At 39.4% G+C, this 60,948-nt stretch overlaps 1 protein-coding gene across 3 annotated transcripts; it reads left to right on the top strand.

Annotated features, from left to right (window-relative positions):
* Window positions 1-6,954: 6,954 nt before the first annotated feature.
* On the top strand, window positions 6,955-46,371 carry LOC129658881 (sterile alpha motif domain-containing protein 9-like). 3 transcript variants are annotated; one of them, XM_055589722.1, is made up of 4 exons: window positions 6,955-7,027; window positions 11,589-11,721; window positions 31,722-31,965; window positions 39,846-46,371. In XM_055589722.1, the coding sequence occupies exon 4, from the start codon at window positions 39,854-39,856 to the stop codon at window positions 44,591-44,593; it is 4,740 nt and encodes a 1,579-aa protein (XP_055445697.1). In that variant the 5' UTR covers window positions 6,955-7,027; window positions 11,589-11,721; window positions 31,722-31,965; window positions 39,846-39,853; the 3' UTR covers window positions 44,594-46,371. The 3 variants fall into 3 exon arrangements, with proteins under 3 accessions (XP_055445697.1, XP_055445696.1, XP_055445695.1); XM_055589721.1 differs by lacking the exons at window positions 6,955-7,027; window positions 11,589-11,721 and adding exons at window positions 23,480-23,786; window positions 34,657-34,730; XM_055589720.1 differs by lacking the exons at window positions 6,955-7,027; window positions 11,589-11,721 and adding an exon at window positions 23,480-23,786.
* The last annotated feature ends 14,577 nt before the right edge of the window (window positions 46,372-60,948 follow it).

Here is a 60,948-nt window from a genome sequence, read left to right as displayed (position 1 = left end):
TTCCTTTTTCAGCTTTCGATTGCTGGAGATATTTTGCTGAAGGAAAATCTGATTTTTCTGCCGTATTTCTGCTCTCTAGTTGGGGTGAGGATGAAGACGTTGAGATGATAGGAAGTGGCTTTTTTGCATCCTTTCTCTTGGTTGCCTACTGACACATTTGGTGGGTTACTCCATAGGCTAATGAAATTGTCCAGATTTTTTTTTTATTCATTCTTCCCTCATTTTGAATTTTAAAAGTAGATACCACGTGTCAATTCTTACATAATTGTCTCTTTCTATTCATTATTAATACTTTAAGTTTATGGAATAAGTATGTACCCTTTTCTTTGTCTATATGTGATTAGAGGTTTGTCTATATGTGGTAAGAGCCCCTTACCTTATACCTAGTAGAAGGCAAAACTAGAAAGCATTTACAGAATGACATGAGAAAATATGATCTCAAAGTAGGGAAGATGTTCTAAATAAGACACAAAAAGCATAAACCACAGGAAAAAGCCCATGAATTTAACCACAATGAAATTAAGAGCTTCCGTTTAACACCACGAAGTAAGTGAAAATCGAAACTAAGAGCTAGAATTAAATTTGCAATACACACAGGAAATAAAGGATTAGGACTTAAAACATCCAAAAACAAGCGACAAAAATTATGACCAAACTGATTTTGAAATATGCAAATTAAATAAAAAGGAATTTCACAGCTGAGGAAGCATAAATAGTACTAAACATGTGAAAAGATTTTCAATCTACTAATAATGAGGCAAATGGAAATTAAAATCGCAGCAAGATACAGTTTCACATCCACTTGAATGATAAAAGAAAGTCTCATAATAGCAAGCGTTATCATGGATGTAGAGTAAGGGAAACCCCTTAATCTGTTGCTTACAGGAATGTGGGGCTTCCCTAATGGCTCAGTGGTAAAGAATCTGACTTCCAAGGTAGGAGCCAGAGTTGGATCCCTGGGTCAGGAAGATCCCTAGAAAGGAGCCTGGTGGGCTACAGTCCATGGGGGTCATGAAAGAGTCAAACATGACTTAGTGATTAAAACAACAACAATAGGAATGTAAACTGCTACAACTTCGGGAAACATTTAAGTATTATTTAGGAATGTTGATCATGTACATCAACCAAGATTCCCCTCCAGGCAACATTTTCTAGAATAGTCCTTGTTCATGTGCATCAGAAGACACGCACAAGAATGTCCAAAACTACATTATGCCACTCTAATATTCATCAACAGAAGCATGGATAAGTCAGATATAGCAAAGTAACTCAGCAGAATATTAAATAGCAATGAAAAATAACTACAGCTACATCAATGTGGATGAATGCCGAGTGCATGTATATGTAACAATCCAGTTCCAGTAGACAAAACTGAGCAGTGTTTCCTGTGAATATTTTTATGGGTGGTAGAATCTCCAGTGAAAATCCAGGAATCCTAAACTTATTTGCATACAGCTGAGAAAGATGTCATTTAAAGAGGGAAATTTTAATTTGGAGTTAAGTCCGTGAGAATGAAGGAGAGAATGAACTTCACTTCTTTCTCTTATTGTGGTTAGGAGTGATATTATACAGGTGGTAATTGTATGATTCCTTTTTTTATTTTCAGTAATTACCAACCTGAAATCAAAAACTTACAGATTGATAGGAAGTACAAGGACAAAAGTTTTTAATGAGCAGTTTGAGTAAGAAATTGAATCACCCTCCAATACTTCAGTGTGTATTTCAACAAACAAGGAAATTCTAGCCACAGTACCAGGAAACCTAATCACAACACAGCCATCCAAATCGGGATGGCTAACTTGGGGTGGACACTGATGTTAACTTAGATGTTGATTACCTTTACCTAATCCTCACACTTCATTCAAGATTCACCAATTATCTCAATAATGTGTTTTATAACAAAAAAGACCCAGCATAAGTTGCATTTAATTTCCTCCAATCTGAAACATTTCCTTAACCTCTACATATTTATGACCTTGACAATTTTCAAGATGAGAGGCCAGCTATTCTGTAGAACATCCCTCAGTTTATATTTGTATGATGTTGCAGGGTTAGTAGATTTAAGTTATGCATCTTGGCAGGAATATCACAGGAGTGATGCTGTGTACTCACCATCCTACTAGGGTCTATCATTCTCATTTGTCCCATATTGATGTCATTCACCTCGAGGGCTCGAAGATACCACTGAACAAAATGGCCTGCAGGCTTCTCCACTGAAAAGTTAGTCTTTCTCATTGTCGTTAGTATTTGGTGGTAAATTGAAACTTTGTCAGTACACTATTTCTCATCAAATTTTCCACTTATTCATTTACTTATTTATATCTATTTGAACTCATGGTTGTCTATATCATTCAGTGAATTATCTGATTATTCAGTGGATAATCTGTTACTACACTGTTTATTTTGATCCTTCAGTTGTCCTAGATTTGAGTATCAGGAGCCTATTCAAGTTGACTAAACTTTTAGTACTTTCTGTATCTTTCTTTGATCTCTTCCTTGCTTTCTGGACAAAAAAAAAAAGGAAGTTTCAAGCTTATCTTATACCTTCCCTGTCCCATCTCTGGAATCTGCTATCTTTCCAAGGGGCCCTGGTTTTTTAGAGAGAAAAATGGCAATTAGAAGGCACCCATTGAGTGCTAGTTGTACTCATTGCTATGGAGGTGTCTCTCCTCACTCTCAATCAGAGAGATGACAATATATTCACAGCTATATTTATTTCCATATCTAAGTATACTTTAAAAACATGAATTCACACAGATATCTCCAACTGTAGTTCCATACTGCAAATTATTCTCTTCTCATGTCTGTAACCCACTTCTCCAATAATGAAAAATATGGCTTTCACTTCCTTATATATTTTCTTATTTGAGTAATCCCTCTGTGTAATCAATCTTATATCTCAATGCTGCTATCTCCTGCCCAGAAGAAGTACCCTCCTCTCTCAACTCAGCTCTGGCTCTTAACCAAAATGAACTTTAATGATTTCTAATCTTCCCAGGTGGCTCAGTAGTAAAGAATCCTCCTGCCAATGCAGGAGATGTGAGTTCAATCCCTGGGTCAGGAAGATCCCCGGGAGAAGGATATGGCAACCCACTCCAGTATTCTTACCTGGGAAATCCCATGGACATAGCAGCCTGGTGGGCTACAGTCCATGGGGTCACAAAGAGTCAGATACAACTTAGCAACCGAGCTTGCAAGCTTTACTAAACTTGGGACAGGTATCTTCTAGTTTATAGGTCCCTGACTAAAGGCCTCCCTTTCCTTAAAGCATTTACTTTAGAAAATTTGTAGTTGCAAATTATTTCTCTGCCCCTTTAAAATGTATGCAAATATTCTCCCAGCCTGGTTCCAGTTTTATAACCCAGGGTTGTCCTTCTCAAGCACCAGGGAACCAGGTATTTGAAATGTAAACATCAAAGGAGATAGCACCCCTGTTTCCCAGTATCTGTGAGAAGGTGGAAACCTGACTTGGCTGCATGTCAACCAGCCAACCCAGGGGGCCTAATCACAGAGAAAAACATTTGCAAACTAAGCCACACAGCGTGCTTCAGGCATCCCATTGACCAACCTACCACACAGCAGTCCAGCTTTTCTCCACTAGTTCATTCCAGGCTTTAAAAACCTTCCCATGTTTTACTTCAGAAGACCTGAATTCAGTCTCTTTCTCTCCCCTCTATTACCATAGTGGTGGGTTAGTTGGTACATCTTGTCCGACTCTTGTGACCCCATGGACTGTAGCCCACCAGGCTCCTCTGTCCATGGGATTTCCCAAGCAAGAATACTGGAACGGGTTGCCACTTCCTTCTCCAAGGGATTTTCCTGACCAGAAATCAAATCCTGGTCTCCTGCATTGCAGGCTAATTCTTTACTGACTAAGCTATGAGTTCTCGAATAAAGGCTTCCTTGACTGTTTAACTTTCCTCAGTGCAATTTTTGACACTCTTCATTTTAGCATCTTCTCCCAGAAGAACACTCTCTTTTCTGCTTGGGCTCTAATAGCCCACACCAGATCAATCCATTTAGACACTCTGCTCACTGTGCTAGCTGCCCCCACCCCCTGAAAGTCCACACCTCCACACCTCCCTCAGGCTCGGATTCCCAGCACCAGGTCACTCCCTTCACACTATGCAGGTTCTGACCCACCCCACCTTGACCGCACCCCCACCCCGCCAGGTCAGCCGCCTTCCTAGGCCCTGACTTCCCACCCTCCCACCATAGACGTCTACTTTTCTCTGCACGTATAATGATTTAAGGACTGAACTGTTTGAAAATGGAAAAGAAATAAAAAGAAGGTCGGGGAAAGAAAGGAGAAGATGAAGACTTCATTTTATTCCAGACATTCTCGCCCTGTCTATATATTAGAACTGCTTAGGAAGCTTTTAAAAATGTACTTGTCCCTAGAGATATATGGTTGCCCAAAAGCAGTCCTGGGCATTTTCTGCTTTTATTGAAAACCCCAGATGATATTATTGTGGAGTCTGGGTTCAGAACTGCACCATTAGGTACAAAGAAGGGGTAAATAGGGGCACAGGTGGGTTTAGGGATCTGGAGAATGAAGTATATGAGAAAGCCCACCTGAAGCCTTCAATTTGTCCATTAGGTAGAAAGAGATGTCACCAGGTGAGAATGAGGGGATCAGAATTTTCAGGAGATGGGAAGTGGAGAATCTAGGAAACTATACTTATTCAGAGAGGGAGACAAAGTGTAATAAAGAACAAAGGACTGTGGACATAATGCTGAACTTAACAAAAACTGTAGCGAGAGTCCTACTGGGGTGGATTGTTCATCTTTAGAATATTGTGGAACACAGGAACGTGTGCATTCTGCAAGTCCACACTCACTTGGGTTTTAGTATAGCCCGCCAGTTTGGGAAAACACCTGGGAGTATCAGTAGACATTATAGCTCAAACAACTATAAAAATTATCTCCACTTAATGAAAAAATGTTCATGATATTCTTAGAGAATTTTGCTTAACAAGCTTACCAAGGTTGTGGGGGTGTATGTGTTATTAAGGTTTTATTGTTTATTAATTATATCATTCTATACAATTTAAAGTAAACAGACTTTGAGAAAATACACTGGGAGATTTAAACAGATGATGGTAATATTGATGAAAACATTCAAATGTGTTACAAAAGATAGCAAGAGGCACCACTTCCACTATCGTCCCCCAAATTTGTGGATTTCATATAAGAATAAATATAGTTCATGGCATTCTTATAAGTCTATGAACCACGGTGTGTGTGTGTTAGTCGCTGTGTCCAACTCTTTGTGACCTTAGGGACTGTGGCCTGCCAGGCTCCTCTGTCCATGGGATTCTCCAGGCAATAATACTAGAGTGGGTTGCCATGACCTTCTCCAGAAGATCTTCCCGACCCAGGGACTGACCTGGTTCCCCCATACTGCAGGCAGATTCTTTACCATCTGAGCCAGCTGGGAAGCCCTTGAACCATGATACACCTGAACAATCTCAAAACTTCAAAGCAAAACAAAGCACTTCTACCAGCAGATGTAGCAGTTTCAGTTTCTTTAAAAAGCAACAGCAGAAGCTAATGCAACGTTGCAAAGCAATTTTCCTCCAATTTTAAAATGCAAACAAATTAACAAAAACTATACACACAACCCCCAAAGTTGTCATATTCCAGTGGTCCTGAATTTTTGTATTCATATCAGAATAATTCAAGAAATAAAATGTGATTCACCGTTCACTCCCTATTTGAAATTATATGTTTCCATACATGATTATCTGGTAAAATTTCTCAAATATTAAATTTATATTTTTAAAATATATGGATAGAAAAAAGTATAATGGAAAACAAAGATTACATTCGGATATGTTTGAATATGGTTCCTCCCCTTCTTTCTATATTCTGTATTTCTTAAGTTTGAAAACGAACTTCAATTATATTCATAATTTTAAAAACTAATGTTCTAGTTTTTAAAAAATAATGAAATTCATGATGATCCAATGTACATAAGTATTAGTTTGCTGGGACTGCCATAACAAATTTCTACAGATAAGATGAGTTAAAACTCAGAAATGTATTTGCTGACAGAGGCTTGAAGTCCAAGATCAGGGATTTGTCAGAGCTGGTTTCTTTTAAGGCCTCTATCTCTGACTTGTAGATGGCTGTCTTCTCCCTATGTCTTCACAGGGTCATGTCGTGTGTGCGTGTGTGTGCATGTAACACCAATCTCTTCTTATAAGGACACCAGTCATATCTGGGTTAGGATCCACCCTATGACCTCATTTGAGCTTAATTAACTCTTTAAAGACCTTCTCTGCAAGTACAGTCACATTCTGAGATAAGGAGGGTTAGGGCTTCAACCTATGAACCTGGGGAAACAATTCAGTCTGTAACAGACATTTGCATTACTCTGAGCTTTCAGTGTTTTCCCAGTATTTTTTTTTTTTTCTGTAGGTTTTTTTTTTTTTTTTTTTCCCACCTCGATTTCTTAACTCTGGGTGACTTGAAACTCTCTGGTGAACAGTTTCTCAGCAATGGTTCAACTTTGTTGATTTTCTGTAATGTTAATCTTTTAATGGGGTTGCTAGGAGTAGGGCACGACTGAGCGACTTCACTTTACTTTTCACTTCCATGCATTGGAGAAGGAAATGGCAACCCACTCCAGTGTTCTTGCCTGGAGAATCCCAGGGACGGGGGAGCCTGGTGGGCAGCCGTCCATGGGGTCGCACAGAGTCGGACACGACTGAAGTGACTTAGCAGCAGCAGCAGCAGCCGCAGCCACATATATTTATATACATTTAATATTTTACAAACCTAAAGAAATATGTTCGGAAGCAAAACTGAAACTGTTTGCATTTCTACTTCCTCACTCTGCTTCTGCACAGGGTCAGGGCTTCAGGAGACAAGTAAACTTCACAACTTAAAGCCTTATTTTTTAAAAAGGATTCTTACAACCACACATCTCCTACCCGTTAGAAGAAGAATAAGAAAGCAAAAATTTAAAATCAACCATGTAAAGTTTCTGATATAAGAGGAAGAAGTTTTCAGAAAAATCCTGGTAAGTTTCCCAATCATTACACTTTTATTTTTTTATGCTTATGAGGAAACTGCTATTTTTATAAACTCCAGCTGTAGTTTTTAATTAAAAAAACATGTGTTTGTACCTAAGCCATTACTTGTAAAACTATTGAAAGTAGAAATACGAGTGTTTTAATTCTATATTGGTATATTTAACTAAGACTATCTTTGTAAATGTTCTTCTAAAAAGAAATGGATCGTTAAGTGTACTTAAGGTGGTGAGCGGGTTTCTGGTCATGTAGGGCAGTGGGGAAAAATGATACAGAAACAATGAAAAGACCTTTGGAAAGTTTAACATAAAAGATTGTAAAGGAATCTGTGGTCATGTGCAATTCTGCCTTCCAGAACTTAAGATGTTATTAGAAGTCCAACAGAATATTTAATCAAAGATAACATCCCCCAGAGGCTATTTTTTAGGTTAAGTGCTTCCTTCACATCCATCTCATACAGCAATTTAGTTTAAAAATTAAAATGAAAACTTAAACTTATGCTTAGGAAAATAAAACTAAGCTTGGCTTGTGTGTGGTTTCAGTTTGTCAGACCATCAAAAGACAGTGTGAGGTAGCCTTCCTGGGCAGCAGCCAGGATTCTGAATGGTGTCTCCCCCAATCAGCTCTCAGTCATGTGAAGCAGAACAACTCCTCGGGGCATGATATCTGGGATGCTACTGAGGACCTTAGTCTTCCCTGGTGGCTCAGTGGTAAAGAATCTACCTGTGATGCAGGAGACTTGGGTTCAATCCCTGGGTCAGGAAGATCCCTGGAGAAGGGAATGGCACCCACTCCAGTATTCTTGCCTGGAGAATTCCATGTTCAGAGGAGCCTGGTGGGCTACAGTCGATGGGGTCCCAAAGATAGGACACGACTGAGCAACTAACAACAACAGAGAATCCCTTGAGATGAAGGTGGGTGAGCCCCAGTTCTCATCCTGAAGAGCTCTGCTGATTTGGTACTTCTTAATCCTCAAGAGAGAAGACTGGAGGAGTCACTCGAGAATGGCATCCTGTAGCTCCTTTGTCAATGATTAGTTACTACTACTAATAAGATTTGTGTTCATGATTATTTCAAAACAGGAAGATGACGCCCCTAGGAAACCAAGAGTGTGTCAAGGCATTCTCAAAATTTGTTCACACCAGTCATTTTGACCTTTATGTATTTCCAACTATATATATATACACATGCATACATAGGGTCTTAAAATTGATGAACTATAAGCTACTTTAAAAGTATTACTGAATATAATAGGTTAAAATCATTATTTTTCCCCCACTCCTGTCATGTGGGAGAGAGGAGCTGAGAAACTTTTTAAATTATAATCAGTCCACGGATATTTTTAAAGAGTTTAGCATATTTGATTGAGACCAGGTATTGTTGATGTTTACATTTAACAGAAGAAAAGACTCCATACTTGAGCATTAAATGTCAATGACCTTATGTGAGAAAAGTATTTCTGTTTCCCTGGTATCTATAGGCAGAATCTGAACAAACAGATGAAACAGAAAACTGTCGCCTGTTAAATGGCACAAAGTTCCCTTTGCAGCATCCCCGATGTTAGACACCGCACCCAGGGAGCCACTGGCGGCTTAGAAGCCAAAGAGAGAACTATCAAAATAAGGGACAGATTACACAAGAAAATCAAGGAAATTCTTTCTTTTTTTTAAATTTATTTTTAATCGGAGGATAATTGCTTTACAATGTTGTGTTGGTTTCCGCCATGTAACAACGTGAATCGGCCATAAGTGTACATATATCCCCTCCATCCTGAGCTCCCACCCACCCCACCCATCCAGCCCATCCAGGTTGCCACAGAGCACTGGGCTGAGCTCCAGAGGGAAATTCTTGATGTGCTGCTTCATTTCCAGAATGTTGGGCCTTATTGGAATATTGTAGTCACTGGTTAAATCAAAAGAGAAAATTTGGAGTCTGTCCTCTGAGTCCTTAGGATATGCAGAGAGAGGGGAGATGGTTTAAATTACTGAAAGCAGACCTGGGCTAAGAGAAGGTATTGCATCAGACCCTAACAGAGTACGTCTGTGGAAAGAGGCAGGTGCCTCCCCTGGAGGTCAGCTTCCCCGAGCAGAGGCAGCAGGGGAAAATAGCAGACGTGCTGAGGTGCTAACCCTGAGGGTCCAGGAGAAAAAGGGACCCATGTGGGGGGAAGCCTGGTTTGGGAAATGGCCTCATTTGGGGACTGGGAGTGACACAGCAGAAAAGTTTTATGGGGTATTATGGAACTGGGGTACCTAGAAGGACTGGGGGAGAAAACACACTAACTTTCTTTTCCTTTTGATAAAACTTTTTTTTCTTCTTTTGTGACCAGATGATTGAAGCTAGAGTTAGGTCTGGCCTAACAGGCAGCAGAGTAAAGAAAGTTCCCCAGATTTCAGTCTGGGATTCAAGCCAAGTAAAATAAGTGCCCTAGTATAATGAGCAAAAATTCCTTGACCCAGATATTGCTTACTCAATGATTTTCAAAAATTCATTATTTTTAACTACTCTAAGAAAATATGTTATTCGTTCAACAAATTTTTGTCAAGAAGCTACCACATGCCAGGCACTGGAAAATAGTGAACAAAACACACAAAAACTCTTGACACAGAATAATGGATAGAACAGAAAACAAAAAAGGTAAATAAGTAAAAATACATGGAATGGAATACTGGATTGTGGTAAGTCCTATCTAGCTTTTTTTAAAAGCCAGATGAAGGAAAGGAGACATCAGGAGATGGGATTGTATTCAGTAGGCTACCAGAGCAGTGTCTCTGTAAGAAGGTGATGTTTGATAAAGACCTGAAGGAAGTGAAGAAGTGAGCCCTACTGGTGTCCAGGATACCAGGGAGAGGAAACAAGTGAAGTGCTGGAAGCAGGAGCAGATGCCACCTGTGAGGAGCAACAGAGAGCTGTACCAGATTTAGAGACAGAAAAACAAAGCTAAGATGTTATATCAGAGGGGGGAGCCTGGTGGGAGGCTATCTATGGGGTCGCACAGAGTCAGACACAACTGAAGTGACTTAGCAGTAGCAGCAGCAGCAATAGGGTGCCTGGTCATCCGAGGCCTGGGCTTCCCATGCGGCACAGTGGTAAAGAATCTACCTGCCAATGCAGGAAACCCAAGAGACATGGGTTCAATCCCTGGGTCAAGAAGATCCCTTACTCCAATATTCTAGCCTGGGAAATCGCATGGACAGAGGAGGCTGGTGGTCTACAGTCCGTGAGGCCACAAAGACTCAGACACGACTGAGCAACTGACATGCACACATAAAGTTCATAATAAGGAGCTCGGTGTTCACTGCAAGTCAAATGGGAAGCCACTGGAGGAACTGAACAGAATATTAGTATGTTATGTACGTTTGGAAAGGGTCACTGTAGCCGAGATTTTGAGATGTCCCCAAAGGGATCAATTACAGCAAGAGTGAAACTCGTGAGAGAGCCACTGCTTAATTTAGGAGAGAGATGATGGGACCTGGACCAGGAATGGAGCGGGTAGCTGGTAATCAGATGCCTGTTTTGAAGATGCGACCTATAGCATTTGCTCCACACTGAATGTAGAATGTGGGAGAAGAGAAAGAGAAAGTATGCCTGCGACATATTTTGAATGTTTATTTAATTAAAAGTATTTACATATAGGAAGAGATGCCATGCAGAACTGCCATACAACCCAGCAATCCCAATGCTGGGCATACACACCAAGGAAACCAGAATTGAAAGAGACACGTGTACCCCAAAGTTCATCGCAGCACTGTTTACAATAGCCAGGACATGGAAGCAACCTAGATGTCCATCGGCAGACGAATGGATAAGAAAGTTGTAGTATATATACACAATGGAATATTACTCAGCTATTAAAAAGAATGCATTTGACTCAGTTCTAATGAGGTAGATGAAACTGGAGCCTATTATACAGAGTGAAGTAAGTCAGAAAGAAAAACACCAATACAGTATATTAACCCATATATATGGAATTTAGAAAGATGGTAACGATGACCCTATATGCGAGACAGCAAAAGAGACATAGATGTAAAGAACAGACTTTTGGACTCTGTGGGAGAAGGCGAGGGTGGGATGATTTGAGAGAATAGCATTGAAACATGTATATTATCATATGTGAAATAGATCATCAGTCCAAGTTTGATGCCTGAGACAGGGTGCTCTGGGCTGGTGCACTGGGATGACCCCAAGGGATGGGATGGGGAGGGAGGTGGGAGGGAGGTTCAGGATGGGGACACATGTATACCCATGGCTGATTCATGTCAATGTATGGCAAAAAACACCACAATATTGTAAAGTAATTAGCCTCCTTAAAATAAATAAATTAATTTTTTTTAAAAAAGAATGTGCTTTTAAATTTTCTACACTTGAAAAATTTTCTAGTAAAAAGTTAAGGGGAAAATCTGTCCCACAAACAGTTTCTAGTAACAGTCCAATCAATTGCATTTTAATTTTGCCATGATTTTTTAATGTAATAGATTCTCAACAAATATATCCCAGGTAAAGTTGGGCAATGACCAGGTCTTCTCTTCTCACACCTCTGCTTCCTCATAGATGCCTTCTGGGATGTAACTCCTGTAAATTCACAAGAAAATGCAGCTCATCTAATAGTGGGAGATCAAAGAACCTCTTGAAGACCTATTTCAAGTTGCTGATATGAAAAGGAGGAGTTTTCAGATAAGCCCTGGTAAGTAAGAATTAGAGATATCTGTTTCATCAACTTTCTTTAAAAGCTATCTTTAAAAACTAATTCTAAAAACGAAAGCATAACTTTGGAAATGAATATACTTTGAAGTGTACATAAGCCATTTCTAACAAAATGATTCGAAAACTATTGAGAAATCTCATTGTTTTCATATACACATCGCCAGATGCCACTGTTTTAAAAAAAAAAAAGAAACCTTCCAGCAAGCAAGGTGCAGAATGTTTCTGATGGTGGAAGGCTCTGGAGATGAGGCTGGAAGACCTAAGTAAAATTTAGATCAAAGATCAGGAGTTCAAGCATACCAAACTGTTTAGAAAATTGTGACTACATGCAGCTATGCAAAATTCTGTCCGACGTAACTCAGTATGGTATCAAAAGTTTTTGTTGTTACTGTTGTTGTTTAGTCGCTGAGTCGTGTCCAACTCTTTTGCGACCCCACGGACTGTAACTCCCCAGGCTCCTCTGTCCATGGGATTTACCAGGCCAAGAATGCTGGAGTGGGTTGCCATTTCCTTCTCCAGAGGATCTTCCCAACCCAGGGATCAACCTGAATCTCCTGGATTTTTTACCATTGAGCCAGGGAAGCCCTATCAAAAGTTTACATCTGGTTAAAGATGAAAACCTCCAAAGTTTAATCAACATTTCACTCAAGGCATTCCTTTACAATTAGCTTATATAAAGACTCTGAGAAGAATTACATAATTTTAATGTAGTTAAACACAGTCCTAGAAAATGAAACTAGCTAGCTTTGTAGCTTCAGTCCGAAAAAACATCAAAGCAAAGCATATGCCTGCTGGGCTCAGCCAAGCCTGGGAGCATCCTTTCCTGGAGCCATGAGTACCTTCAGGCTGCTGAGGCCCAGTCTCCTAAAGGCGGGGGTGGGCACGGTTCTCACCGCTGAAGCTGCTAGTTTAATCCTTCCTGCTCACCACTCCCCAAGAGAAAAAATAAAAGACTTTAGGCAATGGATTCTGACAGTAAGTACTCATAAAGAGAACTCTGGGTTCAAAACTTTCCCAGAACAGAATAAAGAAGGTAGACTGTAATTCTTCTCCGCAGCTCCAGGAGCAGCTCCCCCTTGACCCACTTTAGACATGGATGTTTCAAGTGCATTTCTTTTGAAGAAGCAAAGCAAAAGCAAACAACAAACAAGACAACACCGGTTCTGGTCCGATTGCCCTATATGCACAATGAACAGTGAAACAGATTAGCTGAGAGAAGACATAATTTAATTATGAAATAGTTTTCCTGATCACAACTCCCCCCACCCCCTTTACTTACACTGTGTGGTCTTGCCAAACATAAAGCTCTCTCATGTTTAAAAAATATGCCAACACTCCAGAACGTAAACCTGATCAGGTAATGTTCATGAAAAGACTTTGTAAGCCTCAGAACAGTGAACTAGATTAAAGTTCTGTATAAACATTAACAAACCATCGCTGAAAAAAAGGTTGAAGACAGTGATGGGCCAAGGAGTTATATCAAAGCACTGTAAGACCTTTTTGCTCAAATTATTGTCACCTTGAATTAAGTACAATATATCACTCCAGACCAAATATGGATCAGTGATATAAGTTGCTCATATAATTGACAGAGTGCAAAATTCATGTGAAAGCATTACCAAATATACAGTAGCTTCAAATCAGTATGTATCTTCTCAGCTCCCATCATAAGAGTGGGCAGTTGAGAAATTTGTTGATGTTGTAAAGGGTCTTCATTGTTGAATAATGGGGGAAGCTTTGAGATAACGCAAAGAATTTAAAAAAAAAACTGGCTTGGGAAGAACAGATGTCAGTCACTCTATTCCATCTCCCTGGATAGAATTCCTGGGAGAATTCAAACAATGAAGGAGAAAGCAAGAAAGAGCCTGTCTCCCTATTAGGTAACGAAAAAAAAAGATCACTCCCACCATCCCCACGTTACACACGCATATATACATGCCAGTGTGCGCATACACGGTTCTCCGGGCAAGTAATAGCCTGTAAGCAGGAAATCCTTCATGGGCTGTTTCTTGTAGCGTTCCGGGCCAGAGGCAAATCTTATATTCATTGGCTCAAACAGGAGAGAAAACCTAGAACTTTTCTTTACAGTCTTTGGGGGCGCCCAGAGGAGCTTACTGTGAGACACTGGCTAAGAGAAGATAGTGCCTCAGGCCTGGGCAGGGCAGGTCTGCGGAGAACGATAGGAGCATCTCCAGAGGAAGGTCTGTCTGGCTGGAACAGCCAGAGCAGTTAAAAGAGCAGAGGACAATGCAGAGACCCCCTGAGTCGAGCTCACCGAGGATCTAAAGTAGAAAACTCTGGAAACACGGTGAAGCAGGACAGCCAATGGAAAAGGCTTGTCCTTAGAAGACAGGCTTAGCATACAAGCCCAACAGTGCCAGTCTTCCACTGAGTGAGTGACCCAGGTGAGTTAGAACTCTGTCTTCTCATTTGTTAAGTGAGAATAAACTTTGTTTGCAAGCATCTGGTAAGGATTAAATTGAATAGTGTAAGTTATTGATACATATCTGGCACTTAGTAGGCTCTTATTAGAATGAGATCATTCACATACTATAAAATTCTTTTTAAGTTATACAAGTCAGTGGTTTTTGGTATATCCATAGAGTTGTGCACAATCAATTTTAGAACATTCTCATCACACCCTTAAAAATCCTGTACCCATCAGCAGTCAGTCACCATTTCCCCTATCCTCCAACCCTTGGCAACCACCAATCTACTCTCTGTCTCTATGGATTTGCCTATTTTGGACATTTCATATAACTGGAATCACACAACGTATGTTCATTTGTAAATGGCTCCTTTCGTTTTGCATAATGTTTTCGAGGTTCATCCATGTTACGTTATCATGATTTCATTTCTTTTTATTGTCAAATAAATTCCATTGTATGAATATACCACATTTTGTTTATTCAGTCATGAAGACAATTTATTTTTGTGAAGCACTAAATGGATATTGCTTTGTTGATCTAAGATGGGTGTGTTTTACCAAGTTTGCCAAGACCTTCTTGAATTTAAATTACTATCTTTATCACTCCATTTCAGTCTTTGTTTAAAGTCCTTTATTCACTAATAGTCTATTTCAATCTCCTTCTCCTAAACATATAACCTTAGTTTTCTCAAACTCTATTGTTTACCCCTTTTCCAATACTCACCTGCACATTTAGATATGTTACAGGTACATCAGTTTATATGATTTCAAGTAGAAACAATATTTTTCCAATAGTTGGAAAACTAATTATCACACTGGAAACAAGGAAATGAACAACTGGATAGATAGTTGTTTTTTTGTTTTTTTTTTAGTTCATTACTCATACCTAAGTTAAATATAAATTGAAAAAAAAATTATACCCCAGAATGTTTCTTCAAACCATTTGAACGTTTTTTTTTTAATTTGAGAAAATAAATATCATTCCTGAATACCAAATATGCATGAGTTATCTAAGAGCCAGAATATCTTTAAACATGGTTGGCTTCTACTAATCACTGTGAAACCACATCACAATACCTCTGAAGGATAGGTAAATACAGACTATTTGGATCAGCAAATTCTTTAGGGAACAATCATTCTATTTTCCAGCATTAACAATACTCTCAATATTTCCTCAAAACACTTGACTAAATAAACACAGACTGGCTTAGACAAAAACTTACAGTAAGCTTGATATCACTCTGAAGGAATAACTGGTATATTAGTGTGGAAATAACTATGATAAGAAATGCACACCCAATGTGGGATTTTAAATCAAGTGAATAGTATTTTAAGTTACCAAAAAGAGACATGGAACAAAGGGGAAGAAAAATTTTTTTTGGCTGCACCGTGCAGCTTTGGAGATCTTAGCTCCCTGACCAGGGATAGAACCCAGACCCCAAGCAGTGAAGGTGCAGAGTTCTAACCACCGGACCACCAGGGAGGTATTTTTTAAGAGACATCAGAGGTCTCTGCTTAAAGCTGAGTGAAGTGAAGTCGCTCAGTCGTGTCCGACTCTTTGCGACCCCATGGACTGTCGCCTACCAGGCTCCTCAGTCCATGGAATTTTCCAGGCAAGAGTACTGGAGTGGGTTGCCATTTCCTTCTCCAGGGGATCTTCCCAACCCAGGAATCGAACCTGAGTCTCCCGCATTGCAGGCAGACGCTTTACCATCTGAGCCACCAGGGAAGCCTCTTGAGTAAATAAAGTGTACCTGTGTGCTCTGAGTTTAACCAATCTTTTTTTTTAAAAAAAAAAAAAAAAAAACAATATGTGGAACAGTCTCTATTCCAACAACTGGGTATGTTGTCCAAACATACCTAGTCTCTGTGGGAAAATGGGGCATTTCCAGTGGACAGTTGGCAATGATTATCTATTGCTCATAGGATATAAGCCACTTCCTAAATGCGGTCGACTCTTCAAGGAGCCTCATGCGTCCAAAAGACTGAACACATGCATTGGATATAAATAGCCATGGGAAGATTAATTTTGTTCTTACAGTCTTAGAAAGATGGAAAGCGGCATTCAAATGAGTCATGGCACACAAGCACACAATTTATAAGTCCATCCACAAAGAAGAAATTAGTAAGAAATAGAGAGTTAATAGGAAATATCCACATGGTCTCCTATTATTTAAAAGATATTCATTGTGTGCAAAGGAGCAAGAGCTGCCTGGTAGGACATAATATCCATAATGTCATTTTATTTTGTTCTTTCAACTACTTGTATTAACTTTCCATCTGTCCACTCAATATATATAAAGCAGATTGACTCTACTGGCTCATCTTATAAGTTCTGAAATGATGCTTCTTGTAGCTATCATAAAAATATAAACATTGAGTGTCACATTTGACCCTTCCTAAGACAGTGAGACAGAGAAGACGATGGCACCCCACTCCAGTACTCTTGACTGGAAAACCCCATGGACAGAGGAGCCTGGTAGGCTGCAGTCCATGGGGTCGCAAAGAGTCAGACATGATTGAGTGACTTCACTTTCATGCATTTGAGAAGGAAATGGCAACCCACTCCAGTGTTCTTGCCTGGAAAATCCCAGGGATGGCGAGCCTGGTGGGCTGCCGTCTATGGGGTTGCACAGAGTCGGACACGACTGAAGCGACTTAGCAGCCGCAGCAGCAGCAGCAGCAAGACGGTGAGAACATATTAGGCAGTTATATATAGTTGGGTACATATAGTTTGGGTACCCCTTAAACTAAAACACTTTTTACTCACAGATGTGGTAGGGTAAAATTGTGATATTTGGCAGTCTCAGACTCTTGATACGGATATGCTGAGTATCATTATTTCTTTATTCCTAAACTTACCGGGTGAGATTACACCAGTTCCTGATTTCACTTTGACTGAGAGAGGGATCTGATGTGAAGACTCACCACGCCTTGAAGAGTATTGCTTCTGGTACGAGTTTGGATGAAGGCTTGACAGTTTCTTAAAAAGTTAAACACGCAGCTATTGATATTTGATCAAGCAATTCCTTGCCAGGGCTGTTTACCTAAGAGAAGTGAACATACATGTATGCATAAGATTTGTGCAGAAATAGTCATAGCAGCTTTCTGCGTGACTGCCAAAAATGGAAATAGCTCAAATGTCTATTAAAAGAAAATTGGATAAACAAAATGTGGCATGTTAATAAAACAGAGTACTATTCAACAATAAAAAGAAAGAAGCTATGGAGGCAGGCAACATTTAGACCAATCTCAATGACATTATACTGAATAAAGAAGCCAGTCACAGAGGAATATATTCTATATGATTCTAGTATTTCAATTCTCAGATAAGGTTAAGCTAATCTGTGTGTGTGTGTGTATGTGTGTGTGTGTGTGTGTGTGTGTGTGTGTGTGAGTGTGCCAAGTCACTTCAGTAGTGTCTGACTCTTTGTGACCTGTGGACTATAGCCTTCCAGGCTCCTCTGTCCATTGGATTCTCAGAGTGGGTTGCCATGCCCTCCTCCAGGGGATCTTCCTAACCCAGGGATCAAACCCATGTGTCTTATATCTTCTGCATTGGCAAGAGGGTTCTTTACCACTAGCGCCACCTAAGAATGGTTTCCTCTGAAGGGGGTTAGTAGTGACTGAGAAGGGACGGGGGTGACAGAAATGTTCTGTGTCTAGATTGGGGTGGTTTGTTAAAATTTTACATTTAATATATGTGCACTCCAGTTTTATCTCAGGGCAAATGGCAGCCCACTCCAGTATTCTTGCCTGGAGAATCCCATGGATGGAGGAGCCTGGTGGGCTACAGTCCACGGGGTCGCAAAGAGTCGGACACGACTGAGCGACTTCACTCACTAAGTATAGCTGAAATAAGAGTAACTGAATGTAAAAAAGAGAGGGAGAACAGCAGAAAGTCAATCGCTCTGAAGCTGAGTGATGGATACAGTGTTCATTATGCTGTCCTGTTGACTTGGTATTTAAAATTTTCCAAAGAAATTGTGCTGTGAAACTCTAGTTCATGATGTGAGGAAACAGAAGCTATAGTTTGATGAGTGGGAGAACAAAATATTATGACACATGCTTCTGTTGGCAAATATTTTGCTGAGAGATTATAAAAGAGTGAGATTGTATACCAAAAATGTTAATAACTGTGAACAAGGGATAGAAGTCAGGTAGATCTTGTTTTTCTTTTTTTTTTCCTAGATGTTTCTGATTTTTTAATTAGACACATATTAGTCTTTTAATTAGAAAAATATACTATAAATATTACTGTCTTAAAAATACTAGGACTTCCCTGGTGGTCCAGTGGTTAAGAATCTACCTGCCAATGCAGGGAACATGGGTTTGATCCCTGGTCCAGGGACACTCCACATGCCATGGGGTAACTAAGCCCGTGCGCCGCCAACTACTGAGCCCACACTCTAGAGCCAGTGAGACACAGCTGCTAAGCCCTCGTGCCCTAGAGACCATGCTCCGCAACAAGGGAAGCCACACAGTGAGAAACCTGCACACCACGACTAAGAAAGCCCACGTGCCACAGCAAAGACTCAGCACGGCCAAGAACAAATGAATACATGTTTTTAAAAGTTTTTCAGTTCAGTTCAGTCACTCAGTCATGTCCGACTCTTTGCGACCCCATGAATCACAGCATGCCAGGTCTCCCTGTCCATCATCAACTCCCGGAGTTCACTCAAACTCACGTCCATCGAGTCCGTGATGCCATCCAGCCATCTCATCCTCTGTTGTCCTTCTCCTGCCTCCAATCCCTTCCAGCATCAGAGTCTTTTCCAATGAGTCAACTCTTCGCATGAAGTGGACAAAGTATTGGAGTTTCAGCTTTAGCATCAGTCCTTCCAATGAACACCCAGGACTGATCTCCTTTAGAATGGACTGGTTGGATCTCCTGGCAGTCCAAGGGACTCTCAAGAGTCTTCTCCAACACTACAGTTCAAAAGCATCAATTCTTCAGCACTCAGCTTTCTTTACAATCCAACTCTCACATCCATACATGACCAATGGAAAAACCATAGCTTTGACTAGATGGACCTTTGTTGGCAAAGTAATGTCTCTGCTTTTTCATATGCTATCTAGGTTGGTCATAACTTTCCTTCCAAGGAGTAAGCGTCTTTTAATTTCATGGCTGCAGTCACCATCTGCAGTGATTTTGAAGCCCAGAAAAATGAAGTCTGACACTGTTTCCACTGTTTCCCATCTATTTCCCATGAAGTGATGGGACCAGATGCCATGATCTTAGTTTTCTGAGTGTTGAGCTTTAAGCCAACTTTTTCACTCTCCTCTTTCACTTTCATCAAGAGGCTTTTTAGTTCCTCTTCACTTTCTGCCATAAGGGTGGTGTCATCTGCATATCTGAGGTTATTGATATTTCTCCCGGCAATCTTGATTCCAGCTTGTGCTTCTTCCAGCCCAGCATTTCTCATGATGTACTCTGCATAGAAGTTAAATAAGCAGGGTGACAATATACAGCCTTGACATACTCCTTTTCCTATTTGGAACCAGTCTTGTTCCATGTCCAGTTCTAACTGTTGTTTCCTGACCTGCATATAGGTTTCTCAAGAGGCAGTCAGGTGGTCTGGTATTCCCATCTCTTTCAGAATTTTCCACAGTTTATTGTGATCCACACAATCAAAGGCTTTGGCATAGTCAATAAAGTAGAAATAGATGTTTTTCTGGAACTCTCTTGCTTAGTCCATGGAATTCTCCAGCCCAGAATACTAGAGTGGGTAACTGTTCCCCTCTCCAGGGGATCTTCCCAACCCAAGGATTGAACCCAGGTCTCCTGCACTGCAGGCTGATTCTTTACCAACTGAGCCACAAGGGAAGCCCTAAAAGTTTTTAAACAATAACAAAAAACACTCCCTGCCCCCAAATGACTCTCAGTCCTAATTACTCTGAATCAGTAACAACAAGGGTAATGTATTCCGGACGCTTGCAAAAATCCTGTCTCATGAGCTAAGAGGCTTCTTGGTATTGTAATACTTCCTTCATCTAAGAGAAAGAGGAACATGATCAAATGTAAAACTTTTGGAGGTTTTGTTCCTAAGAGAAATTTTATATAAAAACAAGAGCATGGAATTAAAGCATGAGCTATTCTATAGAGCATTTCTAGATCATGACCAATTTTTCTGTGCTTGCTCAATTATAATAATTTTATTAGTGCATAAGGACCCCAAATGAGTTAAAAGAGAAACCCTGATCAGATAGTATCCAGGGAGCTTAACTTTGAACACTCTTAAAGGGATCCTCAGTCTTTGAATTATTGAAATAATTTTTTAAAGATAACAAAATCTCACTCCAACAGAGTTTAAAAGAAGGCCTGGAAGGGAGAAGGAACTTCCCCCAATCTATAGCAAAGAATTCCTCTCAAATATAGATCATGACCACCAGTGAGACAGGTCACATCCCAGAATTATTCAGAGGCTGACTCCCAGCAGGAAAGCACTGATGGTTGAAGAACCAGACTGAGATCTTAGAGCTCAGAAGAAGAGAAGGAGCTGGACAACATCAGAATTCACTGGCAGAGTCTACCCCCTCAGGTGGACAGACATAACTGGTTCCGTTTTCTACAGGACTGTTTGAGGAAACAGTTGGCCCAAGAAATTCATATGCAATAGCAGGACTGAACCAGCAGGGTGGGTGAAGTAAGGAGGAATCCAGGCAAACAGTACATGCAGATCTAGGTCATGCATTCTCAACTTACCTCCAAGGAGTAAAAACTGCTTCTTGGAAGCAAAAAAAAAAAAAAAGAAAAAGAAAAAAAATCAGGCCTTTCTTTAAAATAGACCTCATGTTTAGAGCAGTTTTTGGTTCATAGCAAAATTGAGAAGATACAGAGATTTCCCAACTACCCTCTGCCCTCACATATATATTAATACAACCTCCCCCACTATCAACATCCCTCACCAGGGTAGCACATTTGTTACAATTGATGAACTTACATTAACACATCATCACCCACACTCCGTAGTTCAGCTTATGGTTCAGTCTTGGTGTTGTATCTTCTATGGGTTTTGGCAAATATGTATGTAATGGCATATATCAACCATTATTGTGTCATATAGAATAATTTAGTTGTCATAAAACATCCCCTATGCTCCACCAATTTATTCCTCACTCCTCCCAAACTCCTGGCAAACACTGATCTTTTTGCTGTCTCCAAAGTTTTGCCTTTTCCAGAATACAATATAATTGGAATCATATAGTATGTAGCCTGTTCAGATTAACTACTTTCACTAAGTAATATGCATTTAAGTTTCCTTCATATCTTTTTATTGCTTGACAGCTCACTTCTTTTCAGCACTGAATGAAGATTCCATTGTCTGGTTGTACCAGTTTATTTATCCATTCACCGTACTAAAGGATATCTTGGTTGCTTCCAAGCTTTGGCATTTATAAACAAAGCTGCTATAAGCTTTTGTGTACAGGTGTTTGTGTAGACACAAGTTTTCAACTCCTCTGGGTAAATACCAAGGAATGTGATTGCTGGATCATATGGTAAGGGAAGGTTTAGTTTTGTAAGAGACCACCAAACTGTCTTCCAAAGTGGCTGCACCATTTTGCATTCCCACTAGCAATAAACGAGAGTTCCTGTTGCTCTAACATCCTCACTAACGTTTGGTGGTGTTAGCGGATTTCGGCCACTCTAATAGGTGTGTATTTCATTGTTTGAATTTGCAGTTCCCTGATGACCTTTGATGCCCTTGTTTATGTATAGGGCACAGATATACATACACTCATGCAGTATATCTGTAGTATTACAATTTCAAGGGCGAGGACAGCTAGATTGAAATCCTCCTCCTTAAGGGGGAAACAGCCTAATAAAGAATCGGAGAAGCACTGTCTGGGTAGTTAGAGAGGCAGCATGAAGAGAGAGACACAGGATAGATGAGAAGGATTGCTGAAGAACTGGAACCTGGCCTCACAGGGAATCTGAGCAATGAGACAAGCCAGGGGAATAAAACTGAGTATGGAGAGCAGAGCATCAGTTAATTTTTGCAAACTGTTTGTGTTAGGCAAGGTTCTCCAGAGAAGCAAAACCAGTAGCACATATTGGAAAGAAAGGAGGAGGAAGGCAAGAGGGGAGAGAGAGAGATTATTTAACAGTTTGTGCCTCAGTTTCTTCGGCTGTAAAATGGAAATAATAATAGCATCTACCTCAGAGGATTGTGGTGAAGAGGAAATAAGTGGTAGAAAGCACAACAGTGTCCAGTACACAGATTATGCCCAATAAATGCTTAAAAAACATATGAAGCCAGTCTGTGGAAGCCAAGAGCTAATTGAGTTCACATAATACATGTTAACACTTGCTATTATTTTTTTTTTTTTTTTTTTTTGCTTTTTAGAATTTTTATTTGTCTTTGGTTACACTGGGTCTTCATTGCTGTGCGCCTGTTCTCTAGTCACCATGAGCCAGGGCTACTCTCTCTAGTTGAGGCGCTCTGGCTTCCCATTGTGGTGGCCTCTCTTGTTGCGGAGCACAGGCTCTGGGGCACGCGGGCTTCAGCGGTTGCAGAACATGGGCTCAGTAGTCGCAGCTCATGGACTCTGCAGCATGGGCTCAGTAGTTTTAGCTCACGGGCTTAGTTGCTCTGCAGCGTGGGGAATCTTCCCAGACCAGGGGTCAAAACTGTGTCTCCTGCATTGACAGGTGGATTCTTTACCACTGAGCCTCCAAGGAAGCCGTGCCACTTGCTTTTAATTTTTAAAGGCTAACTATCTTTGCCACTCTCAGGCAGTTCTGTGCCTGTCACTGAGTCAGACGTTAGAAAAGATGAATCCAAGCAGGGTGGCCACTGGGGGCCCTACCCTACCCTGGTCCACCCTGCAGAACTAACCTGGAGGGCTTTGGGATTCATGTGAACATGAACGTGCTAAGTCACTTATTCACGTCCAGCTCTTTGCGACCCCATGGACTTTATCTGACCAGGCTCCTCTGTCCATGAGCTTCTCCAGGCAAGAATACTGGAGTGGGTTGCCATTTCCTCCTCCAAGGGGTCTTCTCCGCTCAGGGATCGAACCCATATCTCTTGTCTCCTGCTTTGTAGGTGGGTTCTTTACCACTAGTACCACCTGGGAAGTCCCTAGGGAGCTCCCAAAAGGCCCTGAAAGCCACTCCTTTCTTTGGGAAAACAGAGACAGATGGATAGAGCACCCAAGAAAACCAGTGAAATGCCAGCTTAAAGTCCTACTCAAGTTCTGGGCTCTTGGCAGCCCTCAAAAGTCTCAAGCAAAGAACAGATTTTAACCTTTGAATTCTAATCACACACACCAGAAAGGTGGATGAGTAATGGTTTACTGAAGGATTCCTTTCAGAGAGAGAAAAAAGTCACAGTAACTGCAGATCTCAAGAAATGAAACTGAAATCAAATCTGCAGACTTCCTTCTCCCCACCTTCCAGTTTCGGCACACCCATACTGAGAAATACTGCCATTTCTGAGCCAATTAGAGCTCAGACTGAAGGGAAAGCAGAGGAGAAAAGTGCATAAAAACCAAAAAAGTATTTCTCTGTAACCTAGCAGTAAGAAGAAAACACAGACATTTGAATGCCTCCTACACTGAAATACATGTTTTTCCTGTCATTTATGTAGAAGAACTTTGCAAGAAAAATCTGGGTGAGTACAATATCTATTGGGCTTATTAACAGTATTATTACTATCTATAGCATCATTTTATTGAGTAGGAAGGAATCTATCTCTCAATTAGAAAATTGAAATATATTCCAAAAAATAATATTTTAAGCCTAAATTTTTTTTAGCCTAGACTGTTCTCTGTTGTGACACTGTGTGCTTTATATTAATTGAAAAGGAGTCACAACACTCCATAAAAGATGCAGTTGAAAACTAAAGGCACTTTTCCTTTAGAGGTATTTTTATTGATTAACTCCCCCATGGCATTAGCAGCATCTTCAAAAAGAACATATAATGAAATTTTTAAAATGTACTTTCTACAAATCTACTCTAAGGAGTTGCCAGAAAATAAAACTCCCTGATAAATCCTCAGATATTAGTGTCAGATGATATGTATTATAAACAGACAGAGACAGAAATAGTGATAGAGTTGTAGACAGACTACAGGAAGACAGACTACTTGAAATTATAACAGCCTTCCTCTTTCCTGGTAAAAATCTTGGGTTTATGTCTGATTTTCTCCAAAATAAGGAACAAGGTAGTACCAGAGGGTGAGGGAAATACAGTTCTGATTAAAACCCTACTCTTCAGTTTCCTTTTCCTTTAGAAGAACGAACCAGCCCTAAAGTTAACCCTACAGCTGATAAATATATATGTGTTTGATCAATCAACTAACAATCAATTAACAAGTTCCTTTTTTAAATACTAGTTGCTAAAAAGCTCAGAACCAAATTTTGGGGACAGTTTTAGTAAAGTATATAGAATTGAAAAATTATTTTTGCAAGTTTCATCTGCATATGCAATGGGAAAATCATGTATTTCGGTGTAGGAAACATTCAAATCTCTGTGTTTTCTTCTTCCTACTTACTATATTAGAGAAAAATACTTCAGGGTCTTTTATGGTTCCATACAAATTTTAGAACTATTTGTTCTAGCTCTGTGAAAAATGCCTTTGCTATTTTGATAGGGATTGCATTGAATCTGTCGATTGCCTTGGGTCGTATGGCCATTATAACAACATTAATTCTTCCAGCACATGGACACGCTCTCTCTCTCCATCCGTTTTGTTGGATCAGTGGCACGTGGTTCCCAGTGTACAGGTCTTTTACCTCCTTAGATTTATTCCTACCCATTTATTATTTTTGATGCAAGTATAAATGGGATTGTTTTCTTTATTTCTCTTCTGATAGTTTGTTGTTAATATATAGAAACACAACAGATTTCTGTATATTAATTTTATATCCTGCAATTTTACTGAATTCATTTATTAGTTCTAATAGTTTTTTTGGTGGCATTTTAGGTTCTTCTATACATAGTATTGGAGAAGGCAATGGCACCCCACTCCAGTACTCTTGCCTGGAAAATCCCATGGACGGAGGAGCCTGGTAGGCTGCAGTCCATGGGGTCGCTAAGAGTCGGACACGACTGAGCAACTTCACTTTCACTTCTCACTTTCCCGCCTTGGAGGAGTAAATGGCAACCCACTCCAGTGTTCTTGCCTGGAGAATCCCAGGGACGGGGGAGCCTGGTGGGCTGCCATCTATGGGGTCGCACCGAGTTGGACACGACTGAAACGACTTAGCAGCAGCAGCAGCAGCATACATAGTATTATGTTATCTTCTATACATAGTGTTATGTGGGTAGAATTCAAAGGACAGTTTTACTTCTTCATATCCAGTTTCGATGACTTTTATTTCTTTTTCTTGTTTAATTGCCGTCACTAGTATTTCCAATGCTATGTTAAATAAAAGTAGCAAGAGTAGGCATCCTTGTCTTGTTCCTGATCTTAGAGGGAATGCTTTCAGCTTTTCACTACTAGTTTGATGTTGACTGTAGGTTTGTGTTATATGGTTCTTATTATGTTGATATATGTTCCCTGGGTCAGGAAGATCCCCTAGAGGAGGGCATGGCAACCCACTCCAGTATTTTTGCCTGGAGAATTCCAAGGACAGAGCAGTCTGGTGGGCTACAGTCCATGGGGTCACAAAGAGTTGGACACGACTGAGCGACTAAGCACAGCACATGTTCCTTCCACGCCTGCTACATTGAGTATTTTTTTTTTAATCATTAATGGATTGTCAAAACCTTTTATTGAATCTTTTGAGTTGATCAGATCATTTTTATTATTCAACTTGTTGATATGGTCTTTCACATTGATTGATTTACAGATATTGAACCATTCCTGCATTGCTGGGATAAATCCCACTTGATCATGTTTATGATCCTTTCCCATCTAGTGTATTGTTTAAGGCCCATGTTTCTTTATTGATATCCTGTCTGGATAATCTGTCCACTGACATAAGTGGGATGCTAAAGTCCCATAATACTATAGTATTAGTTTCAATTTATGTTTGTTAATATTTGCTGCATGTATTTAGGTGTTCCTATGTTGTGTACAAAGGGAACATTTCATGCAAAGATGGGCTCAATAAAGGACAGAAATGGTATGCACCTAACAGAAGCAGAAGATATTAGGAAGAGGTGGCAAGAATACACAGAAGAACTGTACAAAAAAGATCTTCACAACCCAGATAATCATGATCATGTGATCACTGACCTAGAGCCAGACATCCTGTAATGTGAAGTCAAGTGGGCCTTAGAAAGCATCACTACGAACAAAGCTAGTGGAGGTGATGGAATGCCAGTTGAGCTATTCCAAATCCTGAAAGATGATGCTGTGAAAGTGCTGCACTCAGTATGCCAGCAAATTTGGAAAACTCAGCAGTGGCCACAGGACTGGAAAAGGTCCATTTTCATTCCAATCCAAAAGAAAGGCAATGCCAAACAATGCGCAAACTACCACACAATTGCACTCATCTCACACGCTAGTAAAGTAATGCTCAAAATTCTCCAAGCCAGGCTTCAGCAATATGTGAACCGTGAACTTCCTGATGTTCAAGCTGGTTTTAGAAAAGGCAGAGGAACCAGAGATCAAATTGCCAACATCCACAGGATCATGGAAAAAGCAAGAGAGTTCCAGAAAAATATCTATTTCTGCTTTATTGACTATGCCAAAGCCTTTGACTGTGTGGATCACAATAAACTGGAAAATTCTGAAAGAGATGGGAATACCAGACCACCTGACCTGCCTCTTGAGAAATCAGTATGCAGGCTAGGAAGCAACAGTTATAACTGGACATGGAACAACAGATTGGTTCCAAATAGGAAAAGGAGTACATCAAGGCTGTATATTGTCACCCTGCTTATTTAACTTATATGCAGAGCACATCACGAGAAACGCTGGACTGGAAGAAACACAAGCTGGAATCAAGATTGCCGGGAGAAATATCAATAACCTCAGATATGCAGATGACACCACCCTTATGGCAGAAAGTGAAGAGGAACTAAAAAGCCTCTTGATGAAAGTGAAAGAGGAGAGTGAAAAAGTTGGCTTAAAGCTAAACATTCAGAAAACTAAGATCATGGCATCTGGTCCCATCACTTCATGGGAAATAGATTTTTGTGGGCTCCCAAATCACTGCAGATGGTGATTACAGCCTTGAAATTAAAAGATGCTTACTCCTTGGAAGGAAAGTTATGACTAACCTAGATAGCATATGAAAAAGCAGAGACATTACTTTGCCAACAAAGGTCTGTCTAGCCAAGGCTATGGTTTTTCCAGTGGTCGTGTATGGATGTGAGAGTTAGACTGTGAAGAAAGCTGAGCACCAAAGAATTGATGGTTTTGAACTGTGGTGTTGAAGAAGACTCTTGAGAGTCCCTTGGACTGCAAGGAGATCCAACCAGTCCATCCTGAAGGAGATCAGTCCTGGGATTTCTTGGAAGGAATGATGCTAAAGCTGAAACTCCAGTACTTTGGCCACCTCATGCAAAGAGTTGACTCATTGGAAAAGACTCTGATGCTGGGAGGGATTGGGGGCAGGAGGAAAAGGGGACAACAGAGGATGAGATGGCTGGATGGCATCACCGACTCGATGGACATGAGTTTGAGTGAACTCCAGGAGTTGGTGATGGACAGGGAGGCCTGGCGGGCTGCAATTCATGGGGTCACAAAGAGTCGGACATGACTGAGCGACTGAACTGAACTGAACTGATGTTGGGCTTCCCTAGTGACTCAGATGGTAAAGAATGCACCTGCAATGTAGGAGACCCAGGTTCGATCTTTGGGTCAGGAAGATGCCCGGGAAAAGGGAATGGCTACCCACTTCAGTATTCTTGCCTGGAGAATTCCACAGACAGAGGACCCTGGCAGGCTACAGTCCATGGAGTCGCAAAGAGTCAGACATGACTGAGTGACTAACACTTTCTTTTCATGTTGGCTGCATCTATATTTTCAATTGTTACCTCTTCTTGTTGTATTGATTTATCTTTATGTACTGTTCTTTTTTTCTTGTCATTTGTTGTAGTCTTTCTTTTAAAGTATATTTTGTCTGATAAAAGTATCGCTACTCCAGGTTTTCTTATTTCAATTTGTCCAGAATATGGTTTTCCTTCCCCTCATTTTCAATTTGCCCATCCCCTTCCCCACTCCAGCACCTGGTAACCTCTGTTGTCTGAGTTCAACTTTGAAGAGGAAGTGGTTGTTTTCTTAGATTCCACATATAAGTGAGCTCATTCAGTAATTGTCTTTCTCTTTCTGTCTTATTTCGCTTAGCATAATGTCCTTCAGTTTCATCTATATTGTCACAAATAGAAGGATTTCCTTCTTTCTCATAGCTATTGTAAATATGTTTATTTGCTACAATGCACGTGGGCGTGCAACTGTCCCTTCAAAATACTTATTTCATTTCTTTCTGACATATAGTCAGAAGTGAGATTGCTGGATCACAGAGTAATTCTGTTTTTAATTTTTTGAGGAATCTCCATACTGTTTTCCATAATGGCTGTACCAGTTTACATCGCCACTAGCAATGTACAAGTGTTTTCTCCACATCCTCACCAGCTCTCGTTATCAGTTTTATTTTGAATAATAGCCATCTAACAAGTGTGAGGGGTTACCTCATTTTGATTTTGATTTGTATTTCCCTGATGATTAGTGATGTTAAACACTTTTTTCCTATATCTGTTGGCCATTTGCGTGTCTTCGTTTGAGAAAAGTCTGTTTGGGTTCTTTATTTTTCAAATTAGATTGTTTGTTTTCTTGCTATTGAGTAGTTTGAGTTCCTTATGTATTTTGGAGGAGAAGGGGGCGACAGAGAATGAGATGGTTGGATGACATCACCGACTCAATGGACATGAGTTTGAGCAAACTCCAGGAGCTGGTGAAGGACAGGGAAGCCTGAAGTGCTGCAGTCCATGGGATCGCAAAGAGTTGGACATGACTGAGCGACTGAACTGAACTGAACTGAACTGAAATAGGGTTTGCCAGTATTTTCTCTCATTCCATAGGGGGCCTTTTCATTCTGTAGATTGTTCCTTTTGCTGTGCAGAAGTTTTTTAGTTTTTTAGTTTGCAGTCCATTTGTCTGTGTCCGCTTTCATTGTTTGTGTTTTTTGGGGTCATATCCAAAGCTTGTTGCTCAGACTGATGTCAAGAAGATTTTCCTCTATTTTCATCTCTAGTTTTTTGGTTTCAGGTCTTAGAGTTAAGTCTTTAAGCAATTTGTGTTTTCTACTCAAGATCACTTTTTCATGGGTCTTTTGTAGTTCCATATGAGTTTTAGGCTTTTTTTTCTATTTTTGTGAAAAATTTCATTGGAATTTTTATAAGTATTGCATTGAATCTCTAATTGATTTGGGTAGTATAAACATTTTAATAATATTCTTCTAATTCATAACACAGGATACCTTTCCGTTTATTTGTGTCTTCTTCAGTTTCTTTCATCAGTGTTCCACAGTGTTCAGTGTATGGCTCTTTCACCTCCTTATTTAAATGTATCCCTGAGTAATTTTTGCGCTACTGTAAGTGAGCTCATTTTAATCTTTTTCAGATAGTTTATAGTTAGTGTTAGTGTGTAGAAACGCAGCTTTTTAATACTGATTTTGTATCCTGTACCTTTTCCTAATTTGTTTTTTTATTCTAAAGGCTTTCTCTCTTTTTTTGGTGGTGGTTTCTAAGGTTTTAGTTACTCCTTGGAAGGAAAGTTATGACCAACCTAGATAGCATATTCAAAAGCAGAGACATTACTTTGCCAACAAAGGTCTGTGTAGTCAAGGCTATGGTTTTTCCAGTGGTCATGTATGGATGTGAGAGTTGGACTGTGAAGAAAGCTGAGCACCGAAGAATTGATGCTTTTGAACTGTGGTGTTGGAGAAGACTCTTGAGTCCCTTGGACTGCATGGAGATCCAACCAGTCCATTCTAAAGATCAGTCCTGAGTGTTCTTTGGAAGGAATGATGCTAAAGCTGAAACTGCAATACTTTGGCCACTTCATGCAAAGAGTTGACTCATTGAAAAAGACTCTGATGCTGGGAGGGATTGGGGGCAGGAGGAGAAGGGGACGACAGAGGATGAGATGGCTGGATGGCATCACTGACTCGATGGACATGAGTCTGAGTGAACTCCAGGAGTTGGGGATGGACAGGGAGGCCTGGCGTGCTGCGATTCATGGGGTCACAAAGAGTTGGACACGACTGAGCGACTGAACTGGACTGAAGGTTTTATGGGCTTCCCTGGAGGCTTAGATGGTAAAGAATCCATCTCCAATGCAGGAGACCTGGGTCCAATCACTGGGTTAGGAAGATCCCCTAGAGAAGAGCATGGCAACCCACTCCATTATTCTTGCTTGGAGAATCCCCACAGACAAAGGAGTCTGGTGGCCTATAGTCCATGGGGTCTCAAACAGTCACAGCTGAGCAACTAAGCACACGCACAAGTTTTTATGTGTATAATATCTTTGCAAACAGAAACAATTTTGCTTCTTCCTTTTCCTGTTTGGAGGCCTTTATTTATTTTTCTGCTAATTGCTCTGGCTAGGACTTTTAGTTTTATATAGAAGGAAAGTGCTGGGAGTGGGAATTCTTGTCTTAATCTTAGAGGAAAAGCATTCAGTTTTTCACTACTGAGTATGATGTTAGCCATGAGCTTATCATATATGGCCTTTGTTGCATTTAGGTAATAACCCCTAACCCTTCTATACCAAATTTGTTGAATTTTTATCATATGGTACAAGTAAAGAATTTCATCAAATACTCTTTCTGGATCTATTGAGATGATCATATGGTTTTTATCCTTCATTCTTTTAATGTGGTATGTTGCATTTATTGGTTTGCATATCTTGAACCATTCTTCCATCCCAGAGATAAATCCCATTTGATTATGGTATATGATCTTTATAATGCTTATAATGTTCTGTTGAACTACATTTGTTTGTATTTTGTTGATGATTCTTAACATATATGTTCATCAGTGATATTGGTCTATAACTTCCTTTTTCTTGTACTGTCCTTAAGTGGCCTTGGTATCATCATTAGGCTGGCCTCATAAAATGTACTTATAACTGTTCCCTCCTTTTCTGTTTTTTGGAAGAATTTAAGAAGAATTAACATTAATTCTTCTTTAAATATTTGGCAGAATTCACTGGTGAAGCCATGAGGTGCGAGATTTTTCCTTTTTGGTGAGGTTTCAATTACCAGTCCAAACTGCTTACTCATTATTGGTCCGGGAGGTTTCAGTTACTGATTTAAACTCCTTACTCATTGGTCTGTTCAGATTCTTTATTCATGATTCAGTCTTGATGGTTTGTATGTTTCTAAGAATTTATTTATTTATTCTACATTGTCCAATTTGGGGCATATAAATGTTCATAGTGGTCTCTTAATATTCTCTGCATTTCTGTAATATCAGTTGTAACATCTCTCTTTCATTTGTAATTTTATATATTTGAGTTTTCTCTACTTGTTTCTGAGTCTAGCTCAAGGTTTGTCAATTTTGTTTATGTTATAAAACAATAGCTCTTAGTAGCAAGAGAAGATTGATGGCTCCGTCACTGATTTGGCTGGTCTTCTTTTCTCTTTGCAGTGTTATTTCCTTCATGCCCTGCTGCTTCGAGATACAAACTATTTTTAAGAAACTTGGTATTGACACAAAGATCTTCTTTTGAATATAGTGGAGTAGAAGGACCCTAAGCTCACCTCCTGAACACACCCAAATCACCATCTGAAGAACTATCTGCAGAACAACTGTCATTGAAAAACACTGAAACCTACTAGAGAAGATCCTCTACAACTAAAGATATAACAACAACTAAAGCCTATCCCCCCAGGTGGGTGACCCACGGATAAGAGAATAATTATATTACACAGGTTTTCTCATGGGAGTGAGATTCTGAGCCCCACACCAGTCCTTCCAGTCCAGAGGTCTGGCAGTGGGAAAATATGACCTTTTCCATGGTTCTTCTAGTTTCTATTTCACTTATTGCTTCTCTGATTTTATTGTTTCATTCCTTCTGTGAACTTTAGGTTGAGTTCGTTCTTGAGGTATAACATTGGGCTGCTTATTTGCGATCTTTCGTAATGTAGGCCTTTGTCACTATTAACACTCTCTTAGAACTGTTTGTGCTGCATCTCATAAGTTTTGGTGTGTTGTTTCCACTTTTATTTGTCTCAAGATATTTTTTGATATCCCTTTTGACTTTTTCTTTGACCAAATGGTTGGTCAGAAGTATGTTATTTAACTTCCACATATTTATGAATTATACAACTTTCCTTCTATTATTGATTTCTAGTTTCATTTCATTGTGGTCAGAAAAGACACTTGATGTGGACTTCAAGCTTCTTAAATTTGTTAAGACTTCTTATGTGAACTAATATAAGATCTATCCTGGAAAATGTTCCATGTGTACGTTGGAAGAATGTGTATGCTGTTGCTCTTGGATGGAACGTACTGAATATGTCTGTTAGATCCATTTGTCCTATGGTGTTGTTTAGGTATGCCATTTCCTTATAGATATTTTGTCTGAATGATCTATCCATTGTTAAAACTGGGATATTGAAGTCACTTACTATTATTGTATATGTCTATTCCTCCCATTTAGTTTTACTGATACTTGCTTTATTTTTAGGTACACTGAAGTACCTAAATTTTGGTGCATTATATATTATCATCTTGATGAACTGACTGCTTTATCATTATATAGTAACTTTCTTTGTCTCGTTTGACCATTTTGACTTAAAGTCCATCTTGTATAATTATAACAACTCCTGCCTTCTTCTCGTTGCTATTTGCCTGGAATATGTCTTTCCATCCCTTCACTTTCAGTGCATCTATGTCCTAAAATGAGTCTCTTGAAAAGACAGCATATCACTTTCAGATCTGATTTTTTTCTAATCCATTCAAACACACTATATCTTTTGATTGGATAATTTAATTCTTTTATATTTAAAAGTAATTATTGATAGATAAAGAGGTAAAGAATCTCTCTCTTCAGGAGATACAAGAGACATGGATTTGATCCCAGGGTCAGGAAGATCTCCTGGAGCAGGCAATGGTAACCTACTCCAATATTCTTGCCTGGAATATCTCATGGACAGAGGAGCCTAGTGGTCTACTGCCCATGGGGTTGCAAAGAGTCAGACACGACTGAGTGACTGCACACACATGCACACAGGATTTGCTGTTGCCATTCTGTTTGTTGTTTTCTGGCTGTTTTGTAATTCCTTTGTTTCTTTCTTCCTTCCTCTCTTGCTGTCTTCCTTTGTGATTTGATGACTTTTTGTAGAGGTATGCTTTGGCCTCTTTCTTTTTATGTTTTGTATATCTGTGCATGCTTGTGTGCTAAGTTGCTTCAGTCATGTCCAATTCTGCAACCCTATGGACTATAGCCTGCCAGGTTCCCCTGTCCATGGAATTCTCCAGGCAAGAGTACTGGAGTGGGTTGCCATGCCCTCCTCCAGGGGATCTTCCTGACCCAGAGACCAAACCCAAGTCTCTTAAGTCTCCTGCATTGGCAGACAGGTTCTTTACCACTAGCACCACCTGGGAAGCCCTTTGTATCTCTACTACAGGTTTTTTACTTGTAGTAATCATGAAGCTTTACATTATTTATCCTATAGATATAACAGTCTATTTTAAGTTTATAACAACTTAACTTCACCCACATACAAAAACTCTACACTTTAACTTACCCCTCCACATTTTGTGTTATTAATGCCACAGTTTACATCTTTTATTCATATTGTATCCATAAACACATTATTTTGCTCACAGTTATTTTTTAGCACTTTTGTCTTTTCCTTTGTATCAGAGTTGAAAGTGATTCATCTACCACCACTACAGTGCCGGCGTGTTCTGGGTGTGACTATATTTTCACCATTACACTAAGTGTCATACTCCATATTCTTTTCATTTGTCAGCGTGTTTTTGTTACAACTCAAAGGCCTCCCTTTAGCATTTCTTGTGAGACAGGTTTAGTGGTGACTAACTCTACAGTCTGTTTGTTTTGGTCTGGGAAAGTCCTTATCTCTCCTTCATTTCTGAAGGACAACTTGAAAGTTTCTTAAGTATTCATGGTTAACCCTTGTCTTTTAGCACTTCGAATATGTCATCCCAGTCTCTACTGGTCTGTAAGATTTCTGCTGAGAAATCTGTTGATAGTCTTATGTGGGTTCCCCTGTAGGTGGGATTTTTTTCTCTTGCTGCATTTAAAATTCTTTGTCTTTGATTTTAGTCTTATTATGTGTTTTAGAGAAGATCTTTTTGTATCAGAACTCTTGGGGAAATCTATGAGCTTCAGGAACGTCAATGTCCAAATCTCTACCCCTCCCCCCCTCCCCACAAACAATTGGGAAGTTCACAGACATGACTTCTTTTTTTAAAAAATTTTAATTGGAGGCTAATTACTTTACAATATTGTGGTGGTTTTTGCCATACATTGATATGAATCAGCCATGGGTGTACATGTGCCCTCCCTTCCCAAACCCCACCTCACGTCTCTCTCCCCACTCCATCCCTCCAGGTTGTCCCAGTGCTCTGGCTTTCAGTGCCCTGTTTCATGCATTGAAATTGGACTGGCGATCTATTTCACATATGGTAATATACATGTTTCAATGCTATTTTCTCAAATCATCCCACCCTCAGAGTCCCACAGAGTCCAAAAGTCTGTTCTTTACATCTGTGTCTCTTTTGCTGTCTTGCATATAGGGTTGTCGTTACCATCTTTCTAAATTCCATATATATGTGTTAATATTCTGTATTTGTGTTTTTCTTTCTGTCTTACTTCACTCTGTATAATAGGCTCCAGTTCCATCCACCTCATTAGAACTGACTCAAATGTGTTCTTTTTTATAGTTGAGTAATACTCCACTGTGTATATGTAGCACAAGTTTCTTATCCATTCATCTGCCAGTGGACATCTAGGTTGCTTCCATGTCCTAGCTAATTGTAAACAGTGCTGCAATGAACATTGGGGTACACATTTCTATTTCAGTTCTGGTTTCCTCAGTGTGTATGCCCAGCAGTGGGATTGCTGGGTCATATCAGCCATGATTTCATTAAATAAACCTTCTGCCTTTTTCTTCCTCTCTTCTCTTTGGATTCCAACAATGAATGGATTGTTACATTTGATGGTATCCGATAATGCACATAGGCTCTTTTTTCACTCTTTTTCATTCTTTTTTCTTTTTCTTTTCTTTTCTTTTTTTTTTTTTTTTTTGTTCTTCTGAATGGAAAATTTCAAATGTATTGTCTTCACAAGTTCACTGAATCTTTTGCTTGGATGAGTCCGCTATTGAAGCTTTCTATTGAATTCTTCAATTTAATCATTGTGTTCTGCAATGCTAGGATTTCTGTTTGTTTTTAATGGTCACTGTTTCTTTGTTGAACCTCTCATTTTCTTCATTCATTGTTTTACTAATTTTGTTTGTCTGTGTTTTATTGTAGTTCACAGAATTTTGTATGAAGATTATTAGAAAGCATTTATCAGGTAGTTCATTGAGTTTCATTTCTTTAGGGTCATTTATTGGAGCTTTATTAGTTTCCTTTGATGGTGTCATGCTTCATTGATTATTCCTAATTCTTGTGGCCTTGCATTATTGTCTACACATTTGAAGAAGTAAGCACCTCTTCCAGTCTTCACAGATTGGGCTTAGGCAGGAAAAGGCCTTCTCCAGTCACCTTGTCCAGAGACTGTAGGTGAATTGTCTGGTAGATTCTGAAGATGAGCTTGATGCTGGCATCCTCAAGTGGGCAGGCCTGGTGCCTGGGTCAGTGGCTGGGCTGGACTAGTGCTTGGGTTTATAAGGGTGGGCTGGCATTTGGGTCCATGGGTAACCCTGGCCCCTGAAGTCCTGGTGGTGGACTGATGCAGCAGAATTTGGCCTGTAGCCTGGGGCCGCTGACACTGGCCTGAAGGTTGGGTCCATAACGTGCAGCCTGACACGGGCTGGCCATGTGCCCAGGTCCTCAGGAGCCAGTCTGGAATCTGGGGCAGGCCAGGAGCCTGACTCCAAAGGAACCAGTCTGGAGTCTGTGTCCATAGAGCCCAGCCCAGCACCTGGGCAAACAGAGAGCCTAGGTTCATAGGAGCGGGCCCAGTCCTGGAGTAAGGCAGGAACCTGATTCTGCAGGAGACTACCTTGAGCCTGGGGTCTCCGGTAACTGTCTTGTTACTAGGGTGAGGCGGGAGTCTTGGTTCACTGACGCTCACCTCAAGGCTGGGTTTGCAGAGGCTTGGCTAGTAGGGTACTACCAGCTTCACAAACTGAATTGAGAAGAATTCCCTCTTTTACTGTGTTCTAGAAGAGATTATATAAAATCAGTGTTAATTCTTTAAATGTTTGGTAGAATTCTTCAGTAAATCTATATAGACCTGGAAATTTTTCTTTGTAGGGAGATCTTTAAAATTAAAAATCTAGCTTTCTTTTAAGTTATGGGACCATTCAAATAATCTGTTTCATATTAAATGGACTACAGAAGTTTGTTTTTTGAGGAATTGTTCCATTTCATTTGAGTTGTCAAATTCATGTGTGTGACGGAAACTTGGTATAACTTTTTTATTGGTTTCTGTAGATGTTACATTATGTATACATAACTTATGATAGTTCAATGGTGGGGTTTTTTTTTCCCAGCTTGAGTGAAGCATAGAAATCTTCGTATCCCCTAACCCTGTCATGTATAATGATCTTAAATATTTTCACTAAATACATTTAGAACCATATCAGACAGTGGTTTAAAAATCAAACATAAGTTTTAAAAACCAAAGAGAAGCCTATTATATTTACCAGCTTTTTTTGCTTACTGTGTTCTTTTCTCCTTCCTAATATACCAAGGTTCCTTCTCTTATTATTTTCTTTCTGTTTAGAGAACTTCCTTCACCATTCTCTTAAGGCAGGTTGTGTAGGTTGCATCTTTTCATATTCCCACCTGTAGTGCACAAAGTGTCCTTTACTTTCTCCACCTTGTCCTCACTAATTCTTGTTATTTTCTGGAGGTTTTTAATAGTAGTCATCATAATAGGGTCGCACAGAGTCGGACACGACTGAAGCGACTTAGCAGCAGCAGCAGCATCATAATAGATGTGAAATGATACAGTATTGTGTTTTAGGTTCGTATTTCTCTAATGATGCTAAAGCTGAAACTCCAGTACTTTGGCCACCTCATGCGAAGAGTTGACTCATTGGAAAAGACTCTGATGCTGGGAGGGATTGGGGGCAGGAGGAGAAGGGGACGACAGAGGATGAGACGGCTGGATGGCATCACCGACTCGATGGACGTGAGTCTGAGTGAACTCTAGGAGTTGGTGATGGACAGGGAGGCCTGGCATGTTGCAATTCATGGGGTCACAGAGTCGTACATTACTGAGCGACTGAACTGAACTGAAATGAAATGAATGATTAGTGATGTTGAACATCTTTTCATGTGCTTGTTGGTCATTTGTATATCATCTTTGGAGAAATGTTTCAGTCTTTTGCTCACTTTTAATCGGGTTATTCGTTTTGTTGTTGTTCAGTTGTAGGAGATTTTTTTTTAACACATTCTAGATTAACCCCTCATCAGCTCTATGCTTTACAAATATTTTCTCCCACTCCATAAGTCACCTTTTCATTCTATTCATTGTGTCCTTCGATGCATAGTTTTTGAGTTTGATATAGTCCCACAAAAGGGCTTACTTTAAAAATTAGTACACTTAAAACAATTTCCCACCTCTTCTCTTTCTCTCTTTCCCCAGCTTATTTTAAATTTGAGCTACTCAGTATCTGCAGGCCAAATTACTGAAAGAAATTTCACCTAATTAACCTTTTTTAGAAGGCATTACATCTCTGTGGTTTCTGGTTGTCATAATATTGTAAGAATTTCCATCAATTGTGCATATCTTTGCCGGTTTTTGTGTTGATATAGCAAAAGATAAGGTGTATCTTTTATTCACTTAATATGAATACAGGAATTACTAACCAGAGAATAATAGCTTTAACCTTGGGCCATTGGTCTGGCAGCTTTATGTCCGGAAGGGAAAGTAAATACTGACCTGAGTTTGTATCTGCCTCTTGTAGGCAATATGGCTGTGTATTAATTATTTCATGGAAGTGTACCTACATAGTCTATTTTCCACTATCCCCCAGGCTTTTCTTCTTTGTTGATTTGATTCTCCCATAGTGATTTTATAGGAATGGCTCATATTTTTGGAGCCATTTTTTGGATTGTACTTAAAGCTGACTATTTAAGCTGTACTTAAAGCTCACATTTTTGAGCCATTTGGGGTTGTACTTAAAGCTAACTATTATTGTCTAATTGTTTTTTTCCCTAACCATTGCTATATTTCTGTAACCCAGATTGCCAATGATTTTCCAAATAGTAGTTTGCCATTTGTATACCAAATAGTAATGCCATTTAATAGTAATGCCATCTGTTACTGCCCAGGAATCAGCTATTACCAAATATTATGTAAAAATTTACATGAATGTAATAGTAACCTCTAAATTCACTACCCAGCAAGCTGTCCCAGAAGTCATGAAATGAATGGCTCACAGATTAATCTCAGGTGTTTGAGGCACATCTTTATTAAATCAATTAAATACACAACAAAAAGCAGTGGGGAAGAGATGGGTAACACACTTGGGATACGATATAAGAAGGGTGGAAGGCTCTTATTACCTGAGTTATACAAGTTCATATACCCTCTCTCTCCTTCTCTGCAGTGTCAGCATTCTCCACTGATTGTGTGGTTTTGAGAATGAAAATTAAGGTCTTTTCAAGGGAAATCAACAAATACAAGATACCTTGTGTCAGTGACGTCCACTTGCTCCAATCAGAGAGCTGCAGAGGGGCATGTATGCCTGACTGTAGCTCTAACTCATCAACTAGCCTAATAAGCTACTCAGGATTTTGTTTGTTTCTTAACTACAGGACACAAAAGATCAGAATGGGTGTCAACAGTAGGTGACCCAATTAAAATTTTAAACATTTAAAGTGCTTCAAGAGTGCTTCATGAATATTTAATACCTATTTGGCCCTTCAGTTTCTTCCTAACTATGTTTAACACTCACATGGGCTGCCATCTGTGGGTCACACAGAGTTGGACATGACTAAAGCAACTTAGCAGCAGCAGCAGCTCTATTTACTTTATCTATGTCTATTATAACATGTTTCACAAACTACTTGCTTCTATACCTTGCTTCATAAATACTTCTCATTTTACATGTCCATCTCTCTTTAGTTTTATATAGCCTTTTCTGTTTCTCTTATTTCCTACAGCAGAATTGAATATTTATAAACAATAGAGCTAACATGCATTATAGAAAATAACCATTAAGGAGGATGAAACTTCTCTCTCTCTCTCTCTCTCTCTCTCTATATATATATACACACACACACACACACACACACACACACACACACACACACACACATATGTATCCCCAAGATGCAGTTAATGAATAAGGCAAGGCAAAGAGAATTGTGCATGGTATGTTGCCATTTGAATGGAAAAAAGTGCTCACGCATTTCTATTTGGTAGTATTTCTCTGGAAGGATATAGAAGAAACTGACAATGGTAATTTCCTCTCAAGAGGGTCATTAGAGGGCATGTATATCCTTTTGCACCATTTTCAATTTTCTAGGACACACACATATTGTCAACTGAAAAATTAACTGATTATTTTTTTAATTTCTTTATAAAATACTAAATAATTTTTCTTTTTCTATACATAGGTATCAGAATGGCAGCACAACTTAACTTACCAGAAAATACAGATGACTGGACAAAAGAGGATGTAAATCAGTGGTTAGAAAGTCATAAAATTGAACAAAAACACAGAGCAATTTTGACTGCACAAGACGTGAATGGTGCAATCTTGAAGTACTTAACTAAAAATGACCTTGTTACTATGGGCATAACATTTGGACCAGCTATCCAAATAGAACAGCTCTTCAAAGAGTTGCTGGAGACATCCTCTGGAGATCCTTTCCAGACATGTAAGAGCGAAAAAGGCAGTAAAAGTGTTCCTAAAACACAGGAGAAAGATGGAGGGACTTCCAAACAAAAGAATAAAAAGAAATCAGATAAGGTTGATGACTCCAAGGTGAGTACAGTTACTAAAGGTTCTAAGTCACTGGAAAGTGAGTTCATGGAAGATGAAATAGATGACACAAAGAAAAAGCAGCCATCCACAGAACCGACATGCATGGCATACCCTTTTGATGAATTCAGTGATCCATATCGTTACAAATTGAATTTTAAACTACAGCCTGAAACAGGACCACTCAATCTCATTGATCCAATACATGAATTCAAAGACTTCACAAACACAGAAACAGCCATGCAAGCTAAAATGAAATTTAGCAATGAGGTTTTCCGATTTGCTTCTGCTTGTATGAACTCACGTACCAATGGCACCATTCATCTTGGAGTCAAGGACAAACCTCATGGAAAAATTGTTGGCGTGGAATTTACCACCATCACCAAGGAAGCCCTCATTGACCACTTCAATCTGATGATCCACCAATATTTTGAAGACCATCAGGTCCAAAAAGCAAAGAACTGCATTCGAGAGCCAAGATTTGTAGAAGTTTTACTGCCAAATAGTACTCTATCTAACAGATTTGTTATTGAAGTGGATGTTGTTCCAAAATATTCTGAATGTGAAGTTGATTATTTCCAGATTAAAATGCAAAATTGCAGCAACACAATATGGAAACAAAGTCCAAACTTCTCAGTCTTTGTGCGAGATGGGGCCAATTCTAAGAACATCATAAATAATAATGCAGGTTTCAAAGCATTCAAATTAGATTTGAAAAGACTGGCGGAATCTAGGAAAGAGGCAGAAGAGAAATGCAGAGTAAAAACAAATAAAAAAGAGAGCGAGGGGCCAAAGCTTGTTAAATTGTTGACAGGAAATCAGGATTTGTTAGATAATTCATACTACGACTGGTACATTCTTGTAATAAACAAATGCCACCCTACACAAATCAAACACTTAGATTTCCTAAAGGAAATTAAATGGTTTGCTGTGTTGGAGTTTGATCCTGAATCTGTGAGAGAGGGTGTGGTCAAAGCATACAAAGAAACCCGAGTAGTAAATTTTCACTTCCCAAGTTTGTATGTGGAGGGGAAAACCACAACTGAGAAGATTACTAGTCTGAATCTTTATCAACAACTCAGCTGGATTTTCTGCAATGGCCGGTTAGATCTTGACAGTGAAGAGTATAAACCCTTAGATGCAAGTTCCTGGCAAAGACAAAAAGCATCTGAAGTCAGGAAACTGATTTCATTTCTTACCCAAGAAGACATAATGCCAAGAGGGAAGTTTTTGGTGGTATTTCTATTACTCTCCTCCGTTGATGACCCAAGAGACCCCCTCATTGAGACCTTCTGTGCTTTCTACCAAGATCTCAAAGGAATGGAAAATATATTGTGTATTTGTGTAAATTCACGCATATGTCAGGGATGGAAAGATCTACTTGAAGCAAGATTAACAACACAGCAAGATGAATTATCAAACCAATGTGTTTCTTCTTTAAGTCTTGAAGAGATAAATGGAACTATTCTTAAGCTAAAATCTGTGACTCAATCTTCCAAGAGATTTTTACCATCTATTGGTTCATCTACTGTCCTTCTGAAAAAAGAAGAAGACATCATGACTGCTCTGGAAATTCTCTGTGAAAATGAATGTGAAGATACAATCTTAGAGAAGGACAAAAAAAAATTACTTGAATTCAAAGCATTGAAAGAGGAAGATTTTTATCGAGGAGGCAAAGTAACATGGTGGAATTTCTACTTTTCTTCTGAAAACTATTCTTCCCCTTTTGTGAAAAGGGATAAATATGAAAAACTTGAAGAAATGATTCAAAGAGGGGCAGATTCTTCTAAGTCGACATGTGTCAAAATTATTCATCTGTATCATCATCCAGGCTGTGGTGGGACTACGTTGGCTATGCATATTCTCTGGGAACTAAGGAAGAAATTCAGATGTGCTGTGCTGAAAAACAAGACAGTGGATTTTTCTGAAATTGGAGAACAAGTGACTAAATTAATAACCTATGGGACAACAAATAATCAGGAATACTTACCTATATTACTGCTTGTTGATGATTTTGAAGAACAGGATAATGTCTACCTTCTGCAAGCTTCTATTCGTACAGCTGTAGCTAACAGGTATATTCGATATGAGAAACCTCTAGTGATCATCCTAAATTGCAGGAGATCACAGAATCCTGAAAAAAGTGCAAAGATCTCAGACAGTATTGCCCTAATACAACAACTGTCTCCCAAGGAACAGAGAGCTTTTGAGCTTAAATTGAAAGAAATTGAAGACCAACATAAAAACTTTCAAGACTTTTATTCCTTCATGATTATGAAAACCAACTTTAATAAAAAGTACATAGAAGATGTGGTCAGGAATATCCTAAAAGAACAAAATATTTCCACCAAGGAAGCAAAGCTTTTTTCCTTTCTGGCCCTTCTTAACTCATATGTGCCAGATACCACCATTTCACTATCACAGTGTGAAAAGTTCCTAGGAATCACAAGCAAGAAAGCCTTCTGGGGAACAGAAAAATTTGAAGACAAAATGGGCACCTACTCTACAATTCTAATAAAAACAGAGGTGGTAGAATGTGGGAACTACTGTGGAGTACGCATTATTCACCCTTTGATTGCCATTCGTTCACTGGAAGAATTGAAGATAAGCTATGGCTTGGATAAGAGTCAAATTATGCTGGACATGCTAACAGAAAATTTGTTCTATGATACTGGAATAGGAAGAAGCAAATTTTTAGAAGATGTGCAAACACTGCTGCTCACAAGACAGCGCAATGAAAATGAAGGTGAAATAGGAACTTGGTTTTCCCCGTTCATTGAAGCATTACATAAAGAAGAAGGGAATGTGGCAGTTAAAAATGTATTACTTGAAGGTATTCGTCGGTTCAACCCAAATGCATTCATTTGCCAAGCCTTGACAAGACATTTCTACATTAAAGAGAAGAACTTTGACAGTGCTCTACACTGGGCAAAGAAAGCAAAAAAGATAGAACCTGACAATTCTTATATCTCAGATACACTGGGTCAAGTCTTCAAAAGTAAAATAAGATGGTGGATAGAAGATAATGAAAGAAACAGGAGCATTTCTGTTGGGGAGCTATCTGATCTTTTGGATTTAGCAGTACAGGCCTCAAATGCATTCAAGGAATCTCAACAGCAAAGTGAGGATAGAGAGTATGAAGTTAAGGAAAGGTTTTATCAGAAGTCAAAAAGGCGGTATGATACTTACAATACAGCTGGCTATCTAGGGGAGATAGAAGTTGGGCTCTACACAATCCAGATGCTCCAGTTCATTCCTTTTTTTGACAATAAAAATGAACTGTCTAAAAGAGATATGATCAATTTTATATCAGGAAGTAAAGATATTCCTGGAGAATCAAACAATGAATTTAAATTAGTCCTCAAGAACTTTATTTCTTACCTCACCAATTTGAAATTTTCTTTGAAAAAGTCCTTTGATTTTTTTGATGAATACTTTGTCCTTCTAAAACCTAGGAACAATATTAAGCAAAATGAAGAGGCCAAAACTCGGAGAAAGGTGGCTGGGTATTTTAAGAAGTATGCAGATGTATTTGGCCCCTTAGAGGAATTACAGAACAAAGATTTTGGTTCAAAGCTTAGTGTACCACTTCAGGTAGAGCTGTATCGGAGAAGCCTGGAAGTTTTAAAAGCAGACAAGTTTTCTGGACTCTTGGAATATCTTATCAAAGCTCAAGAAGATGCTATACACACCATGGAAGATATAATGAGCAAATATACTTTTCTCTTTGAACAATGCACTGTCAAAATCCTGCCAAAGGAAAAGCAAAATTTCATCCTGGCCAACATCATTCTCTACTGTATTAAACCGACCTCCAAAATAGTGAAGCCAATTAAAAAACTGAAAGATCAGCTTCGAGAACTCTTACAACAAACAGGAATGTCGTATCGGTATCCAGAACCTTATTTCCTAGCTTCCCTCTTATTCTGGCCAGAAAACCAACAACTAGATCAAGATTCTAGACTAATGGAAAAGTATGCTTCGTCACTGGAAAATTCTTTTCGGGGACAATATAAGCATATGTATCGTACAAAGCAACCAATTGCCTATTTCTTTCTTGGGAAAGGTAACAGTATGAACAGACTTGTTCACAAAGGAAAAATTGATCAATGTTTTGAAAAGACAGCTGATATTAATTTCTTGTGGCAGAGTGGAGATGTATGGAAGGAGAAAAAAGTCCAAGAGCTTTTGCTTCGGTTAAAGGGACGAGCTGGAAATAATTGTTTATACATAGAATATGGAATCAATGAAAAAATCACAATACCCATCACACCTGCTTTTCTGGGTCAACTCAGAAGTGGTAGAAGCATAGAAAAAGTGTCTTTTTACCTGGGATTTTCCATTGGAGGCCCACTTGCTTACGACATTGAGATTATTTAAGAGTTTGGCCTTCTCCCTCCAGGAATATGGACAAAATACCACTTAATTTTTTAGACCCAAGATGTATACTTATTTTTTTTATTGGAGGATAATTGCTTTTCAGTGTTGTGGTGGTCTCTTCTGTGAATCAGTCATAATTATCCCTTCCCTTTTCAGTCTCCCTCTTCCCCGCCCCCCACCCATTTTACCCATTTGGTCATCGCAGAGCACCAAACTGGACTCCCTCTGTTATACAGTTTCCCCCTAGTCTCCTGTTTCACACATGATACTGTATATATGTCATTGCTACTCTCTGTTTGTCCTACCCTCTCCTCCCACCATACTTTAAGTTGGCAAATTTATAGATACAGCCTCTAGTTTTTTGGCCCTGTGCATACAGTATTTATATTTCCTTGTAAGCATGTTGTAAGTCCCTCATAGATTTTGATGAAAAAGAGATGTGAAAACTATCAAATATCTTCCTTGGTTTGGACACCACCACTGAGGGCAGAATAAGAAGGAGCCGGATGGAATCGGGCTTCCCAGGTGGCTCAGTGGTAAAGAATCTGCCTGCCAAGCAAGGGACACAATGCAAGGGACACGCATTCAATCCCTGGGTCGGGAAGATCCCCTGGAGAAAGAAACGGCAACCCACTCCAATATTCTTGCCTGGGAAATCCCATGGACAGAGGAACCTGGCGGGCTACATCCCATGGGGTCGCAGAAGAGCAGGACACGACTTAATGACTCAACAACACGGAAGGAATGAGAAGCAGTGAATGCACTCATTCAGCTGCACAGAAACCCACCATTCCCTCAATTAACAACCAAGGCATGGATTGAGGAAGATTGTCTACTTTCTTCTCAAATGTGAAAATTTTTCAGAATCAAAAGACAATGGTTATGGTACCAAGACATTACATTATCTGCAAAACCATTTCACAAAAAAGGTGAAAACCTCTCAACAACAACATGTAATCTTACTGGGCAGACTGGGAAGGTACTCTGTACTTGGCACTGAAGGATCTTTCAAAGCAGAGGACCAACCAGTTCTCTGAAGGTTATACCCATAGAAGTATGCAGATCTTACCAAAGTAGATTGGAGAAGCAGGCTTCCTTTTCATGAAGTAGGTGACAATTGAGCAGAAGTGAATTTTGTTTCTATAGCTAAGAAGCTCACAGGCCTCCAAACAAACAAAAATACAGCAAAATTCCAAAGCTAAGGAATAAAAAGGACTCTTGTGAAAAGACTAATGAGTCCCCAATCCAGGGGATCCCATTGTTCTAGCAAGTATACATATAACCAATGCACAACCAATGAGAGGTACTCAAAATGTCTTTTTCCCTAATAGAATTATGGATCTGGGAAATCATCAATGGTTGCTAAAACTGATTTTTTAAAAAAGCTGATAAAGAAACTATAATAGATGAGTCAAACTGTCCTAAATCCTGATCAATATTAACATTGCTGAGAGAGAAGCAGACATTACTGTCCTGGAAGCGCTATAGGAGTGCACACTATAACCCAGAGACTGTCTCATCAAATAAATGGACCTGAATCAAATCAAACCTCTGGATCTTACTCCCAATTTAAAGGAAATACAGACATTGGATGTTTTTCTAAGTAATTCTGTGTATGGGATACGGAGATGGATTAAAGAGAGTAGATGGGCATTATAGCTGCAACAAGATTGAACCAGAGTTAACAAGCGCTGTATTATGAGGGCCTGAGAGGTCATCAGACTCTGCTCTTCTCTTTGGACTGTGCTTTTGAAGTTTTCTGTTATAAAATATTTGTAAAACAAATAAGAAATGCTGTCTGTTTTTGCCTCAACAATCCCATTCAATTTTTTTTCACTGGAGGAGGTTTTTCCTTTGCTCCTGCATGAAATTTCCACTTCATAACTTATTGGCTCACTCTTGGCATAAAATAGTCCTCTGTTCAAACACAGTCTCAATTTAGAGATGAGAATGTCAAGTCACAATAATTTCTCTGGGGCCACTTCCCATACTGTTCCAAGTTTTGTTCTGCTCTAAGAGAAATAGTCTCGGTTGGAGTCCTCTTACCTTCCCAGGTGATCCTTTTGAACTTAGACCAGCTTAGGCAGGTACATGAGAAGCACTTATGGATGTTTGTTCTACCGTTGGTATAGAGTGCATCTAACGTCCAGTCTTGAGAACAACATGCCCCATACAGTCAAGGGATGCATCAAGCACTCCACATGGTCCTCCTGAAGCCTCCTCCCCACCTCCCAGGCTCAGGATGAGATTCTCATGGTGCTTGGGAGAATTGTCATCAAAAGAACCTCTTCATAAACCCTCTCTTCCTCAATGCCAGCAGTGGACAAACTACAGCTCGTGGGCCGAATCCAGCCTGTCTTTTACTTTTAAATAAAGTTTTATTGGAACACAGCCACATTCACTTGTTTAAATACTGGCTTTGGCTGCTTTTGTGTTGCAACAGAGTTGAATAGTTGCAACCGAGACCATATAGCCCACAAACCTAAAGTATCTGCACAGCCATCTGGCTCTTCACAGGAAAAGGTTGCCAACTCCTGCTCCATGCTATCAACTCTTTTATATCTTTATTATAGGTCAGTTGTCTAATTGGTTCTTGGACATTTACCTTGAAAATACACATCTTGGTGTATCATCTAACTTTGGTATCTGAGTTCTGTCATTTTAGGGCCAAAGTTAAAATGTAAGAACAATTTTATCTCACAAAGTCCATTTTCCACAGATAAATCTAATTATGCGTTATTTGGGGACTCTGTCTGTATGCCTTACTTGTTCATCCTAAGAAGGCCAGAGTCCCAGTCTGGCCCATGCTGCTGCCCCTCCCTTTTTGGGGATCTGTAGGGGAGGGGGACCGGCAGCCCTGCTAGTGTATCTCTCCCTTTCAAGAAATTCTAGACCATCTCTGGCGAGCAGATGGCTATGAGATGGGGCAGGGTTTGAAATAATGTGCTAACACATTTGCTTTTTAGGCTGCTGTTTATTCTGAGCTGCCTTGACTGGACTCTCCCTTGAAGCTGCAGTAACTGTGGGTTTTTATCAAGGTGGTCTTGGGGTAGAATCCCTCTTTTATTTTACCATGTGATATAAAACATTTATTTTTGACCTGGCCTGTGGCTTCCAGCAGCAATATGTTTCCTTTTCCTAGTATGCAAGTACAGGCTTTGTTTGCTCAATTTTGTGAGTGCTTTGGAATTTAGATGATTGTATAACTCAAGAGGGACTTCCCTGGTGGCTCAGATGGTAAAGTGTTTGCCTACACTGTGGGAGACCCGGGTTCAATCCCTGGGCCGGGAAAATCTCCTGGAGAAGGAAATGACAACCCATTCCAGTATTCTTGCCTGGAAAATCCCATGGACGGAGGAGCCTGGTAGGCTACAGTCCATGGGGTCGCAAAGAGTAGGACACAACTGAGCAACCTTCATTATTGGCCTTCATTATAACTCAAGAAGATCATGATCACTTTCTTATCTTGCTCAAAATAATAATAATAATTATAATCATCATCAGCATCCAGGCCACTTCGCCAAGGAACAGCAGAGTAATAAATGTGTGTCTGTTTTTCTTTTTTGCAAATTAAAACAATAGTTGAATTATGCTGGATAAACTTGACAAGTACATTGATCTATCATTCTCTTTACCTATTTAGCTTTATATTTTCCCTAGGTCCATGGAATTTGGTCTTGAAAAACAGAAATGTGGAATGTAAGATTTAAATATTAATAATTTACTATTCCATAAGACAGCAGTTTCAGTTGAACAGAATCTCCTGAAAGGTGTTTCCAAATTGCCTATTCTATCTCCCAATTCAGACAGAGTCAACCTAGACTGAGAAGGCATCAGATATATTTTTTTAACTTGAAAATCGCTGATCAGGTCATCGTAATACACGTTTCCCAGGAATCCCCAGGCGGTTCAGTATCTGAGACTCAGTGCTTTCACTGCCTGGGCCTGGTTTCAATCCCTGGTCGGGGAACTCATATCCCACAAGCCATCTGGTACAACTTCCCCATTGAAAAAATAAAGAAGTTTCCCAACTCAGCATTCCGAAAGAAATATTAATCAACTCTTTCAAACAAATGGTGGCTGGCACAAATGAGCTTTGGAAACTTAATGGCATTCTGCTTCTGGTTATTTGGAATGTAGATTAGCAAAGAAATCTCAGTAACATCAAAGGGAAGATCACTTTTTTAAATGGACTAAGTTATTTCTCTTAAAAATTTGTACTTTATTTCCTCACTTGTTTTTATATTTCTTGCTCCTCCAAAGGTCTTTCTGTTGGAAACTTGGAAAATACTAAAAAAAGAGCTCCTGTGCACTGAAATGTCTATAGACATTTCACCTTCTCTTTTCCTACTGTCAGGAAGTCCAGCGCCAATTAAAGCATGTGTACTATTATTCTCTGTTCCTTTCTGTACTTTTAAAACTTAAATATGTATGTACACCATCATCATAACATTGTAGACCAGTTTCTAATTCTAGGGCAGGCTTTGTAGCCTGAGAGTCCTATGTCTCCACTGAATACATTTAAAGGAAGTAAAAATTAAAAATTGTATTTTCTTTCATTAGTGGAAGGAGAAAATTGTTCAGTTTGAAATCCAGAAATTTACCCTTTAGTTAAATGCTATCATCATCTCATCCTATTTGTTGAAAATATAGGTAAAGCCTGTATTTTAGTGATTTACTGTATGTCACTTGGCTAGGTATTTGGTCATCCACATGTTATATATCAAACATCCATCTAGATGTTGTGGTGAAGATATTTTTAAGATAATATTAGCATTTAAATCATAGATTGTGAGTGAAGCAGTTTATCCTCCATAATATGGGTGAGCCTCATCCAATCAGTTGAAGGCCATAAGAGAAAAAGGACTGAAGTCTTCCAAGGAAGAAGTTGTAGAGAGAGTGCCTCCAAACTCCAGCTACAAAACATACACACACCACACACATATACACACTACGTGTGAGTGTGGATTTTGTGTGTGTGTATACATCTCTCTCTGTATTGTTGTTGTTGTTTAGTCACTAAGTCCTGTCCTACTCTTTGTGACCCCGTGGACTATAGCCCATCAGGCTCCTCTGTCCATGGGGTTCTCCAGGCAAGAATACTGGAGTGGATTGTCATGTCCTCCTCCGGGGGATCTTCCCTACCTGGGGATTGAACTCATGTCTCCTGCTTGGCAGGCAGATTCTTCACCACTGAAGCCCTGGGAAACCACCCCCACACACTCACCTTTCTCTCTCTCTCTCTCTCTCTCTCTATATATATATATATATATATATATACACACACACACACACACACATATATATGTACACATCCTATTGGTTCTGTTTCTCTGGAGAACTGTCACCATCCTTAAACCAAAAATTAGCCATCAAGAGTCTCAGATCATCCAGAAACCAGCCTTAGTATCCTTGCTTTGATCAGTCACTGGCTGTGAGAGGTCCACAGAATTGGCCTTGATGCAAATGCAGGAATGAATTTCAGAGTCCAGCAACAAAGGCACTTGGTCAATTAAGGTCCCTACAGTTAGAGATCTTTAAAGTGCATTTTCATGGCTATCACAAACACCAAGCTCAAATAAAACAAAATTAAAGTAGTCCCAAGTCCTAGACAAAAATGGATTACATTTGGTAAACTAAGACAGTCTGATTTCTGAATGTCTACACAAAAAGATGTCTCTATAAATATCTCTATAGAAAGCTCCAAGTGAGCTAAGTGTTTAAGAATAATTTAGCATTAATTCAAAATCATGATACAGGAACAAAAAGACATTATAGCTAGTTTACTGGATAAGAAAGAAGTTGAGAACTTCCCTGGTGGTGCAGTGGATAAGAATCCGCCTGTCAGTGCAGGGGACACAGTTTTGATCACTGGTGCAGGAAGATCCCACATGCCACGGAGCGACTAACCCATGCACCACAACTGAGCCCATGCTCTAGATCCCACAAGCTGCCATTCGCTGCAACTACTGAAGCTGTATGCCTAGAGCCTGTGTTCCACAGTAAGAGAAGCCACCACAATGAGAAGCCCACATACCGCAATGAAGGGAGCTCCCACTTGCTGCAACTAGAGAAAGCCTGTGCAAAGCAACAAAGACCCAGTGCAGCCAAAAAAACAAGTAAATAGAAGAACTTGATCTACACGTAGTTCAGATTCTCTGGTCCATGGTAATGGCTAGACATACGGTGAAGGTGAAAGCCGCTCAGTCAGTCCAGCTCTTTGGGACCCCATGGATGACACAATCCATGGAATTCTCCAGACCAGAATCCTGGCGTGGGTAGCTGTTCCCTTCTCCAGGAGATCCTCCCAACCCAGGAATCGAACCCAGGTCTCCCACACTGCAGGCAGATTCTTTACCAGCTGAGCCATTAAAGAAGCCCAGAATACTGGAATGGGCAGCCTGTCCCTTCTCCAGCAGATCTTCCCGACCCAGAAATCGAGCCAGGATCTCCTGCATTGCAGGCGGATTCTTTACCAACTGAGCTACCAGGGAAGCCAGATACAGGGTAACAGGGATCATATAAAATAAGGAAAAGGAGCCATTTCACAGAAATGGGCTGCTCATTCATTTAGTGTGTTTCATGCAGTATTATATTCTGCAGTCTGAAGTGGGGCTTTAGGATTTCACTGGCTCCAAACACAAAATCAGCAATAAGAAAATGACAAATGAAAAGGTAGCATGTTCTTTTAGTCTCATTAGATATGACATCAATAGTTCAGGATCTTCAGAATTAATGAGAAAATCTGTTGCAGTTCATGTTCTCCTGAAAACAGACTCAGACACCAATGTGACCAGTCCCCAAGTCTTCAGGGTGTTTATCTCCCATCCCCTAGGACACTTGTTTCTTACCAAGTGTTCTAGTGTGCTGGCCTGCTCATCTGACTTGATTAGCATGATGTCATCAATGTAAGGGATCCCAGTGATGTTCAGCAGGATGTCCAGATATGTATGTTAATATCATGACAGAGGGACCTAGAATGTATGCAGTCTTCAGGCAAAGCTACTGACTATCCTGCTGTCCATTTCCCATAAGGCTGGACCATAAGGCATTGTCTGAAGCAATGCCCTCCTATCATGCGCCTGGGAGCATTCTAATCTTCTCTGGGGAAGATCAGGCTGGACCATAAGGCATTGTCTGAAGCAATGCCCTCCTATCATGCGCCTGGGAGCATTCTAATCTTCTCTGGGGAAGATCAGGCTGGACCATAAGGCATTGTCTGAAGCAATGCCCTCCTATCATGCACCTGGAAGCATTCTAATCTCTGGGGAAGATGCCACAAGTGTCAGCGAGATTGCAATCAGGGCTTCTGTTGGTTAAGTCTGTGGTATTTATTGCCTAGAGAAGAGGTCTTATCAACTTCAAACAATAAGCATAAGAGATGCATATTCTTGGACTATAATGCAAGGAAGTCTGAAGTGGATCATAAAAATAACTAAATAGAAACACCCCTATATATTTGGAAATTTAAAAACAAACCAGAAAACTTATAAGCTAACAATAAAATAAAAAAGGAAATTTTAAAGCAATTGTAACTGAATAAAAATTAAAACATTACATTTTAAAACTTGTGAGATGTGGCATGGAGAGGAACGTATAGCCTTAATTACTGATTCCAGATAATAAAACATAATGAAAATTAATCAACTGGGTGTAAACTTATGAAATTTAAAAATAGACTATCTCAAAGAAAATGTTAAGGTATATTACAATAAAGATAAAAGCAGAAATTAATGATACAGAAAAGAAGAAAACAGAAGAGCTGGATAAACAAAAAACTGGCTCTTAGTAAAGCCTAACAAAATATGCAGACTTATGGCATGATTGATCATAAAATAATTAAAGAAGAAACATAATTACAGATAAAGCTAAAAATAGATTTCAGCTTTTATGAAGATGGACTAGACACACTTTTCCCTATTCTTTTCACTAAGTACAAATGACATACAAAAGATGGCTTTAAAGGTAGACAACGGTAAATAAACTAACTAGGGACCTAGCTATCAAAAGAAACAATGCGATGCAGGGTGTTATCAGCAAGGAATGGGAAACCAGAACTCTCATCCTCATTCAGCAGTCAGGCCCCCTGAGGGGTCAGTGGAAATCAAGTGGGGAAGCTGTACTTTTATCCCCACCTGGGAGGGACAGGGCAAAGTGCACTCTCATTTTCCCCGATGGAGTGGTATCACAAAAAGTCAATTAAAACAGAAACTTTACATAAGATTTGGAACCTCATAACAGAATACCCCAAATGTCCAGGTTTCAATAAAATAAAGTCACAGCATCATACCAAGAATTAAAGAAAAGACCTCAAGAGGAATGAAACTATACAATGGATTGATGACAGCACCACGGTGACAGAGAGATTTGAATTCTCCAACAAAGACTTTAAAACAGTTACGGTAAAAGTCCTTGACTGAAGAAATGTGAAGGTACTTGAAACAAATGAAAAAAGAGTTTCAGCAAATAAATAAATTTAACAAACAAAAAGAAGATTTAAGAAGAACTATATAGAAATTTTAAAACTAAAAACACAATAATTAAAATAGACAACACAAAGGACTGACTCAGAATTCAGGGAACAGAGGAAAGAATTACTAAACTTGAAGATAGAGTAAAAGAAATCACCAATCTGAAAAAAATGCAGAGATTCAAGAATCATGGGTCCATTAAAAAAAAAATCTGTATTTTCTTTAATAATAATCATAGGAGTGGAGAAAAAGAGTGGGATGAAAAAATTACTGGAAGAAATAATGGCTGCAAACTTTCCAAATTTGGCAAAATATATAAATCTTCAGATTCAAAAAGCCAAGCAGACCTTACCTGAATAAACCCAAAGAAAAACACACCAACATATACTAGAGTCAATGATGAGAGGAAAATTCAGTGAAATTGAATTCAGAACAACAAATAATTTTAAAAATCAACTTTTAAAAAGCTGGTAATTAGAAAAGAAAATTGACAAAACTCTAGTAAGACTGACAAAGGAAAAAAAAAAAAAAAGAATTACCAATATCAAGAAACAGGGGTATCATTACAGACTCCAAAAACATTAAGAAGAGGGAATACTATGTGTAAGACCTGGGTTGGACCCCTGGGTTGGGAAGATTCCCCTGGAGAGGGGAAAGTTTACCCACTCTAGTATTTTGGCCTGGAGAATTCCATGGACTGTATATAGTCCATGGGGTCACAAAGAGTCGGACACGACTGAGCAACTTTAACACACACATGAACATCCCTACACACAAAAATTTTACAACTTAGATGAAGTTGACCAATTCTCAGAAAAGCATAAACTGCTATATCTTATCCAGTGTGAAACAGATCATTTGAATAACCTTATAAGTGAAAGTAGCTCAGTCATGGCCAGAATACTGGGGTGGGTAGCTGTTCCCTTCTCCAGGGGATCTTCCCAAACCAGGGATCAAACCCAGGTCTCCCACAGTACAGGTGGATTCTTTACCAGCTGAGCCACCAGGGAAGCCCGAATAACCTTATAACCCTTAAGGAAATTGAATATATAATTTTTAAATTCCCAAAAATGAAGTCTCCAGGCTCAGATAGTTTTACTGGAGAACTCTGCCAAAACAAGAAAAGCAGTATTAATGTCACTTCTATACAATCTCTTCCAGAAAATAGAAGAACCACTCCTAATTGATTTTATAGATTTAGAATTACCCTCATGCAAAAACCAGACAGATTGCCTCACCTAAAAAAAAAAACAAAAACCAATATCCCTCATGAACATAAACACAAAGGATCCTTAACAAATATAAGCAAACAGAATTCACATATGAAAGGATTATATACCATGGCAAGTGGAGTTTATACCAAAATACAAGGGTGATTCAATGTTCAAAAATCAATCAACTACCATATTAACAGGCTAAAATAGAAAATTAAACAACAAATCAACTTGTAGAGAGAAATCATGTGACAATATTCAACATTCATTTGTGATAAAAAAAAAAATCTCATAGAAAACTAAGAATAGGGAGGCAGTCCTAAGATGGCGGAGGAATAGGACGGGAAGACCACTTTCTCCCCCACAAATTCATCAAAAAGAACATTTAAACGCTGAGTAAAATCCACAAAACAACTTCTGAATGCCATCAGAGGACATCAGGCACCCAGAAAAGCAGCCCATTGTCTTCGAAAGGAGGTAGGAAAAATATAAAAGACAAAAAAAGAGACAAAAGACGTAGGGACGGAGCTCCATCCCAGGAAGGGAGTCTTAAAAACAGAGAAGTTTCCAAACACCAGGAAACACTCTCACTGCCGAGTCTATGCCGAGCCTTAGAAGCACAGAGGGCAACACAATAGGGAGGAAAAATAAGTAAATAATTAAAACCCACAGGTTACGAGCCCAACAGTAACTCCCCCAGCGGAGAAGCAGCGCAGACGCCTGCACCCACCACCAGCAAGCAGGGGCTGGGCAGGGAGGCGCAGGCTACATTGCTTAGAGTAAGGATCGGGCCTGAATGCCTGGGAGGGTAATCAGAGCGAACTAATTTGGGCTAGCAAACCAGACTGCGGCATAGCTACCACGCGAAAAGCCCTAAGACACCTCCAGGCCCGCACACAGATGGGCTGAACAGAACTAGCTGGCTGCAGACCATCCCCCTCCGGTGACAGGCAGCCAGAGCTGGAAGAGGGCAATCGCAGCCCCAGAGAGACATTATCTACCAAACTGCAAGCAGGCTTCTTTGCTTACTAAGACTTCTTGGGGTTCTGGACAGTCATCTGCCTGAGAAGGTGCACCAGCTGTACACCCAGAAAACCAAGCGGTGGGGAGGCGATAAGTCGCAGTGACCGCACTCTCCAAACACCTCATCACCCAAGCTGCTAGGAGCTGGGAAGGGCACAAAAGGCAGGCCCAACAGAGTCCGTGCCTCTGAGGACTACCCGAGTGCCTGAACCTGAGCGGCTTAGACCTGGGAGGTGCATGCAGCCCAGGGCCGGTCTCAGATGGTTCCCGGTGCAGCAACCTAGAGCCTGAGCTGTGTGGGCAGGGAGGGTGCACGTGCGGTGAGCGGGGGCAGGTCCAGTGTGGCTGAGACACTGTGAGCACATGCCAGTGTTATTTGTTTGCAGCGTCCCTCCCTCCCTACAGCGTGACTGAACAAGTGAGCCTAAAAAAGTGTCCACCACCGCCCCCTTGTGTCAGGGCGGAAATCAGACACTGAAGAGACCAGCAAACAGAAGCTAAAACCGAGGGAACTGCCTTGGAAGTGACAGGTGCAATAGATTAAAACCCTGTAGTTAGTACCGACTACATAGGAAGGGGCCTATAGATCTTGAGAAATATAAGCCGGACCAAGAAACTATCCGAAAATGAACTGACCCCACACTGCCCACAACAACACCAGAGAAAGTCCTAGATATATTTTTACCATTTTTACGATCATCTTTTCTTTTTTCTTCTTCTTCTTTTTTTCTTTTTTTTAAACTTTTAAAAAAAATTTTAAGTCCTCTATTACTCCTTTAATTTTAATTTTTATAACCTACTATTACTTTTCAAAAAAAGACTTTTTAAAAGCAAACTTCATATATATATATATTTTTAATAACTTTTGTGACTTTGGGTTTTTTTCTTCTTCTTTTCTTTAATATTGTATTTTTGAAAATCCAACCTCTACTCTAGAATTTTAATCTTTGCTTTTTGGTATTTGTTATCAATTTTGTACCTTTAAGAACCCAATCTTCAGTACCTATTTTTACTTGGGAGCAAGATTACTGGCTTGACTGCCCTCTCCCCATTTGGACTCTCCTTTCTCTCCACTAGGTCGCCTCTGTCTCCTCCCTCCCCCTTCTCTACCCAACTCTCTGAATCTCTGTGTATGCCAGATGGTGGAGGACACTTAGGGAACTGATTACTGGCTGGATCTGTCTCTCTCCTTTTCATTCCCCCCTTTTATCCTCCTGGCCACCTCTGTCTCCTTTCTCCCTCTTCTCTGTATAACTCCATGAACATCTCTGATGGGTCCAGACTGTGGAGCGCACATAAGGAAGTGATTACTGGCTAGCTTGCTCTCTCCTCTTTTGATTCTACCTCATCTCATTTGGTTCACCTCTAACTCCCTCCTCCCTCTTCTCTTCTCCATGTAACTCTGTGAACCTCTCTGGGTGTCCTTCACTGTGGAGAAACTTTTCATCTTTAACCTAGATGTTTTATCAATGGTGCTGTATAGGAGAAGTCTTGCGACTACTGTAAAAATAAGACTGAAAACCAGAAGCAGGAGGCTTAAGTCCAAATCCTGAGAACATCATAGAACACCTGACTCCAGGGAACATTAAGCGATAGGAGCTCATCAAACGCCTCCACACCTACACTGAAACCAAGCACCACCCAAGGGCCAACAAGTTCCAGAACAAGACATACCACACAAGACATACCATACAAATTCTCCAGCAACACAGGAACACACCCTGAGCTTCAATATACAGGCTGCCCAAAGTTACTCCAAATCCATTGACATCTCATAACTCGTTACTAGACACTTCATTGCACTCCAGAGAGAAGAAATCCAGCTCCACCCACCAGAATGCAGACACAAGCTTCCCTAACCAAGAAACCTTGACAAGTCACCGACATAACCCCACCCACAGTGAGGAAACTCCATAATAAAGAGAACTCCACAAACTGCCAGAATACAGAAAGGCCACCCCAAACTCAGCAATATAAACAAGATGAAGAGACAGAGGAATACCCAGAAGATAAAGGAACAGGATAAATGCCCACCAAACCAAACAAAAGAGGAAGAGATAGGGATAAACCTGATAAAGAATTCCAAATAATGATAGTGAAAATGATCCTAAATCTTGAAATAAAAATGGAATCACAGATAAATAGCCTGGAGGCAAGGATTGAGAAAATGCAAGAAAGGTTTAACAAGGACCTAGAAGAAATAAAAAAGAGTCAATATATAATGAATAATGCAATATATGAGATCAAAAACACTCTGGAGGCAACAAATAGTAGAATAATGGAGGCAGAAGATAGGATTAGTGAAATAGAAGATAGAATGGTAGAAATAAATGAATCAGAGAGGAAAAAAGAAAAACGAATTAAAAGAAATGAGGACAATCTCAGAGACCTCCAGGACAATATTAAATGCCACAACATTCGAACCATAGATGTCCCAGAAGAAGATGACAAAATGAGAAAAAAACTTGCGGAGATAATAGTTGAAAACTTCCCTAAAATGGGGAAGGAAATAATCACCCAAGTCCAAGAAACCCAAAGAGTCCCAAACAGGATAAACCCAAGGCAAAACACTCCAAGACACATATTAATCAAATTAACAAAGATCAAACACAAGGAACAAATATTAAAAGCAGCAAGGGAAAAACAACAAATAACACACAAGGGGATTCCCATAAGGATAACAGCTGATCTTTCAATAGAAACTCTTCAGGCCAGGAGGGAATGGCAAGACCTACTTAAAATGATGAAAGAAAATAACCTACAGTCCAGATTACTGTACCCAGCAAGGATCTCATTCAAATATGAAGGAGAAATCAAAAGCTTTACAGACAAGCAAAAGCTGAGAGAATTCAGCACCACCAAACCAGCTCTCCAACAAATGCTAAAGGATATTCTCTAGACAGGAGACACAAAAACAGTGTATAAACTCGAACCCAAAACAATAAAGTAAATGGCAACGGGATCATACTTATCAATAATTACCTTAAATGTAAATGGGTTGAATGTCCCAACCAAAAGACAAAGACTGGCTGAATGGATACAAAAACAAGACCCCTATATATGTTGTCTACAAGAGACCCACCTCAAAACAGGGGACACATACAGAATGAAAGTGAAGGGCTGGGAAAAGATATTCCATGCAAATACAGATCAAAAGAAAGCAGGAGTAGCAATACTCATATCAGATAAAATAGACTTTATTTTTTTTTTAATTTTATTTTATTTTTAAACTTTACATAACTGTATTAGTTTTGCCAAATATCAAAATGAATCCGCCACAGGTATACATGTGTTCCCCATCCTGAACCCTCCTCCCTCCTCCCTCCCCATTCCATCCCTCTGGGTCGTCCCAGTGCACCAGCTGAAAAAAGAGACAAAGGACACTACATAATGATCAAAGGATCAATCCAAGAAGAAGATATAACAATTATAAATATATATGCACCCAACATAGGAGCACTGCAATATGTAAGACAAATGCTAACAAGTATGAAACAGGAAATTAACAATAACACAATAATAGTGGGAGACTTTAATACCCCACTCACACCTATGGATAGATCAACTAAACAGAAAATTAACAAAGAAACACAAACTTTAAATGATACAATAGACCAGTTAGACCTAATTGATATCTATAGGACATTTCACCCCAAAACAATGAATTTCACCTTTTTCTCAAGTGCACATGGAACCTTCTCCAGGATAGATCACATCCTGGGCCGTAAATCTAGCCTTGGCAAATTAAAAAAAATTGAAATCATTCCAAGCATCTTTTCTGACCACAATGCAGTAAGATTAGATCTCAATTACAGTAGAAAAAATATTAAAAATTCTAATATATGGAGGCTGAACAACACACTGCTGAATAACCAAAAAATCACAGAAGAAATCAAAAAATAAATCAAAATATGCATAGAAATGAATGAAAATGAAAACACAACAACCCAAAACCTATGGGACACTGTAAAAGCAGTGCTAAGGGGAAAGTTCATAGCAATATAGGTATACCTCAATAAACAAGAAAAAAGTCAAATAAATAACCTAACTCTACACCTAAAGCAACTGGAAAAGGAAGAAATGAAGAACCCCAGGGTTAGTAGAGGAAAGAAATCTTAAAAATTAGGGCAGAAATAAATGCAAAAGAAATAAAAGAGACCATAGCAAAAATCAACAAAGCCAAAAGCTGGTTTTTTGAAAGGATAAATAAAATTGACAAACCATTAGCCAGACTCATCAAGAAACAAAGGGAGAAAAATCAAATCAATAAAACTAGAAATGAAAATGGAGAGATCACAACAGACAACACACAAATACAAAGGATCATAAGAGACTACTATCAGCAATTGTATGCCAATAAAATGGACAACGTGGAAGAAATGGACAAATTCTTAGAAAAGTACAACTTTCCAAAACTGAACCAGGAAGAAATAGACAATCTTAACAGACCCATCACAAGTACGGAAATGGAAACTGTAATCAGAAATCTTCCAGCAAATAAAAGCCCAGGTCCAGACGGCTTCACAGCTGAATTCTACCAAAAATTTAGAGAAGAGCTGACACCTATCCTACTCAAACCCTTCCAGAAAATTGCAGAGGAAGGTAAACTTCCAAACTTATTCTACGAGGCCACCATCACGCTAATACCAAAACCTGACAAAGATGCCACAAAAAAAGAAAACTACAGGCCAATATCACTGATGAACATAGATGCAAAAATCCTTAATAAAATTCTAGCAATCAGAATCCAACAACACATTAAAAAGATCATACACTATGACCAAGTGGGCTTTATCACAGGGATGCAAGGATTCTTCAATATCCACAAATCAATCAGTGTAATAACCACATTAACAAATTGAAAAATAAAAGCCATATGATTATCTCAACAGATGCATAGAAAGCCTTTGATAAAATCCAACATCCATTTATGATAAAAACTCTCCAGAAAGCAGGAATAGAAGGAACATACCTCAACATAATAAAAGCTATATATGACAAACCCACAGCAAACATTATCCTCAATGGTGAAAAATTGAAAGCATTTCCCCTAAAGTCAGGAACAGGACAAGGGTGCTCACTTCTCAGAGCAGAAAAAGAAATAAAAGGAATCCAAATTGGAAAAGAAGTAAAACTCTCACTGTTTGCAGATGACATGATCCTCTACATAGAAAACCCTAAAGACTCTACCAGAAAATTACTAGAGCTAATCAATGAATATAGTAAAGTTGCAGGATATAAAATCAACACACAGAAATCCCTTGCATTCCTATACACTAATAATGAGAAAATAGAGAAATTAAGGAAACAATTCCATTCACCATTGCAACGAAAAGAATAAAATAGTTAGGAATATATCTACCTAAAGAAACTAAAGACCTATATATAGAACACCATAAAACACTGATGAAAGAAATCAAAGAGGACACTAATAGATGGAGAAATATACCATGTTCATGGATTGGAAGAATCAATACAGTGAAAATGAGTATACTACCCAAAGCAATCTATAGATTCAATGCAATCCCTATCAAGCTACCAACGGTATTTTTCACAGAGCTAGAACAAATAATTTCACAATTTGTATGGAAATACAAAAACCCTCAAATAGCCCAAGCAATCTTGAGAAACAAGAATGGAACTGGAG

Source organism: Bubalus kerabau, chromosome 8 (assembly GCF_029407905.1).
Source record: "Bubalus kerabau isolate K-KA32 ecotype Philippines breed swamp buffalo chromosome 8, PCC_UOA_SB_1v2, whole genome shotgun sequence".
In the NCBI taxonomy this organism is placed as follows: domain Eukaryota; kingdom Metazoa; phylum Chordata; class Mammalia; order Artiodactyla; family Bovidae; genus Bubalus; species Bubalus kerabau.
Note: the sequence above shows the minus strand (reverse complement) of the source record. Positions and strands in the feature narration are given on the sequence as shown.

Coding starts and splice junctions, on each gene's coding strand:
- LOC129658881 (XM_055589722.1), top strand. CDS start 39,854: ATGGCAGCACAACTTAACTTACCAGAAAATACAGATGACTGGACAAAA.